We start from the raw sequence: 60,948 nt of genomic DNA on the forward strand, positions 1-60,948 counted from the left end.
AGGTGGACCTGTTAATCTCTATGAAACACATCTATCTGGAGGCCAAGTAAGCAATGCATAAGGAGGCCCCTTAAAACAATACCCCTCTTGGCCCCTTAAAACAATACCAACGTTAACATGTGAAGCTGAAATCTGGTACAATCTCTTATACAGAAATCTGTAGCATTCAGGATTGTATAAGAGCATAAATATTGATACATGTCTACGTTTGCTTCTATTTTAGATGTTCTGCTCAAGTATTAAAACTTTAAAATGGTTCTTTCCTTAGCGTTTCCGAATTATAAATGTGTAAATACTTCTATATTCCTGCCTTTCAGTTGTTTCAGAGCCTGTGAGTTTAATTTTGTCAATAAATTTCCTGTAACATTAAAATGTTATTTATTTATTTATTTAAGCTACATCTTATGCATTCTCACAATTCTATTCGTAAGTGTACTTTATGTGTAATTTAGCATTTAAACCCCACAGACTGCATTATTTGCAAGAACCCCACATTATTAAAGCATGTCTATATTAACCCTGACTTACTTGCAAATTTGATGTTTCTCAGTGCATTTGTTCAGTGCACATATTAGATTTCTTCTTGAAGAGCCAGCAAGGTTCATGTCATTCTCTTAACACACAGCACAGTAATGTGACAAGCATGCCATCTGCTGGCTCTTCAGCTCAAAGCTATGATCTGGTAAGAGCTTGAACATCTTTTAGAGATATAGCTATATACGATATTAAACAATTTGTTTGCTATACTGTATATCACATGATTTCTGTAAACTGCCAGCGAATAAACATTATTCATGCTTGCAGCATATATGATTATCGCTTGCAGTATATATGAGTATTATCAACTGTGATCTTAATTTCAAATGGGCAGCTTGTAATGTTTTAAAACTGTTTCTAGACCTATAATAATGACATAATATACTAAAAGATGATTAAAACGTGTTTTGCAACATTACCATGCAATAGCATTTGCTAGTTTCTTCATTGAAGACTTCTGTTTACCCTTTTTTCTCACTAGGATATTAGCTCTGCCCCACCAAGAACAGAGCTGCTCAGTCCTGCCACCACTCAGATAGCTTTAACAGAGGGGTGGGTCAGTTCAAGGGAAGGGGAAGGATGTCTTAAAATAATCTTGAGATTTTTTTAATTATTAAACTGTGACAAATAGTTCAATATACTGTATGTGTGACAAATAGAGCAATAAATGTCATGGGTTTTCTAGCAATGCAGTTAAGGAAATAATAGTTTGCATATATATGGAGCAATTAGCAGCAGCTTATGGGATCTGGGCATGTTATGAAATCAAACATACTATTATGAGTAATGAGTTTATTTCAGAAAATCTGGGCTGAGGGATGTGCTGTACATTCACATCCTAATAAAATGGTCTGTAGGGCTGAGTTGTGCTGAAATAGCCGCATCCCAAAAAGAGCACAACAAACACTCCACAAGATTCAGCCTGACTCAAGACTCATGCATGTTCTAGTTAGAGCTCCAGGGTTTTGATTTTTTAGAACATTGAGGGGTGTAATTTTATAACTGTTATGCTGTTCTGCAATAACAAAACAATATTTAGCAGTTTAATTTTTCTACTTTTATATTTGCAGTTAGTATAGTATTTCCCTTGAGAAGTACTGTAATATTTTGCAAAACAAAAATTCATGTGAATTTATACCATGGCATAATGGCATAAATCTTTGTAGGTGGCAGTAACAATAATCAGTAAGTGGCAGGTGGATAAAATAACTGCAGTGCTTTTTTTAAACTAGCTATATTGTGGCAAAGAGTGGCACTTTAGTAGACAAAATGTACTTCACATTGTAAATTATAGATTATAATTGGCAGTGCATTTGTTGAAACTCAGATGTTTCAACAAATGCAACTCTCTCAGCCCTTTAACCCATTGAATTTAACTGTTAGCATATACTTATGTTACTTGGGATGAAATACCATTGGTAAAATATAACATTAAATATCTTGTCAGTTTCATCATTTCAAAGTTAGGGGTGTGCAACTTTTGCACTATGTTCTTGATCCTGACTATAGTGATAACTTGATTACTGCATGAAAAAAAATATCAAACAGATGAAATCTGGTTGGTAACACACTTTTATTAAAAAGAAGAAACCTGATAGCTAGTTAGGAATTGCTGTTGATCTGCAGTGTATTTGAAATATTAGTGTTGAATTGGTAACAAAACGTGTTAGCATTGATAAGCTTCTTCAGTCTCCCATGTCTTTGGTGTCACTCCATATAAAATATTACAATACTGGTCACTGTTCATGTGCATTACAATAATTAAGAATAATAACAACATAGTATCAAACAACATGACTTAAATACACAATACAAAGAGGTGCGTTTCTCAACACTGACGTTCTTTCAATGCATGTACCCTGAAGAGCATTAGAATAAGAGTAAGAAAACAAGCTGGTATTATCAACTAGGTCCACTGTAAAAAGAGAGATTTAAAAACAGGACTGCTTTCACTGCCGTCGTGCTTAGTCTGAGTTCAGTAAAATCGCTTATGGCCTCAGAGCTAAACTGCAGTGCCAATATGTTTTTATCCCATCAATTACAAACAGGATGAAATATTCTGTACATACATGAAGAATATGATGATGTAATGGCTTGATACCAATCCCTTTTCATGGGTCTGTTCAATCTCTTTGAGCAATCACATTCAGATATAGTACGAAGGACACATCCCGAGTATCTGATGAAAACGATTATGGACACTGTTAGCCACTGGGAAGCATCTTTCACTTCACTGAAACCCTGTTGACTTTGAGCTGTGAACTGTAACTGTGTCGATGTTGTGAGTACAGACTGTCTCATTAGACTACGATATCTTGCATGTGGTCCTTGTACAGCTCTGTGACGGGCTCAGGGGCGGGTAGATGAGTTTGGATTTCTTCGTTCCATTCCTCTTCGCACCGCTGCTGGCTATGACGGAGTAAGAGCGTCCGTGCATCATGCGGGCGTTGAGGCCGTTGGCCATGGAGAAGGACTTCAGGTGGCTCTTTAAGGCAACAGGAAGTGGGAGTTTGTCCACCAGGTGCACAGGGGTGCAGGAGACGATGGATCGGCAGCACAGATCCTGCAGACTCAACACTGCACACAGAGAGAGACAATTTAATGATACGCTCTCTACATTTATCAGTGTCTATTGAGAATCAGTGTCTTCAAAGAGACACTGCTTGTCTGCCTGCAAGCAAAATAATACTTCTGTATTAGGTTCTCAGTGACAGCTGGAGGTGATATTAGAAGTTAAAATCTAATATCTATCAATAGCAATGAAGCTATTAGGGTTGAGTAATGCATTATATAACAAAGTATCACTGATGGCACAATAAGAATAGTCTGGGGAAAATATCACATACACACGCACACACATGCATGCACGCACACGTACACACACGCACACACACGCACACTTAAAGGTAGATGTACAGCTGCATTATTTATTTTTTCTTGACGTGTGTATTGCTCTACCGGTTTCATGCCTCCAAATACCAGACAAGGTAAACAGAAAAGCTGTAACCCTTTCATTCAAACCAGAAGATATTAAACTTATGGTTCTTTCGTCTCCCGTATTTTTTTTTTTTGTGTGTGTTATTTGTACTTTGACTGGAAAATGTGTGCTTAATTTATCTACTTTTAGTTTCTCTTCCAAAGGCATTTTGGGAAAAATAAGTAAATAACTCACTTCCTTCTTGTTTATTATACCCATGACTGGATTTCACATGTGCTTTCTCAATCACTGCTGATGATGTTAAGTTTGTGTCAGCGACATGGGCTGAAAATATCAGCACCAGTACACATGAAGTCTAGGGGGTGTTTGACTCAGTGTAATCGCCTGATGTCATTGTCACTGGCTGCATGAATCTACAGTCTGGGTTACAAATAAATCAGCCTCAGTTCTACACACCATTCTATATGTTTTTAAATAATAAACTGCCTTAAGACTTTTGTTGAGAGCAAATAATATATGGGTGCCAAAAATGAAACTTTACTACTTTGATAAAAGGTTTCCTAGCTGCCCCTGGGATTGTTGTTTTATTGCAACTATGAGTCAAAAGTGTGGAACATGATTTTATTCTCTTTTACAATAATTTTAAGACAGAACACATTTAAATCAGCCAGGAACCTAAGACAGAAAGCCATAAGCAAAGTGCGCAACTGTTGGTCTTTTAGACTGCTATAAGGAGTCACTTGGGATAAACCTCTTACCTGTTAGTGTGACAACTGTAGTGTTAGAGAAATAAACAAAGGCTGGCTTGGATTATTAGGATAGATTAAAAGCAAAAAGCTTATTTATTGTTCATGACCACAGCCAAAACAAAACCTTAAGGCTCATATCCACAAAAGCAACCCTAAACTAACTTCTGTAATCATTTCATTCTGTTTATGTTGGATCTAACAGCCTTGCGTAAATCCCAGGCCATGGCTTTGGAATTTAACCACTGGGTGTCTCCAAAGTGGCTGCAGAAGTTTTGCATGCTTTTGGTTTACTAAGCATTCTTTGGTTGCATATGTAATTGCTGTGTAAAGTTATGAGGTCATTTACTTATGACTAAATTAGATTTAAATCGAAGCCTGTTTAACTTTATTTAAAATACATTCCAGAAGACTGCACTTTACATATTTTCTGGATGTGGACATACATTTTTTATTAATGTGCTCAACCAAAAAAACAAACAAAAAAACAAACAAACAAAAAAAAACCCTTTTCTTCTGTCTTTTATTTAAATTCCTACCTTCAGACGCAATGCAGTTAAACTCTAAGTCACCGTGATACTTTTGACTGTGAATAATTAAATAGCTTGGTGCTGGTACCTTTGTTAGGTCTCCAGAGTCTCTCCATGCCGTGGCGCATTAGAACTATCCGAGCCAACTCCGTGAAGGATTCAGTGATGTTGAAGTTACACAGAGGGCTGACTTCAAAAAAGGTGACACCCAGCCGCTCAGCAAAGGCTTGGGCATTTTCAGTCGTCACCTGACGTTTGTAGGCCAAGTGCAGACGGTTCCCCACCAGGATCTTAGGGACTCCTGGTGCATGCTGGGTTTTAATAAAAAAAAAAAAAAAAACATATAATATTTTAGCCACATGTAAACAAACAGAGACGTGCAGTCTTTCACAGTTTTCTGCACCTCATGCTGTATGTGATCATTCTCATCCTCATATTCATATTACAGCACAGAAATCTGATATCTGATTTGTTCTGATAGACAAATGAAAGCATAAATATGGGAATGTTTTACCTCGTCAATCTCTTTAATCCATCTGTCAATTCCATCAAAGGACCACCGATTTGTAATGTCATATACAAGGATAACACCCTGTGAAAAACACATACTGCATTACATGAGATATACAGTATAAGACAATATATAAATACAGTATATATTGAATTCTCCATTCTGATTGGACAGAAAATGACTGATTGCTTGATGATGCTGATTAATTTTCTAGAACAGCAGCTCTGACAATACTGACAGCTGCAAGGTTTAGATTAATGCTCTCATTCTAATTGTTTGTATAGTAGTAGCTAATTCACAGCTACTTGTATGATGAACGCTCCACAATAATCTAAGGATAATAATAATAAACTGATCCAAAATATATGGTGTAATTTAACAAAGAAAACATAATCATTGTTATGGTGAAGCGTGAAGAGATGTTTCCGCCATGAGAAAAAGCTTCAGGACAGATGATTTTCTAGTAAAATTTATTGGTAACATGACAAATTGTGTGTTTTAATTTAAAGAGAGATAGAAAAAAAGAGAGACTGGAAAAGGCATTCACTGTTTAAAGCTGCTAAAATGTAAGCAATAACAGGGACTAATTTGTCTCGCAAATGTTCCACAACATTAAATGATGCTACAAAACGTTAAAAGGATAAAGAAAAATGTCAAGCATTGGAAAACTGCTGTGTTACAAGAGCAATAAAACACTTCAGAATACGCTGTTATCACACCACTCTGTTCTTGGTTATTTTCCTTTAATAGCATCTCATCATGTTTCATTCCTTACTAAATACACAGTCCAGAAAAATAAGGTGATAGTAGGAAAGTTGAATGTTATATAGTAAACCCATTTACTTTTTGAATGTTTTAATGAGGGATCCAGTAATATTTCTTTATTAGCTCCCACAGAGCTGACATACCCATGTGCATAAAATAGCAGACAAAGTGTGGCGTCATTTAAAGGGACGATTTCCTCTCATTGTGGACAAGATTATGCCATGTGTGTGTGTATGGGCCTGAGCACGGGAAATGTCACATTAACAGCAGCGACCCACCCCTGTTGAACCACATACCACACAGTTTGAACAGGAACTGCTGATCTCTGGGTGGAGCATTTCAAAACTCTGGATGAATTTCAACAACTCCTCCAACAGGCAATGCACAAATCCTCTCTCTCTGCTTGGTTCTCAAATGTAAGAGATTTTCTGGCAAACACATCTGAGAGCGTACCTGTGCTCCTCTGGAGTACGAGCGGAATATGGTGCAGAAACGTCCCTGTCCAGAGGTGTCCCTGCAAAATAAACACCATCACTATCAGTCCAGTATCCTTGTGATATGGAAAACAAGCACATACACTGGCTGACAGCCGTTCAGATGTTTCTCTGGCTTCCTTCTGTCCTGTGCTTTGTAAAGTAAGTGGGTTCTGGTGCATGGTGAGCAGAAGTTAAACATATATGGCTCTACAAGCATCTCATCACTATGGATAGAGCATGAATTATTTTAATCTTTCGTCGCTGAAGTGCTTCATGCACTGATGTATAATTAATAATTTAAGGGGGACTAAAAATATTCAATGTAAATGTAAATAAGACTTGGCTGAATGTTTGACTACAATTTTTCAAAAGGAATGGTATAATTTCCATACTCTGGCTCAGACTTCTGGCATATGTTCATATTGCAGAAACCATAGAGCATTGCAGAGTATTCTGCTCATGAAGCTACAACAACAGTGACAAAAATAATTGTTTAATTGTTCCAAATACTGTTACAAAATACAATATTTAACATTTTTTTGATTTTTTTTTTATATGTATAAGATACTTTGACTTCTTTTGATTTTCTTTCATAAACTGAGGGCTAACTCATTGTGCTGTAGATATACTCACCAAAGCTGCAGTTTGACTCTACGCCCATCAAGCAGTATGGTGGTGGTTTTGCAGTCAATCCCTGTAGAAGAAAACAACATAACTGAATGGTGAGTATCCTATGCATTTAATTATAAAAATCATGTTTTACATTCAGATTTTCTTAACTAACAATATTCACTGCACAAGTTAACATTATATTACAGCAATATGAAATTCGTAAGTCTGATTAGTCAGACACAGCATGGCTTTGACAGTTCTGACTGTAATACAAATCACAGGTTTATATTAATCTAATTGTTGTATTATGTTCCATTTTGTTTCTATAGTAACCACTAGGGACTTGTATGACTTGAGGGAATGTATGTTAACAGCTGCTATAATGTAAGTAATAACAGGAAATATCTTGTCATGTGGATGTTACTCAACATTAAATGTAACTGTAAATCGATAAAAAGTATATGTTAATGTTTAATTAATAAAAATGTAAATGTTGGCAAATTGCTGTGCTACAAGAAGAATAAAACACTTTGTGATGTGCTGTTAATGAAAAATAATCAATTTCAGGATGGTACCAGCATCACACTGTCACTGATTATTTTCCTATAACAGCATGCCCGGAAGTGTTTTATTCTTTCATTAATTAAGCATTAACTCCAGCATTAACACACCATAAGTAACGCAAGCAAAGTAACAAAGAAACTTTAAGTTCATTTAATTCAAATGTTAACTAAAACGTGTGTTAACTAATTTTTATTTCATGCATATCTAAAAATATGTCCATATAAATTAGCATAAATTAAATAACAGCATGCCGGTAAACACTGATAAGCATAACTTTGGTCTGTGAGCGTAAACAGTGGAACTTTTTTATTGGATATTTACATGTGTACTTATTTTTACTCAAGGATGAAATGAATATTGGTTAAAGCAGGCATTCATTATTTGGCTTCTTTGGTTCAGCGTTTAGGCAAACATCAATTAATACAATGGTTAAGTACTTGGTTAACAATTTCATGGCTTACTCATTTTGAGTTTCAGGGTTTGTTATTGGTAACTAATCCAAAAACACTTAATGTAAACCATTATGACTAAATCTCTTCAGAGATGGTAAAATTACTTATTACTAAAAATCATTATTAATGATTCTCAGGGCTCAACAGAGATACAAGATAAAACAATTCCAAACAGGCATTGTATTTATTTTATAAAAATGGAAAAAAAACAAAACAAAACAAACAAACAAAAAAAAAACAAGGAAATATACAGTAAATACGTCTATTTTAAATGCTTCACATTTCATTCAGTGTTCCGCTGTTCACACTGAGCTGTCTTTGGGCAACCATGACTAACAAAGGAAACACTTCAGATGCCTCTTTCTTAGGACTGCTTAGTGTCATAACTGTGAGGTTGTTGGCTCCAAACACAAACACACACACAGTGATCACTTGGATTATTTCAGAAGAGCTACATTCCTTGATGACAGCCAGACTGAAAGCCAATACTATGGAAGTATACTCTTTTATCTCTGAAGCATATCTAAGTGACAGGGCTGGGTTATGGATCCGTCACTGTCTGAATGGTGCCATCATAAACTCTGCAGGCATTAATGTGAGCCTGAGATGTGGAAACCAGAATGAATCTGAAGATATGCATTGAACAGAACATGTCCTTAAACGGAACATTGCACAATGGCTTTCTTTCAAAAGTCTGTTAAACTTTCTAGCAGAACATGATGTGATACATGATAAATGTCTTCCCTTAACCAGTCAAGTCACATTGTAATGGTTTTTAGAAGAATCAAGTGAAGGCCTTAGTACTTCCTTTTTCAAACATTGGATTTTGTGTGCATGATCTCCTTATAAAATTCACATGTGCTGCTTTTGTTAAATATTTCACACTGGACTGGGAACCCCAGCAGACCAACTGACAGCAAGGTTTGATGGTTTAGTGAGGGACGGTAATACAATAGCAAGAGCCCATTTCTATACTTGAATACAAATTAACAAGCAAACAAACAATTAACAAAATGCCTTCAAAAAACACAGGCTATAAAGAAGCTATGTAATATTAACCCATGTGATTTTTTTTTTTTGTCCAAAAGTCTGCCTGCAAAACACAGTCTTCCTGTTTGTGTAGGCAACCACTGATTCATCAACAGATTTTTTTTTTTTCACACCAACTTGTTCCATCTCCCTGTACAATGTGCACATCTTTTTTCTTCCTTCACACAACACAGCAACAAGGCCTGGCCGTTTTCTGACAGGATGACACAGAAGGAACCAACTGGAGAGAGGCGGTAGGAAGCTGAAATCTGTAGTAGGTGACGTTCTAGAGCTCAGACTCACAGAGCTATCACCGGCACTCACTCGCTGGTACAACAAAACAGACCAAACCACAACACAAATGCCCTTTGTGTTCCCTCCATCTTTGAGGAGACGGACTGTTTTATTATCCAAGTAGCACAAACAAGCCCGGGTTTTATCCATCTGACCTTAGTGTTAAGTTCAGTTAAAAACACTGAAGAGAAATGTTTGGCTTAATCTTCAGCTGTGAGGTTTCTTTCTCAGCTTTGCATGTTGAAAGCTGAGAAGCTTCATTTGTCGGTGACGCACTGAGGAACAGGCTACAGAGAAAGGCATCTTTCTATAAACATTCATTCTGAGAACACAGCCTTCCAAAGAGGGTCACACAAAAGCGCTTAGAAAAACATCTGTATATTCTACGCTTTTATTGCCAGCAAACCTTGGCTGCGTTCACACTCCCACTTGGTTCATCTTGTTTAGTGCCTGAGTGCAGAGGAAAGCAGAGTTATGTAAGTGGTTATGACAGTCATAATAATTGTGCTAGACAGAAAAGAGCCTTCTGCGATCTGGCAGCTCCGCACGGTTATCATCTATCCCATATTAAATCCAATCTGTTAAACTAAATCGCAGGGCTACAGTCCTAGTATACTCACTGTCTGGAGCTTGAATATCTTAGAGAGTCTGGTTTCAGAATAATACTATCTTGGCAGCTGCATGTGGAGGCCTAAGGAGGAAAAATGATGCCAAAGATGAGGCACAGTAGATGAATCAACTGTGAAATTTCAAGGCACGGAGGAAGAAGGTGGCATAACGTTCTATGTATGTATCACTCTCCCACCAGGAATCTAATCTTGGACCTGTTTGGATGATGTTTCAATATCTCCTGTGTCAATAACAAAGTGCAATGGGCTTGTCTGTTTGTAATTACTGGCCAAAGGTTCCATAAAGTAAACCCAACCAGCAATTCTTCTGATGTATCAATCATCAGTTTCCTTGTCTGCATTCAAAATCTACAAATATTATTGTAAACAAAATATTGCGTTGCTGGGATGAGCATGTAATGGATATGAAAGGAATTCTGTGCTCTTTGACATGGAACAAACAGACTGTGATTCACACTAAATGTTGACACAAGTAACGAAGTCAATCTGTCATCAATCTCCCCCTGCTACACATCAGCAGGGTAATCTATCTAATGAGGCTCAGAGTACTCCAATAACACTTGGACTTTGATAAAGTGTATTCTGAAGATGACCCTTGATAAGACTAAGGGAAATAATAAGCATTATAAAGATTGCAATAATTCATGATGCAATAGGTCACGCTGAAATCCCAACAGAAGGCAACAGCACGTCTGAACAATCCTAATATTTACAAAAGAGCTACAGATGGTGGATGGGTCACATTTTAACAGTAGCAAAACATCAGTTCATGTAGAGTCGTGTCAGGAAAAACAGAACTAAAAAAAAAGGTCAGAAGAGGTCTGTGCTACCAAGACGTTTGTAATAAACAATCCTTACACTTATCTATCCCAACTATGCACCTTAGGAGACACTATTTACGAATAGTAAGTGCCACTATTTCCACCTTTTACATCATTTTCCCTGTGGTGTTTCAGTGAAACGCACCGGTCCCAGAGGAGCAGTTCTTTTCCAGAGCAGGCCATGTGTTACCAGAGTTCAACTCCTAATGATAACTCACTCTCTGGTCCATAATCTATAAGTGCATGCATGCTGAGTGACCTGTTAAAGAAGATGTAGAATAAATCCTTCAACTTAGCTGAGATTAAATACAGCATTTCTAGAAACACCGGCCTTTGGAGTATTGCTCTCTGGATCTGTTTGTTTTAAGCTACAGCACCATGTACCTGCTTCATACTGGATGCAACATCAGAACATAATTCTATTCGTGGCATAAGGTGCACATTTTTACGCATTACAACCTGGAAACCTTCTTTTGAGATGTTTTTATTTTGCCTTACACTTTAACAGTACTTGGAAATGGATGTAATAGATGTAATGGATGTAAACAAATAAACAAGGAGCTTCTCAGGAAAAAAACAAAAACAATCTCACAACAGATAGTGAAAAAACACCACATCTTACATGCTCTGTTTGAAGACTCACCCATGTTATATCCATAAGGAGATTCTGTAGCCCCGTCCTGCAGACTGGCCAGGATCTCGCCCTTGCCCACATCACTGTCTCCCACTAGCAGGAATTTCAGCAGGAAGTCGTACGCTTTAGCTGGGCTGCTCCTGTGGCTCATCTTCACCGAGCGCTCACTCCCATGGCTCAGTATGGAGCGGCATCTTTTAGCTCTTCTCTTCCCTTGAATCTTACTCTATCCCGCTTTCCTCCAAGCGCAATCTCCAGAGCTGTCGCTGATCAGCTGATCTGCTCGACACTTGCCTTTATTTCCCCTCACAGCACAGACAGTACAGCTTGTTCTGATCTCAGTGATGCTGTCGAGGAATAAACACTAATATGCGACGGCTACATCAGCCCAAACGACTGTTTGGTTATTTCTCTTAATATTCGTGTGAACTATATTTCTATACAAAAACACGCGCTAATAACAATACATAACATTACACTATGAGCGCCCAAAACTTATTATATTTCTTTATCTGCTTTGTTTTGGCTTCCCAGCCGCACCGCTCCATTGAGGTCGCTCTGCTAGGATTCCACTGTAGCTCCTCTCAACAAGAAGGGAAAAAAATGGGAAGGTCGTCCCTATCTCGATCCTGATTGGCTCCTCCGTGGAGTTGCTAGGGCAACTCTGTCCTTTCAGTAGTTATAGAACGTGTCCATCAAAATCCATATCTGCGCGTTAAGGTTGAGGAGTGGGCGTGGTTAACAGCATCGAGCACTGATAAGCGCTGATTCCCGTGCAGCGGTGACGTCACTGGCTCAGTTCATTTCAAAGCGCGGGAACGCGTCATCAGACTGATCCCGGGTCAGTGCGCGCGCTCCGCTCCGCGCGCAACGTGGTTGGGTTTGTTGTTTTCCGGGGCATGAAGAATGACGTACACTCGTGGAGCACAATACCAGGCGTTCTAGGTATTTATTGTGGTCTAAAACAAGTCCCAAAGTCCCAACCAACCGTCAGGATTCAGATGGGGATGCAGATGAATTTTATTCCCTTGATTAAACAAACAAACAAACAAACAAAAACTTGTAAACCTGGCTTTCCCACTGGATTACGTAATTATCACTCAAAATGTCTGTTATCAACATTCTATCATTGACATTTACACTTAGTTGTCTTGGAAATATGAGGCGTGAATATGTCTTTGTGTCAAACAACAACAAAAACAACAACAAAACAAACAAACCAGATGCACTTGAGGTTACAAATTCCTGTTTTCATGAGTTGAGTCTATGAAACATTAATTATTTTCCTCCTCTACTGTCAACAATAAACAACCAACTGGAATTTGGCTTATAAGCAATAAAATAAAATAGTGTCATTGTATATTACAGTCAATTATTAAACAATTAGGTCACATCTACGCTTTGCTTAGCCTATTTACTAAGCTCAGTTTGTAAATAGAAAAGCTGATAAGCTCAGAGGTCTGTATCTGGGCGTGTTATCGCACCTTCATCTCATGTATTTATTTATGTAACAGTTTTATATTGCGCAATGTAGTTTGTTTCAGTCCAGGCTGGCTGATGTGATGTTATGTAAGGAAGGGATGTCTCTAATGTCTATACTTGCATAATCTTTCAAATCATACAACTCACAGTCTCCATATCCTTAAGCGACAGATACATCATATCATATTGCATTATAACCCAACATAAGCCTGTAACATCTTATACATTATACAGTACATACAGATCTCTGGACTAATTTCTCAGCCAATGGCGGCAAAACAGAAACATGTGACCGTTTCGCCATCTAGTGTTCAGAAATCAGTCATCCAATTTACATGAACTTCAGCACTCAGGTGATTTATTGCACTGTAAAGTCATCATCTGCATTACAGCAATTCAATGGTAAATCAAGTGGAGCATCATAAAATTGTCATGGTGCATTAGCTCCAGCCTGAACACAGATGACATACTGAGAAAAATAAAAATTAGAAAATCCTCATTCCATAAACACCACTCTCTTTATGGTTTATAAGAAATGTAAAGTCTCTCAACAAATACAGCATGTGCTGCTGGTTTAACTGTAGCCAGGAAGTGGTAACGTCTGTCCTTCTTTGGCTTCGAAAAAGGTATACGAGAGTGTAATTGTGTCAACGCGAGCCATCCTGGGATCTTCATCAAACTCTGGGTCAATGTAAAAGAAAACAGGCATGTCCACCTCTTCCTGAGGGTTTAACCGCTGTTCTTCAAAGCAGAAGCACTGTATTAGGACAAAAACACTCTGTTTAGTTTAATGTAAGCAATAAAGAGAGGAAATTTGGAAACAACACAAAACATACAGACAGAGGACAGAAAAACAAACCTAGGCTCTTATGAAATGGCTTGAATATGAAACTTTATAACTAACATAATCTTCAGTGGTGTCCAAGATTCATATTGTAATAAATTCTGAGGAGACTTTTTTTAGTTTAAACATCTTTCATCAACATGTTGTTTCCTACATTACCCACAATGCCATTCAACTACCTAATATAGCCCTTGCTTCATCTCTACCTAAAGAGAACGATGCAGCAAACTTCAACTTTCACAGTAATAAGACCGTCAACACCATCCTGCTTGTCATCTCTTGGATCACTACCTAGTTGAGTTGAGTCTTTGCTGTAACTTAGAGCAACAGCTTTGTATTGCTGCAGTGCATTCTGGTACTTTGAGTCCAACATGCTGCCTCTTCTACTTTGACATCATTAAACGTTTTTCTCTTATTAAAAGCTATTGTAAATGCATCACACCATGTCACTCTGTGACGTCAGAGTGGCATACAACTGAAAACCTATTACAGGAATAACAAAAATACAAAACTGACCAACAAATTAGCACCAGATTTGGTAAGCACATCATCACTATTTCACTATAAATATATTTACTGTGTTTTGGGGTGAATTTTTCTTTTAAAGTAGAAAGACGGAAAAAAAATAATAAACCCAAGTCAAACAACACAGCTGTAGTGACAGATTGGAAGTAGTATTTCAACATGTACAGTATCACCAATATTATGTTACATGCTCTACATTACCTGAATCTTGTTAAAGTACTGCCCAGCTTCAAAAGGCACAACGTTGTATGTAGAGATTCCTATCACAGGTTTGTCTGTGGGATTCTGTGCTGTGTAAAATGCCAGTGCAGTTTCTCCTGGCACGACCTGAAAAATCAAGCACTCAAGTCAATCTAGAAGGAAAGGAAGATCGACATGACCAGTCAAATCTACATTTCTGTAGTGAAGGCAATAAACCTGAAAGACAGGCTGACTTTTATATTCATGTTGCTTGCATGAATAACAATTTAAAACATTAAATAATAAGCAATAGTTCATCATCGTACATAGATCTCTGACTGTTGAGGACGAAAGTTCCACTGGATGCTGGCGTGTGTGTCAGCATTGAAGGTGACTTTAATAATGCGGTCCTTAACCGGCTTCATTGTCTCCACTAAATCTGCATCGTGTCCTGCTGTTGCTGTGCCTCCCAGTCCAGATGCCTGAGGTACAAAACAGATCACTACTAAACCATGCACAATCAGTTTTGTTACACAAGTCAATGTTAGACTATATTGATGTTAGCCTAAAAGGCTGAAAAAAGCATCAGTATTAAAGCCATAAGACATCCAGCACTGACCTGGCAGTACAGTCTGTAGAGTGGCACAGCAGCATATGACATGCCGATCATTCCAACCCCAGCTGCTGCAATATACGTCAAGATGGTCTTGTTTTTTTGCTTCCATTCCTCCTGCTGCTTCTGCTTGTGGGTTTTAGCTCCTCGTGTCTGGTTGACGAAGCGCTGAGGGGTTCTCCTGACAAACAGCTGGCTGCTGGAGGTTGCTAGTCCTCTGACATTCAGGCTTTGAACACATTTCTGGGCATTACAAAATGCTTGGTGTATGTAGTGCTTTGCACAGCACGCACGGAGAGCAGCGTACAGTAACATTCTCTCCAAGATCTAGAGGAACTCCTCTTCAGAACAGTACTTTCACCAGGTTGTAGCACCTGAAGCACAAAACAGCATATTGGAATAATATTATGACCTAATTATGAAAAGAGAAAACTGTATTGTGGAATATTTAGAGCTAGCATGTCTTATTACAGTTCATTAAAAGAAAGCTTGATACATTACTGATCATCAAAATTTCATCACTGTGCTTAAAATGTACTAAGATATCAAGTGGGCACTGACTATACCATATAAATGTCTGTACAGTAATTTTATAATAATGTTATGTACCACTATTTAAATGCATGGCTTGCAAAGTGGGGTCAATCTATGAGTCAATCTATGAGCACTACTGATTATTTGTATAGCTGTTATATTAAGCATTATCTTTGGTAGGACTTTATTTGCCCAAAGTGGCAGCTGAATTATGTTCAGGTAAATTTAATCATAATCATAATCGGGTCTGTGAGGGTTATTTAACTTTGGAGTTCTCAAACTGTTTTAGCCAGGGACTCCTTTAATTGTAAAATAAATTCCACAGACCCCTTAACACAAATTTATTTCATAAACATTACTTAAATGTGTAATACAATATTTTGCCTATTTATTAGATCCACTGAGACAACACATTAGATCCAAGTTGACATTATTTATAGGCCTTTTCTGAGTTACTGAGGTTTGGATTAAATCCATTCATTTCAAGTGACCAGTAACAATAATACACACACACACACAAACATACATTTTATATATGTATATCAGGGACGTTTCCTCCGAGGAGGCAAGGGAGGCAGTGTCTCCTCAAAAAACTGGAGAAAATATTCGATATTGCAAAAATAAAACGACGCAAATATTACTAAAAATGACATTAAAAGTATAAAAGTCACTCGTTTTTATAAAGTAACACTGTCCAACAGCGACACCCGCAAATAAAGTTACAGCGGAGGTTTGCATCCCCTCAGCCCATTGACTATAACAGAGACCCCATAACGTGCCGTGGGTTTAGTCGGGGGTCATTGAGAATGAATGGGGGAAAGTCATGTGAGAGGAGGCAATGCCTCCATCGCGCTATAACTGGATATGATCGGTTATGATTGGATGTGATAGGTTATGATTGGATGTGATCGGTTATGATTGGATATGATCGGTTATGATTGGATGTGATCGGTTATGATTGGATGTGATCGGTTATGATTGGATGTGATAGGCTATGATTGGATGTGATCGGTTATGATTGGATGTGATCGGTTATGATTGGATGTGATCGGTTATGATTGGGTGTGATCGGTTATGATTGGATATGATCGGTTATGATTGGATGTGATCGGTTATGATTGGATGTGATCGGTTATGATTGGGTGTGATAGGTTATGATTGGATGTGATCGGTTATGATTGGATGTGATCGGTTATGATTGGATGTGATAGGCTATGATTGGATATGATCGGTTATGATTGGATGTGATCGGTTATGATTGGGTGTGATAGGTTATGATTGGATATGATCGGTTATAATTGGATTGGACGCCTCTTGTTTTCGTGCGAGCTCTCGGCCTGAATGGACAAAATGATGGCGTTACTGACTAATTATAAAGTAAGTAAACAACTCACCCGCTTAGATATCACTGCTTCGTGTCACGTCAAAAATGAAAACTTGAAATGGCCTGAAAACGTGATGACTGTTAGTTTTTAGTGAGCATTCAGCTTGATGAAATGAAAGATATATCTTCGTGTCTGTGTTTGTGTTTACAGAGCTTTTATGACGATGACCCGAAAATAAGTTGACTATTAAAAAGAACACCTGAACATCAGTTCACAAATAAAAAAATATTAGTAACACTTTACAATAAGGTGTCATTTGTTAACATTAGTTAATGTGTTAACTAACATGAACAAACAATGAACATTTATTACAGTATTTATTAATCTTTGTTAACGTTAGTTAATAAAAATACAGTTGTTCATTGTTAGTTCATGTTAGTTCACAGTGCATTAACTAATGTTAACAACGTTTGATTTTAATAATGCATTAGTAAATGTTGAAAATATTAAATAAGATTAATAAATGCTGTACTAGTATTGTTCATTCTTAGTTCATGTTAACTAATGAAACCTTATTGTAAAGTGTTTCCAAAATATTGTTCAAATTGTTACTGCAATAATTGTTACTTTACTTATTATTTTGGAATAAATGTAAAAATGCATAAAAACACTATAAAATGTATAATTAGTATTAAAAATATTAAATAAAATAAAAAAAATAATAATAAAATACAAAATAGAATTATATTTGTTCTCTCTTTTTATGTAACGTTTATATATATATATATACACACACACACACACACACACACACACACAATATCCTTGTATTAAAAACACTGATGTAAGGACATGTAGCTAACCAGATAGCTAGCTAGTTTAACGCATTCATTTTAATCCACTTTATCCACTTCAGTTAACGCAGATAACCTAGCTAATGTACTGTAGAGGAATTATTTAACAGATATAAAATAATAATGTCAGAAAACAACACGAAATTCTTACCTAAACTAAATGACAGCGCCTCTAACAACTTGCTACCTGTATCAGGCAAATTGGTCCCACTGAGTCATTACTCCCCCGAAAACAAAGTGTTGTAGCACTAGTTCCGAGAGACTTCTGCTTCGTCTTCTTCGCTGGATTTATTAGCAGATGTGAACCACTTGAAGATGTGCATCCACACTGCCACCTCGTGTTCTGAAGTGAAATGATACAGCAAGGTTAGATTAAGGCGCTGGGCTGCCACAGAGACTGCACTTCTTCACTTCTCCTGCGTGCATGTGGCACAGATAATACATTTATGTTTAAATGTCTGCTATATGTTTACCAAGAGTGTTTAGAGTTGAATTTAGTTTTATATAACCAAGCTAACTGGGTGACCTATATTTAACCTTTTCAGTTAGCTTTATCAGATTATTGATAACTATTGGAAATACATTTATAGCTATTTTTTTTACACAGCTATAATAGAAATAAATATGTAAAAAAATATTATTCATTCACCTTCATTAACTGCTTTATCGGAGCCAATCCCAGAAAGACTGAGCGCAAGGATGGGACACCAGTTCATCGCAGGGCACCATGTACACCCACATTCACACCTAGGACAATTACACATAACCAATCCACCTATTGACATGTTTTTGGAAGGTGAGAGGAAGACAGAGCACCTGGGGGAAACCCACACAGACACAGAAAGAATGTGCACAGAAGCTCCACACAGACAGTAACCCAAGCTCTGGTTCGAACTGGGGACCTTGGAGCTGTGAAGCAGCAACACTACTGCACCATCATGCTGCTCATACCAGACATAAACAAACTAAAATAAAGAAATGGAAACATCAATTAAAAACGGACAATTAATATAGAAATATGTATGCATATCTGCACCTATTTAGAAGAAGCCTTGTCACCTATACATTACAGCACAGTGGATTTATTTTATTTATTTTTTTTGCATATCCCAGCTTGTTAGGAAGGTGGGGTCAGAGCACATGATACAGCCATGATAGGTTCAGCCATGATACAGCGCCCCTGGAGCAGAGAGTGTTAAGGGCCTTGCACAAGGGCCCAATAGTGGCAGCTTGGTAGTGTTGGGGCTGAAACCCCCGACCTTCTGATCAGTAACGCAGCGCCTTAACCATTGAACCACCACTGGCCCACTAGTTAGTTAGATTTTTATTTATATTATTAATGAGCTTGTTTTGATCTGTGCTTCAAGTTATATATATATGTAGAAATGCATATTTATAGTTGTATATACATAGTTATCTGTTATTTTAGCCTGAATGTAATTCCATCAACAGTGATATTTTCAGACAGTTTAGTATATTTAATGTATGTATGCCTATATATCTGCCTGATGTGTTTGACCTTTACATACTCTGTTAACACTCCCAGCCTGATGTTTGTTTGCTGCTTTGTTACAGTTGCTGAGAGAGCCACATTGTCAGCAGTGGCAGTGAACAGAGAGGTAAAGCACACCATGTGACTGCTGGGTATCAGGAGAGATTAGTGGATAGGTAGGCGCATGTCTGTAACTGTCTGTCTAGATTGCTATGTCTCGGTCATCTTGGACCGTCCTGATTTGAACTGTCATCCCCCCGACCTGGTGATGAGGTTGCCTCTATAATATTTCATCCTTTGTTTCTGGACCTGCAATGCCACTGCTGCCAGAGTCAGTGGAGGCAGAGCACTTTGACGGACTATCCCTGCTCTACTGGTAGGTTGTGCTTGTTTTTAATGTAGAATTCCTTCAGATCAGGCAAAGCTGTGCATGTCTATGAGTCTAACTTCACTCCTGCCTCATGATATGATTTTAATCTTCTTTGGTTGGGTTGAGTATCTGGCAGTGAGATTGACTGTGAATGACTGTGAGGGTTAGGTTAACAGTGCATGTGCAGGTGAAGAGGATTTGTAGTGTTTATGGAGGTGAAGCAGGATTTAAGCATGCACGCATATTGTTTGACTCCGAAAACCTACAATAATTCAAAGCAGAGTGCAGTCACAATCTGTTTGTACTCATTTCTATATTAGGACAAGATTTTTTGTCATGAAAATCCAGAGTAGTGGAATTTTGCAGGATTTAATTGTCTAGATGCATTCTAGACATGCATGCAGCATGGCTCCTCAGTGTGCATCCTAATGTGGCTCAGTTAAGTGATCAGTTTTAATGCTTCATCTCCTGCAGCACAATCTGTTATAGCAAGCTCAGTCGCCCGTGCTGATTCTATTAAAGAGATTAAACTAGAATATTTGCGTTGCATTTGGAGGAGGGAACAGTTCACCTGAGGAAGAGTTCAAACACACCAGGTCAAACACAGATCATACCATCTTAGCTTTGGTGTTTATTTCCACCCAAACTTGCATGTTTTAAGGCTAATTTTCATGATTTCCTGACTTTCACTTTTTCTCACACCAATTTAGCACAATAAATGCAATAAAGAAAAGTAAAATTCTCTCATTTATTTTCAATATTTATAAAAAAAAACAGTATGAGAAGCACTTAGATCTGAATTTAATGTTAGTTTTTAAAGCAGCACCATCACCGGCCTAGATAACAATACAGCTTTTGAATTGTCTTTAATTCTGGCTGTTATTATGGCGATAAAATTCAACAGAGATCAGATTCTTGGTTAACAGATTGGAGGCACACTTTTTTCAATATGAGTATTTACTTATGAAGTATCCTAGATCAACTTTCCAATAATAATGATTAGATAGTGATTTTGAATTACCAAGCAATCAATCGCTAAACTTCATTTAAAACCCACTACCGTTCCTTTCAAATTTAAAGTTAGCTATTTGACTCATTAGGCAGCTCTTTGTTTCGCACTGTTCTAATGTAATTAGAGGACAACAACATTAATTGTGTTTTTCAGGACAATCATGGGTCCCCATGGCATCAACCGTGCTGTGCAAAGACTGGAATTCTCTGACTGCAGACAAGGACTTGGTGAGGACTAAAAAGCTTCAAAAAAGCTTGATCATGTATTTTACCTTCAGTTTATTAGTTGGTTAATTAGAAAATGAACTAATTTTCCAGTTTTATGAGTCACATTTTTTCTAATGTAATTACATGATGACAATAATTAGAAAGAGGTGTTACAAATGAAAGGTATGTTGCAGTGGCACTATAACTTCCAAACTTTTGCTTTTGTCCATCAGGTGTGAAGATTATTGGAGGTTACAGAGAGCTGAGTGGTGAAGAGTTTGGGATTTTCATTAAGCGAGTGTTACCTGGAGGCATTGCAGCACAGGATGGTTTGTTGGACTTTAACACATGTAGCATATCTATAATTAAATTACCAATAATTCAAATAATTAATTTGTTAATTCTGTTTCTACCAGGACGGCTTAAAGCAGGTGACCTCATTTTAGATGTCAACAACATGAATTTAGCAGGCGTTACAAATGAAAGGTATACATTTTAATACAATGAAGATGATGAATGCAATATTGATGAAGATGAGCATCATGCATAAAGAATCTCTGCTCTTACACACTCTGTAAAAATGCTGCTCAGACTATATGATATCGTGATCTCATTAATGAATAAATTATATATGTTTAATGCCCTAAAGTTTAATGATTTTTTTTGCATATATGGGATAAAGGAAAGCCCTCTGCTGTGTTTTGTCAGGGCAGTGGAGATTCTGCGCATGGCATCAGCCACGAATCACATGTCTCTTCTGATCGCCCGTGATGAGGAGTCCAGGTATATGAAAATTTTTCAGTCATGCTTCTTACAATTTACGTCATTTATTTATTTATTTTTGAAAAGTTGTCTTCATTTTTGGTCCACATTAATGCTGATGTTGGTTTCTCAGGTTTAGAGCCAAAGTTCTGTTAGGTAGCGTTTGAGATAAATTATGATGTGGGCAAATTATAAATATAAAAAACAAAATGGATTGCCTTATGCTGGATCATGAGTTGTGAGTTTTTCAGGTCATCATCTACATTAATCCTGTTAGTTGGTGTGAACACAGCCTCTTGATTTTTTTATAAGTCTAAAAATAGTCTTAATACATTAAGTACATTAAAGACTTACACTTCATTAAGACTGTTGTAGCATTTTCTTTACATTCTGCCCTCTTACAAGCTATTACTTTATTGGGGAAATATTCCTGGGCACAGACCTGAAGTCAGATACTATTCTGGTTTACTGCTATATAACAATCAGAATTTGCTATCAAGGACATCTGTCTGAATCTGCAGATGTTCACTTGAGTTAATTGAGTTGGCATTGTGCTGGGTGCTGAGACTCTCTGTGGCACACACTCAGCTAGAGCAGGATACATGCTGACATATTAGGGCCACCGGTCAATCAGATGCCACCTGGATTGAATGTGCAGAATAAGAACAATCCCTACCATATGAAGATGAACATTCCTGTTCATTAAAACAATCCATTAAAATGTCTATGTTTCAAACTGGATGCTTGCTTGGTCAGAGATGTACTCATTTTACTCATACACAACTATATTGTGTTGTTTAGTTTATATGTTATACATGTCATTCATTCATTCATTCATCTATCTGTTTTAATTTAGAAATCAGTTTTTTTTCATGCTATAATTATTGTTCTGTTTATCAGACTGTTTATTTGAGTGTTATATGATTAATAAAATAATGTGATTAGTTAGAGCTATTCTCAAATAATAATAAAGCAGTTTATTTTAAGCAGTACAACCAGCTAATGATCAAATTGCAAAATGACTACTACAATCCACTGTATAAAGCTTTATTTTAAACTTCTGCAATAGATTTTATATAATACAGTTTGACATAAGATTGGAAAGTGCGTCATTCTTTAGCTTTGAAGGCAATCTGGTGCAAATGACACAAGCTGTAAGAAATATTCATAGCTGATGTGGATCGCTTGCTCCAGAACATGTAACTGCTAAATCCAGACATTTACTCTGTGACTGTTGTAAAAAAAAAAAATGCAGGCAATGTGCAATGTAGCAGTGATGAAAGATCAATGACCATGTGTATGTTCTTAGGAGAGAGTTCACTGAGCTCATGGAGAAATATGGCTCTAACAGCAATACAAGCTCAGGAACAGGCAGGATTTCTCCTACTCTTCTCTCTACAGGTATTTTCATTATGCTTGTGTAGAATATTTTAGAATAATTGACAAAAACTAATGTCAGTTTTTGAAGTTTTGCAGGTATACATGCTTTTAAAGTTCTTAACCTTGAAAGAGTCTTCATTCATTGTAGATATAAAATACACCATCACAGTGATAAGTAGACAGCATGACACACCACACAACTACAGCTTTAAGTGCCTGTCCCTTTACCTCTGCCACTGTGCCCTTCAGCAAGGCACTTAATCCCTCTGGGCCAAACCTGTGTACCTCCTGCAGTGCACTCAACTGCAGCCATATGAGAGAACAAGGGCTGCCAAGTGGAAATACGTCCTGTCAGTTTATAGAGGGGTTGTTTATTTTTTGCAATAAATGCACATAAATGCAATGCACACAAGTTTGTCAATTTGTTAATAAAAATTCATCTCTTTTTTAAGGTAAACTGACTGACAATGCATCATCATCGTCATCATCCAGATCAACAAGCCCTCAGATCTTGAGCCCTAAAGACTGTAGCACAAACCCAATTACTCCACAGGTCTGCTGGTAAGATCTGTATAGTGGAACTTGGCATAAATATTAATCATTATTATTGCCTGTTTTAATTTATTTGCATTTCACTGGGTTACTTGATTCTATGTTCTTAATTTTTTTAACTGTAAGATCTCAAAACTATTCCAGGTGTCAATGAATAGAGTGCTAAATTGATCATAGAGTGTTTTTGAAAAGTGGTGTTCCTGCACTGACAGCTGTTTGTCCTGCACAGGTGGAAAATCCTGCAAAAGCTTAGTACAGGTCAGAAAAATGAATCCGCTTGTAAGTAATTGTATTGGCCACAGTCGTCGTTCTTTTTTGCTCTCTTCTTCCAGCGACTGCATGATTCAGCTGATATGTGTCGCAAAGGGAACAGGGCTAGGCTTGGTCATTAAAGGTGGAGCAAACCGTGCAGAAGGGCCAATGGTGTTCATTCAGGAGATCATGCCTGGAGGAGACTGCCAAAGGGTGAAACACCGCATCGCTTGCCTTAGATATTAGATTATTATAAAAAGGTGAAAATGCAATGTTCACTTTGAGTAAGAAAATTAATTATTGCTTTTTTTCTGCTGTGTGTCATGTTAGGATGGAAGACTAAAAGCAGGAGATCAGCTCATATCAATCAATAAAGAGTCCTTAATTGGAGTAACACATGAGGAGGCCAAAAGCATTTTAACCAGAACAAAGCTGAGGTAAGACATTTTTGCAATGTTCACACTCATATTTGTGTCTGCATACTTTATAAAAAGTGTTTGAAGTTGATTGCATGTGATGTCCACCCAGACCTGACCCGACAGTGGAGATAGCGTTTATCAGGCGGAGGTCTTCCTCTGGCTCCAGCAGTGGTCCACACAGCCCCATTTCCCTGCAGCCCTTATCAACTACAGGCTCCCAGCTCAGACCACTGGCCCTTGGGGGAGTAACTGTAACTATGCCTGGAGGGCTAATGCCCAAAATGAATCCTACCCCTATCTCTGGAAGTGAGACACTGCCTTCTGTCAAACTTACCCAAGTAAGACATGCGGTTGGATATATGTGTTTGAATGAACAAAGAATCCCATTCTCCTTGAGAATCTTAATTAAACTAGCCCAGTTGTGCAAAGGTCTTAGGTACACGTAAAGAAATGCTGTGAAGAAAATATACTTTCAAAAATAATGACATTAAACATTTCTACGTAAAAGGAAATCTACTATAAAGAGCAGCAAACAGCATCAAAGTCAATATCTGGTGTGACAACCCCTTTGCCTTTAAAATGCATCAGTAGTACACTTTGTGAAGTTTAATAAAAAAAAATGGCTGGTATGGTTTTCTAAGCATTTTGGAGAATCTGCTACAGCTCTTCTGAAGACTTTGACTATTGCACTTGCTTGTGTTTTTGCAGGCAATCCCTGACAATCTTCATTCTGTTCTTTTTTTTGTCTGAAAAGTAGTCTATTATGTAACATCCATCTTTACTGACATACAAACAATTTTCAGTAACATTAAATTCTGGAGGGAAAAGTAATGTTTGGAAACCTAAAATGTTTTTACTGAACAAATAATGAATCTAGAAGTCAAAAAATAGTCATCTAAGACAAAATTTGCCTAAAAAAATACAGTGCCCAAGACTTTTGACAGGACTGTACCTAGTGAAGCTAATGATGATAGAGATAATAAACCTTTATGGTATGCTCAGGCCAGGGGTCTTCAATCCTATCTTCAAAAAGCCAGTGTGGCTGGTTTTCATCACAACCAAAAAGGAGGTACACCTAACAGTTATTTGAAGAACAAGTAATTAAACATGTCGTATCAGGTGTGACTCCTGTTTGGTTGTAATAATAAAAGCCTGATTTTTTTGTAATAATAAAAGCCTGTAGCCATACTGGACCTTTGCAGAAGGTTAAGATCCCCTGGTTTAGGCTGGTCATCAGCTTTGGTTGACACTTTCTCTCTCTCTCTCTCTCTCTCTCTCTCTCTTTGCTGTAGGTACGAGCAGTACCGGTGAAACCAGAGCTTCCTTCAGTCACTACCCCTGACAGTGCCTGCACCACAGTGGACAATTCTGGTAGTGCAAACCCTTAGCAATGTACAACCAAACATTTCTATTTAAATAGGAAATGGATTAGCTCTATATATTTATACTTAAATATTCACTAAGTGTGATTTTACTAACTGATGTTTTGGAACAGCAGAGTATTAATTTAAAAGAAATCAGAAAATCTCCTGCATAACCTGGATTACTTGTCCACTAGAACAAGCATTCAGAATATACTGATGAGTGTTTATTATTAAAGATAATCCAGTCAGCGGGTTACTGCATTTTCAATATGAGAAGACTAAAATGGATGTTATTAACAATTTATTTCAGCATAATCCTCCAGGATAAGTCAAAAATAAACTGATGTCATTTCAGGTCAGGTACAAACTATGTTGTTGAGGAGCAGTGTGGCCGAGTTTTTGGTTGACACCTCTTTACCTGAGGGAGTTTCAATATGGGAGGCGTAGGGGGTGGAGAATTCTGGACAGAACATATTTCTAAGCCCTAAAAAGCCCTTGCAGTCAATGCAATCAGTGGAGGATTAATCCGGAAAATTGAAAAACTGTCAGTTTTATGTCAGTTTTACTGAATGTGCAGAACATTCAGTTCATACTGTATACATTACATAACGCACACACATACAGATCCATAACATTAAAACCACCTGCCTAATATTGTGTAGGTCCCACTTGTGCCACCAAAACAGCTCTGACCCATCGAGGCATGGACTTCACAAGAACTCTAAATGTGTGCTGTGGTATCTGGCACCAAGACGTTAGCAGCAGATCCTTTAAGTCCTGTAAGTTGCAAGGTGGGTCTCCATGGATCTGACTTAGTTCAGCACGTCCCAAAGATGCTCGATCAGATTGAGTTCTGGGAAATTTGGAGGCCAAGTCAACACCTTGAACTCTTTATCATGTTCCTCAAACCGTTTCTGAGCAATCTTTGCAGCGTGGCAGGGCGCATTATCCTGCTGAAGGATTACGGAATACCGTTGCCATGAAGGGGAGTACTTGTTCTGTAACTATGTTTAGGTAGGTGGTACATGCCAAAGTAACATCCCAATGAATGCCAGGACCCAAAGTTTCCCCACAGCACATTGCCCATAGCATCACACTGCCTCTGCTGGCTTGCCTTCTTCCCATAGTGCATCTCTTCCCCAGTTAAGCATTGTAAATCACTTGGCCATCCACATGATGTAAAAGAAAACGTGATTCATCAGACCAGGCCACCTTCTTCCATTCCTCCATGGTCCAGTTCTTATGCTCACGTGTCCATTGTAGGCCCTTTCGGTGGTGGACAGGGGTCAGCATGGGCGCTCTGACCGGTCTGTGGCTACGCAGCCCCATACGCAACAAGCTGTGATGCACTGTGTGTTCTGACACCTTTCCATCATAGCCAGCATTAACTTTTTCAGTAATTTGTGCTACAGTAGCTCTTATGTGGGATCAGACCTGATGGTCTAGCCTTTGACAGGTGCCACTGTAACAAGATAATCAATGTTATTCACTTCACCTGTCAGTGGTTTTAATGTTATGGCTAATTGGTGTATATAGAGGCACTTTGGCACTTTGTAGCTAAATTAATACTGTAGCTTTATTCATGTTTTTGTGCAAATACAGAAACAAATATATACCATTATATTACTGATTACTTGATTACAGTAGTTATGTCAGTGTGGGTAGTTAGTCCCTAGTCTTGATTTCTGAGATAACTGGAGAGAGGCTGATATTAGAAGGACATTGACTGCTGTTCTTCAGGAATCTCATATCTCTGTAGTGAGGTAATACTTTGTGTTTGTGGGAGCTCAGGGTAATGAAATAAAATCATTTTAATTTAGTCAAACTATGAGATACTAACTTGTACTTACATTATTGTAGTTTTTAAGGCATAGTTAACATGATATGAGCCTTGGATATCCATAAATATATACTTTTCATCTAGCTTTGTCTTCAGATGCCACTACTGCCTGTAAGTTCAGCACCACGGTCATGGTCACTCAGCCGAAGCCTTCCTCACTCACATCTAGCTGCCGAATCAAACTGGAGAAGCTGGAGCAGGTTTGTTCCTAACCTCGTGTTAACAGCTGGGTCAAATGCGGGTGAACTAACCAGCAGACAATAACACTCCATTTTGCTAACCCATGCTCTCTATTACGCTGAGCCATTACTGCTGTGTATCATGTGGAAACAAATTAATGACTCTGCTGGATGCTATAAAGATGATACATGTCATTAGTACGCTCTTGCTGTGCAATAATGGGAAAATTTGATAGCAGCTGTTCTGCAGCTTTCACCCTGTTCAATCACACCAGGCCACGACATTTTTGTCTGCTTATTTCACTATGTTTCATTTAAAGTAGTTTTAAGTAGCTATATTGTTTTTATATTCTTTAAAACTGTTGTTTCTTTTGACTTGAACACATAGAAAGTACATGTTGAAAAAAGATGAGAATGTGAAAAGAATTAAAAGGAAGGATAGAGAGAGTGAAATGAAATTACATTCTGAATGAGTTTTTGTAAGAGGCCAGTTGTCGTATCTCCAGGCACTGGAGGCTTTGGGCTTAAAGCTGACCGAGTCTCAGCTCCAGACACTGAGAGACAGACTCCAGGTGGACCAAGGAGGAACAGTGGCTTATGGAGGTGAGAAGTCTCAGATTCATTATTAGCCCCATTCTGCAAGTTGATCAAATCATGGGAAATAAAACTATAAAACTTGTGCTCTTTTGTGATCATTTGAAATGCAAAGTGTAATATAGAACATAGACTACAGGTTGTAATTAGTTTTGTTTTGTTGTAATCAGATTTTGAGACTCTGACGAAGGAATTCTTGAAGCTGACAAACAAATCAGGCGTGCGACAGCAAGCATCCAGAGTCATTTCTGATGATACTGACTTTTCATCAAACCCGCAGGTAGAATTTTTATATACCAAAACATATCTAAAAGGTATAAAAGTATTAAAGGTATTATGCTTATAAAAATGTATATGGAGCATAATTGGTACGGCTGACTGGGGTGGGAAATTATGTTATTTCTCTGTGGGTAAGACGTCACTCTCGCTTCCCTGTGGATTGAGTGACACTAATCAGTTGTGGCTGGCTATAAGCGAATGTATAATGAAGAGAGCAGTTAACGTCTTCTCCACATGTGTTCAGATGCAGTGGCAGAGCTGAAAGAAGCATGTATTAAACCTTCACCATCCTTGGTTAGTAGTTGTTGTGCAATGGGGAGAACTAGCTAGCGTGTGGGAATTGGCAATGACTAAAATTAGGAGAAAATGGGGCAGAAAAAAAATTTACATTTACATTTATTTTGGCAGACGCCCTTATCCAAAACAACTTACATTTATAGCATTTATACAGCTGAGCAGATGAGTGTTAAGGGCCTCGCTCAAGGGCCCAGCAATGGCAGCTAATGACATGTAGCACTGAAATATTGGCAACTAAAACATGGTGGACTTGGTGAAAATATGTTCCTCTGTGTGTTCTCTGAGGTATCAACATCTGACTCTGATGACCTGGACGAGATGGAAAGAATGAGAAAAGATCACATTGAAGCCTTAAGAGAAATCAAGAGGCTGCAGGTGAAATTTATAATAGCAGTTTGTGTAAACATGCAATTTTTTTTTTTTTTTTTGCAGTCTTGATTCTTACACTATTTAAAGGAAAAATCTTGGATGCCACTGAGGAGCAAGTAAATTATAAATATATGCAAGTGGTTCAGGGTGGATTTTTTCTTTAAGTCTGTAATTATTTCACAGTGCACTCCTTATTTTGACTTGACTGAAGTTTAACTCCAACAGGATAGGGTGGCTGAGTCTGAGAACCTGTGTCAGGAGATGCAGCAGGAGCTGAATAAAGTCAAGCAGGTGAGTGCCTGTTGCTTCACACTGGATCATTTCAAGATTATATTTGCATTGCACGGTTTTCAAAGTGCCCCTAGGCGGAGCTGTCTTCCAGCTGTTTTGGTGCTCTACAGTAAATCCTGTTCTGTTTAAAAATATCAGCTTCATGTGAAGTGGCTAATGCTGAAGATACAAAGTGTGCATGCACATATTTTTGACGATTTTCTGTGTAAAGATTTGACAATATTTTATGCTTATATCATATCTCATTCACACTGTACTTAGATGTGCCATTCTTAGCATTATGTGTATGATGAAATAAGCTGTCCTGGGTTCAGGAGGCATGTACCACCCACTGTATGTGGGAGTTGGAGTGTGTGGGGCACAGTAAAGATTGGAGCTTGTGTGTAGAAATAGTTCTTGTCAGTGAGTCATGAAAATGGAATCAACTCCAAGTGGCATTATCAGTTCAATCTGTTATATAAATCAAATTCATTAGTCTCTCAACTGTAATTAAATATCACTAACAACAGATGAAGGTTTTGAATGATTGCATCGATGTATTTATAGAATACATAGAGTGTTATTGAGCATAGCTATTTAAGATGTTTGGGAGTTGTTTGTGGGAGTTTATTTCATCACATACGTTTTTAAGCTCTTGTTGGAATGAAAAGAACACATATAAATATAGCTGTGTGGGTATTTTATGTATCACATTATTCATTTTCACAGCCACCTGGCCTAAAAGATACCTGAGATTTCTCTCTTTCTTCTGCTATGCTTGTGTTAATATTTCAGTGCTACATGTGGTTTATCTGATCTCTTTTTTAAATTCAGTTATTAGCATTTAAAGATGTAGAAAAGAGGTTGGAATCACTGTTCTTAATAATATAAAACAAAATTTGTTGCAAATATATATATTTATTGTTTATTGTTTATAAATATATATATATTATTACAGAATAATTGTATATATATATATATATATATATATATATATATATATATATATATATATATATACAATTATTCTGTAATAATATTCACATATGTGCATAGGTAGAAAAAACAAATAATTAAAAGTTAAAAAAAATTAATGTATTCTGAATTAATGTATTCTGTAGGGGCCTTGAGAAAATAATAGTAATAATAATAATAATAATAATAATGGAAAGTCTAGTAGAAAGAGCTTTGATGAGAATTACATAGTTAACTGCAATGTATTATTTACTGCATCACTAAGACATCTAAAACAGCATTTGGTGTCATGTTTTTGTTATTTGTATAGAACATTTTCAGTGAATAAAATAATGAAAGAAATGGACCAATAATTTCAAACTTCTGAATGGTAGGATAGATCTGAGCTGTGTGACCCCCCTATGATCATGTGATTGGGTCAAAGCAACCTTTCTCTGCACTTTCGTCATGCTGAACAAAGTGATGGTTTTGTGATCTCAGCACCACACTGAGCTCCATTACTTACCAAGCTGAGAGCAAAAGCAACCAAGAGGGAGCGCTGAAAACCCAGCCTTGAGGAAGCGAGGATTTATTTTAAAAGCCTATGCTTCTTTCAAACCTGGATCTGCCTCTCTGAATCCGTTCTGCTCTCTTCACCCCCACCCACGCTTTCTGTGCTATATATGCCATTAGAGTAACAGGTAGGCAGACAGGCTGCCCAGCAGAGGAGCAGCAAGCTTTTAAGCTTTCCCTTTGGAGATGAGTGTGCCATCCACGCATTGCACCAAGGGCCACTGAGCACTGAAAGGTGTGCGTGTGTGTGTGTGTGTGTGTGTGTGTGTGTGGGGTGAGCTGTGACCCACGTGAGAATGGGTATGCAGTTCAGGAATGAGGTGTCTCCATTTAATTCCTTTATTGTGATGTGCAGCATGGATGCAGTGCTTCAAATAAGCAGCTCCTGAATTTAATATAAATGGAGATTACAAATATATTTGTTTCACAGTCTTCGCTATAAGTATGGCTTCAACATAGTGTGAATGTTTGCCGTGGCATAATGTACTACTTATAACAGTATTGAACATTAGTATTGATGGTTCTGAATTATAAGTAGCCTGTGAATGTTGATTTGTACTTTTAATCGAATCTTCCTATGCTGCTATCTCTATGTAGTGGTTTTACTATATAATTGCATGGTATTATCATGGAAAAAATGTGTTGTATAAAAATAAACATGTGATAGAAACCCATGACTGCTAAAAGGATGGTGTACTGGAACTTATGGTTTATTTGGACGTGTGAAAATTTGGCAGCTGCTGCATAAGTTCTGCAGAGAACTTATTATTCCTGCCCTTAGTGTGGCTCCTAATAGCATGTATCTTGTGCACTCCTGACCTGGGATTGATAACACAGGGAAAATCTGTGGAATAAGCACTTCCTTGTTCACTTTTGGACATCTATATATATGTGTATATGTGTACAAATAGTCTTATGATGTTTCATCTTATCAAAGCACTGGTCACAGAATCACCTTATTGGCCAACTCATAAGTGACCAGTATATCATTTTAATTGGGTACTATGGAAAAGTCTTCATTACTGATCACATTGAAAAGAAGCCTTATTTATGGACGGATAATTAACTGACTTACAAAGGCTGTAAATGTGATATGAATTCCTAAAGGCATATGCATTCATCTGTACGGGTATCATGTATATCAGATTAGCATAAGTTGGACTAAAAGGAAGTGTCTTTCCAAAATCTTACTTTAGGATGAAAAATGACTCATGGCACTAGTGTTACCTGTTCATTACTCAGCACTATGATGCTTCATTGCTTTGTAATTAAACTGGCCTTGTAGCATGCCCCTAGTCTTTTTTCGGTTGACTAATTGCTGTTTGGAAATGTATTCAGTGCACTGGCATTCATTAATATTTTTCCGGTGTGGTCTCTTCCTTTCCATCCCTGTCCACACCCACTCACTGTAGATAAAATCAACAACATTTGTTCAAGCCAAAGAGTTAGGCTCTGCATACAAAAAGTTTGAATTTTAGCTGATCTAGAGCAGTGCTTGGTCATGCTGGGAGCATGTGGAGAGTCTGAGAGAGGGAGGTTGCGTGCTGAGTGTGCTGTGTTGGGGGGAGAACCCCTTAGCACCGTACTCTGTGCATTCCCACAGCATCATTCTGACTCTTACTGTGCTGCTGCAGGAGGCAAAAGCGGCTGTGGATGAGAGAAGATCTCTGCAGACGCAGGTCCAGCTGGCTGAGGCTGCGCAGAAGCAGGCACGAGGGATGGAAATGGACTACGAAGAGGTCATCCACCTCCTGGAGGAAGAGATAGCAGAGATGAAGTCTCAGAGAGCAGAAAAGTCAGACCAATCCAAGGTATAGTCTAGGAGAAAAAGCTAGTCTCCCAGCCACTAAAGTAAAGGCATTAACCCACTCTTCTAACTCCCACTTCCTGTTCCCTGCTCAGATCCAGCTCAGGTTTTTCCTCTCTCCTGTACTGTGAAAAGTAGGTCACTGTTTGCTTTGTATTATTCAGTAACTGGGCTGAAGTGCAGTGAAGGCTTTTAGCGTGATCTTGCTGTGTGAGGTGGGTTGATGAAGAAAAATCTGGTTAGCAGCCTCACAGGTTACAGAAGAATCTCATTTATGTTATTGTATTTGTGAGATCACAATTTTTCGCCAAATGGAAAGTGGAAGTGGAAAGTGCAAAAACATGAAATACTTTATGCTGCTGAAGAGCTTACCTGCTTTCAGACCTGGGAACCACCACAAGAAGTCAGATGTTTTGCATCAGTTTTGTTAGATTGTAGAATTTGCCTTTGGTCTTTACCATTTGGAAAAGACTTGCAGGCAGGCACAAAATGTCTCTGGGTTTTATTGAAACTTTATGCATGCAGCCTATGTGATTCACATTCTAGTTCCCCAACTCCCATAAACTCTTCCTTCAACCACCCCTTCCTTCAACAGTGTTGTGTATAAAAACCTATAATATTCTACATGCCCCCATTTTTGATCATTTTCATAATTTTATCCCAAATCTATTGAATCATATTCAATATGCTCATTATACCATTACCTCGGATTCACACTGGACATCACACACAAGCAACACGTCTGTGTAATGTGCCAAATTATCGCAATTCATACAGTTGTATGAGGACTAGTTTTGTGAACAGAGCAGCAGCATGTTTCACTGATATGAAAAGATTGGGACTTGAACAGTTCAGGTTTAAAGTATAATTACAACACAGTTCACTTATGAATGTGACATGACGCAAGAAGAAATGAACAAACAGCAAATTTGTGTGTCCAATTATAACAGTGTCGATTATGATTTTCAGTGTAGTTCAAAATATGTAGTATTGCAAGAACTGAATGAAATTCTGTGCAATTTATGCTCATGGGTACAAGTAAAAAGGAAGAAAAAAAAGGAAATGGCGTGAAAAAAAAAAAAAAACCCACGGCAAGACAAATGGGTTTGCGTTTTTTTCCAAGGTTACAGAGTGGATTAAAAAAAGTTGTTTAAGACTGAAAGGTTTTAGGTGAATGTTAACAATTAATACCTTCTAGTAACTTCAATATTTGGCACAGGAGGATCAGGATTTGAAGAAAAGGCTTGCTTTGCTTGAGTGTCAGTTACGGAAAAGCGAAGTTGCAAAGAAAGGCTTTGAAATTTCTACTGGCAAACTTCTGCACTTTGTGGAGGTAATGTATAAATGTATATCTGTGCAATCATACTTGACTTTCCCAAGTGATTTTGTTGCCCACTCTCTGTTCCAGGGTATAGATCTAAGACAATGTACTGAAACATTTCCAATGTTTTTCAAATGAGCCTGGATATATAACAAACCATAAAGCCACAGTTATAACCTTATATTAACTATGATCTTGCCCTAATATCTCAACCTTGCATATTCATTTCATTCCTTTTTTGGTACATTCAGGGACATTGCAGCACTTAATAATACACTTGTATTCATTAAGAGTTCTATATGGGTCCTTAGCTTTCAGAAGGGGTTCTACTTGGAACCCTCTCTGATAAGGAAATCCCCTGTTGTTGTTTTCTACACTGAACCTTTAAGGTTCCCCCAGAGGATATTTAAGGAGCGTTGAAGGGCCACTCAATAGCTGGTTCAGATCTCATGTGATCCATTCTTTTACCATTTATGTCAGGGAAGGTTTAATACAGAGTATGATTAACAGACACATATAAGTGTCATATTAGACCCAGATAAATACTAAATGTATAGGAACTCATATATTAATGATACTATAATACTCAATTATTAACTGGGATCTTTTTTTGCCAGGTCATTCAAGACTTCCTAACAGAGAATCAAGGATCTTATAGGTAAGAGAGAGTTTATTTTCACCTTTATTTTTCCCCAACAGCTAGAGAAGTATGCAACAGGATAAGCCAAAGCTTAAGAGCATTTAGAAATAGAACTCTATATGGTTCAGGTAGAAGAGTAGCAGTAATAGCACTGCTAGCAGAGATATAATTTAATAGTTTGCAGATGGGGTCAGAATTCTCTACATTTCCGACTACCTTTTCTACATTTATAGACATTATATCTCGTTTTACTAAATGTTAATTATAAGATAAAGTCCTATTTTGTGAAAGTTCACAAATAAGCGATGTATTAATACTTAAACCTATGTATTCACAATGATGAATTAATGCATGAACTAATCCATAGAGCATTAGGGAATGATACAATGTGTACATTAATAGCCAACTCAGTAATATATGAATAGCCATTAATAATCATAATAGTTACGTATTAACAGTTTGTTAACTCAATTTCTTAATTAATGTCCTGACTTACATAGCATTAATAAAGATTATTCGCATTGCAAAAAGTCTGTTTGGAAATAATCTAAGTTCTAGGCTATAATGTAAATTTGAGACTCTTTTGAATATTTGTTGTCCAGATTCTAAACTAAACCCTGACACTGGATATATTATCTATAAAACTGAAATATACACATTGTTCAAATTTTCACATGTGGTATGAAAAACTCAAGTTTATAATACAGTGTTTTAATATCACCTTTATACACAACTCTAAGTTACTTAACTCCCTAACAACTTCTTTTTTTACTATACGCCACAGTCCTTACTGTGTGTTTGAATGGATCAACCTTCTGTGACATCATCATCATCACACCCATTTTTATAACACTACATCGATAAAGTGGTTTGATTTGGATAGTGTTGTGTCAAAGCAACTTGTTAGTGACGTAAGCTTCACATTGCAAATTGCGAATTGTCCCAAGTTACTTAAAAAGCATAAAGTTTTGGTTAATCTACACTGTGTACAAAAAGACAGTGTAAATTACCTTTATTACTACTGTGTAAATCATGATCTTAATTAAAAGAATGAGTTCAGAAAATGTTCATTCTTAACGATTACCATTATTAATGGCTATTAATATATGACTCGGTCAGAGCATCAGCAAGGCCTCATTGTGGACTTTTTAAGCCCCAATCAGCACAGATGTCTACAGTCTCCCACTGTACACAGTTAGCTAACCACAGACGTGTAATGATCATCCCTACTGAATCAAATGGCAGATGTGTCCATGTGCGGTAGTGTGTTCAGGAGAAATGTTTCTAAAAACAGAATAGGTCTGCAATTTGTTCTTTCAAAACCAAATAAAATGTTATCGTATTTTCTGATGGAAAAAGAGGTGTAGGATTGGTTGATGTTGGCACTACATCATAATTAGACACAGTCTGTAAATGTGTATGATAATATACAATGTGCTGTAAGTATTACAGACAACAATCAATTCAAGTCAGTTTTATTTGCATAGCACTTTTAATGATAGACATTGTCACAAAGCAGCTTTACAGAAACCCATATATAGATTTAGATCCCTAATGAGCAACCCAGAGGTGACAGTGGCAAGTAAAAACTCCCTGAGACAACATGACGAAGAAACGTTGAGTGGAACCAGACTCAAAAGGGAACCCATCCTCTTCTGGGTGACACCAGCTAGTGTGAAATCTTGAAATAATGAGAATGTGTGTATGGTCATTTGAAAAGCGAGAAAGTGAATTGTTTGCTAGGAAAGATGTGTATTAGGATATGCTTCGGGTGCCAAATAATAAGGTTACAATGGGAATCACTCAATGAAATAAAAGAACATCAATAAATAATTGAAAATAATCATATCAAAACAATATGTAATATATAAGAACTACTCAGAATGTAACATATGCTCGAAATGCATTTAAACTACCAACTTACTGTTGGTAAGAAGTATTTCACACAGCTTTCTTCCAGTGTCCTGAAAGTGTGGCGATTGTGCAATATTTCTATGTTTCATAACACTCTATCTGTGTCAGTGGGCCTGAGTACATGAAGCCCCTTCCCCATTAACATTTTCTGTGTTAGGTGTCACGCTGGATAATGGGTGGGAGCATTCATGCTGCCTGGTCTGTGTGCTTTTGTTCCTTTCAGGTCAAAGGGAGGTCATTTCTGTATAGCTTTTATAACGAAAAACATAATACAAAAAAGACAGTTTTTCAACACCAGAGTTTGAGGTTGAAGAGCTCAGAGAAAAAAGACTGGATTCAGGAATGACTGAAACAGGTCACAGTGAATATATCCACAGTTATAACATATTTACACCAGAATTCCATCATAATTGATAATTCCACACATTCTACATTGGTTTAGTAATTTCCCATTTCCCAAATTAGTGGGTATTTATATTTGTACTTCTTATCCTGGATATCAGCTCTATGCTGGGCAGCCAGAGAGGTTTATATTTATCTGCACTGTTTGTGCAGCTCCAAGGTCCCTGGCTCAATCAGCAACCTGGATGTAATTCTATACAATATTATAGGTTACTGTCTGTTTTGAGCTTCACATGTTCGCCACGTGTCCACGTGGGTTTTCTCCAGATAATCGATTCTCCTCCCACCTCCCAAAACCATGCTGCTAAGTGAATTGGCAATGCTAAATTGCGCACAGGTGTGAATGAGTGTGTCAGTGTGTGTTCATGCCCTGGATGTATTCCTGTTTCATGCCCAGTGTTCCTGGGATAAGCTCCAGCTCCACTGAGACCCTGAATGCTCTGTCTGAACAGAACAGCACAGAATAAGAAAACAAGAAATACTATAATGAAACATAATCTTTGTATTTCCTTGTATTGCTATAAAATCCATATTAATGGTAACAAGGTCATGCTGATATGTATAAAGTACTCTCTATTATTTCATTTATACACCACTTCTTAACAAGAATATATAATCTTCTGGACAGCCACATCCCATTTGTGTTCTCCATTTCTTCAAGCCGTAACTGAAGATAGTCATCATCGGGAACAATACAAAATCATAATATGATAATCCTGAAGGAGGAAATATAATATAAAGATGACTGAGGCCAGTCACATTCATGCCACATATAGTTGCAGTGTGCTAAACATTTTCAATATTCCTAATTTATTAGCATCATTAGATACAGCAACAGTTCTGTTACTGGTCAGTTCTTATGTCTGTCCATCATTTCTTTTCTAATACTATTCAAGATGGAGCTGATCTCTATATCTTACCTCTGTACAAATCAGTCTAATGTTTAATTGACTTCTTTGGAAATAGGTAGACAATTTTTGGTTACAAGTGCTGTATTACTTTATATGTTTTGCAGTTCTGAAAGTGAGCCAAAGCTGGCTACACTGTCTCAAACTCTGGCTACACAAAGTGGGAGGAAAGTGTCTGGAACAGTCTCCACGCTTGCTCTGGAGGCTCGGGAGCTCATTCACACAGTTCAAGCCATCGTAGAGGTCGACTGTAAGTGATTTGGTAGTAATTAACTGTTCAAATGTTTTGGAATAAAGTGTTTTAAAGACAAAGAAAACAGTACAAAACTAGCGGTATATGTACGGTGTGCTAAGGATGTCATAATTATCTGATGATAATGATGTATTCTGATGCTGACAGCTCATTATGTTTGGCCACAGCACTAGATCATCAAAAAACATGATTTCCAAGAGTCACATGACATGTCTCTTGAAATATTTTACAAGAATTTTACAAGAATAAACTACTTAAAATGAATTAAAATCCAATTAAAATTATATATATATATATATATATATATATTTTTTTTTTTTAATTGGATTTTTATATATATATATATATATATATATATATATATATATATATATATATATATATATATATATATATATATATATATATATACATTTTTTTTTTTTTGAAGATATAGCAGACACAAATATATGCCACTTTCATCTAGTCCATTCTTTTAATTTCACCTATAATCATACGATATTGTGGATACTGAATGCGTTGGTCAAATTATCTTTTCCCTGTACCACATTAAAGGAACATATTAGAGTATGGAATAAACTAATCAGGGAAAAATCTCATAATCTGGTTTTGGCGTACAGTGTGAAAAGAATTAGGCCAATCCAATAAGGAAGCACAATCTAAGGTGCATTTCCTGGTACAATACCCCCATCGGGTCTGATTTGCCTCAGCGCTGCAGTCGTTGCCTGGATACAAATCTCTGAAAAGGCAATTGTCAGGTTCTTCAAAAGCACTGGATGTCACGCAGCACTCTGCAGGGAGCAGGCGCCGTACAAAGACACAGACAACAGTGTCAAATTGAAACAGAAGGGGGCTTATTAAAGCAAAGCAGACCTATTTGGTGACAGAAAATTGTGTTTTAGTTCCAAATATCTTGGATCAATCAGTATTTTACTAATTATTAACTTTCGATTAAGTCTTCAGTGTGGAAAACCATTGTTTTTGCTAAGTTCCTTAATAAAGCACAGTATACATTGCAGCATTGTTTAGGTTTGAAGAGAAGTGTTTATCTGTGTATCTGTAGAGAAGTGTTGATCTTTTAAATTGTTGTTGTTATCATGACCTATTTTTGGTTCATATGTAAACTCATTAAAGATGAATTGCTGATGGCCTCCACTGAGATTTAGAGCAGAATCATGAAAAATAAAGTAGCACATAGAATCAGAGAATTTCTTTTTTCTTTCTTTTTTTTTTTTTTTTTGCTAAATTGTATTTCTTTTCTATACAGCTCATACCATTACATAGAGATTGAGATTAATTACATAGGCAAAGTTAGTAGGTGCATTTAACATATAGTATGTAAGTTTATATAGTTTTCAGTTGGAAGATTCTGCTTAAAGTGGGATATTGCCATGAATAATGGTAATTTAATGTCTATGCAGATGTACTTGGCCTGTCTGGATCATGGCTGCCTAGTCCTGATCCAGAAGATCTACCACCTTTGACATGTTTGGTTCCTGCTTAATCTAACACACCTGATACAGTTAATCACAGCCTTCAGGAGCATGTAGAAATTACAGCCAGGTGTGTTGGCATGAAACTTTGCAGGGTGGATGATATCCAGGAATAGAGTTGGGCATGTCTAGATGTTGATAGATGAAACAGCAGAGCCAAACTCATAAACATGTTTGCCTAAACAGAAGTTTCTCTCTTTTTCAATGGTCATAGACTGTTCTCACTCACTCGTGAGTAAGTAGCTGCTTTATTCTGATCAGGTCATGGTGGATCCAGAATACATCACAGGAACACTGGACTTGAGGCAGGAATACACCATGGATAGGACACCAGTTCATCTGAGGACACCACACACACACGCACACACACACACACACACGCTCATACACACTTGGGGGCAATTTATCATAGCCATAGTCCACCTACTGGTTTGTTTTTGGGAGGGGGAGGAAATTAGAAAACCCAGGGAGAAACCCACACAGACACGGGGAGAACATGCACAGAAACTCCACACAGACAGTAACCTGAGCTCAGGATCGAACCCTTATAGGCATTCATGATAAGTTGAATGCATAAAGGGCATGTATCATCTGATTATTTTGAAGAATCAAGAGATTCGTCCTTTTTCCCAAACTGTAAAGATAAGTCATAAATATATTGCAGATTTGGTAGAAGTACATAAATTTCTTACTCAAGTAAAAGTGAAAATACTCATCTAAAAGAAAACTCTGGTATGAGGATGAGGTACAGGTTCTAATACTTTACTCAAGTTCAGAAGTAAAAAATAAACTACTTTAAATATGAAGGTAAAAGTAAAAGAAGAGTCAAAAATGCAAAAGTGCCTGCACTTTACATGACACACCGATTTTTGTTACTGACGAAATTAGTGAACCTTTTACCAAGGAACCATGAAATATGGGCAGACCTTAGCTAAAGCAAAAAGATTTGACAGCATAGGTCAAATCTCACAAAATTAGCATGATGATAACTCTCACTAGCTTGCTTAGTGGCAATAAATATTCTATATGTACACTTTTTATTTAAGTCACATTCCTTTCACATCCAACGTTTTTTTTTCACTTGTACATATGTATACAAACATCCTATCAAATATAAAATGTAGAAATCTACAAATAAATACATCAAGGGATCAAATGGCCCTACATTCTTGTTGTCACATCCATTAGGCTTTAGATTTGTTAGGAATTTTAATCAACTGCTTGAAGCTGTCTAATGCACAAAGTCCACTTGTGACTTCCAAAAATACCTACACTCACCATCCACTTTATTAGGAACACCTGTACGCCTGCCCATTCATGCAGTTATCTAACCGGCCAATCATGTGGCATCAGCACAATGCAAAAAATCATGCAGGTCAAGAACATCAGGTAATGTTTACATCAAAAATCAGAATGAAGAAAAAGTGTGATCTCTGTGACTCTGATTGTGGCATGGATATTGGTACCAGATGGGCTGGTTTGAGTATTTCAGAAACTGCTTATCTCCTGGGATTTTCACACACAACCGTCTGTAGAGTTTACACAGAACGGTATGAAAAACATCGAGCGAGAGACAGTTCTGTGAGTGGAAACACATTGTTGATAAGAGAGGTCAGAGGAAAATGGCCAGATTGGATCGACCTGCCAGGATGGATATAGTAACACAAATAATCTCTCTTTACAACTATGGTGAGCAGAAAAGCATCTCAGCATGCAAAAAAACATCGAACCTTGAAGTGGATGGGCTACAACAGCAGAAGACCACATTGGGTTCCACTCCTGTCAGCCAAGAACAGGAATCTGAGGCTATCATGGACACAGGCTCACCCAAACTGGACAGTTGAAAATTAGGGGAAAAAATGGTCTTTTTCCAGTCTTCAACTGTCCTATCCACCCATCCAACCAATCCACCTCGAGGTTTGTTGTGTTGTGTGTTCTGAGATGCTTTTCGGCTCACCACGGTTGTAAAAAGAGCTTATTTGACTTACTGTAGACTTCCTGTCAGCTCAGACCGGTCTGGTCATTCTTGTCTGATCTCTTTCATCAACAAGGTGTCTCAGACTGCAGACCCTCCGCACACAGGATGGTTTTTGTTTTTCACACCATTCTGTATAAACTTTAGAGACTGCTGTGTGTGAAAGTCCAAGGAAATCAGCAGTTTCTGAAATACTCAAACCAGCCCATCTGGCACCGACGGCCATGCCACGGTTAAAGTGGACAGCAAGTGTAGATTATACAGTAACCTGTTTTATAGTGAGAAAGTAGAGGTTTTTTATAATGTGTTTTTATACGCAGAAGTCATGAGTGAAAGAATAGCTGAAGTGAAAACTGACTTGAAAAGTACACCTACAATAACAAAGTAATTATACTTCATTAATTCCCTCCTCTGGAATGTAGTGTGAGTGTAGTCTAGCATTTAATGTTAGTTCTCTGCTAAGTTAATAACTTTGAGGCTCCATGTTCACACAGTCTTTAGTTTTGAATACACAATGAAGGAGGCAATAGCAAGAAATTTAGCAAAGAAGGGTAGATACATTGATGAGAGAGGATGTTGAGGCAGTAGAAGTGTGGGAGGGGGAGGACAGATAATCAGCCAGGAGCTGAAGGATCAGGTGAAAAGAATGGCGGGGGTGGAAGAGAAAAAAAAGGAAAACGTGTCTCACACGCTGGGCTGCATGTGACCTCTTAGGGAGTGATGCTCACGTTTCAGCTGAGTGCTTTCCACAGGGAGGGGTGTTGTTTTGAGTTGCACATGGAATGCCACCGTGCCCTCACCTGCTGAAACCAAAGAGGGTAACCTTAACTTTGAGAAGGATGATGCATGTGTTTTTACATGTGACAGACTGCAGAATACTCACTGACGCAGTCAATACAGTGGAGTGTGATTCAGGCTCTGTGTGGCACACATAAATGTGTTTCAGCTTTAGAACAAATGGAATCATAAGAATGCCATTATGTTATCTATCTCCTCTTAGGTTTACCCTATGGCTGGGATGAAGCATATACTGCAAATGGAGCCAAATACTACATCAAGTAAGTTGCATACAAGAATGTATATTATATCTTTAACCTGCCTATCATTGCTATTTATTGTTCTCTCACTTTACAGCCTTTCTTTCCATCCATTTTCAATATGCAATGGCTTTTTATGAGTGTAAATTTGATCAAGATTTGACTTTTTCTGACACATGGGTCTTGTTTAAGCTTAATCATAAAGAGAATGTTTCAGTATGAGCGGCTTGTCAGCGTACATCTGTATATGTGATTTGATGTGTCGTTTTGTTTCTACAGCCATGTGACTCAGACAACATCATGGACCCACCCTGTGATGAACTCCTTGGGTCTGTCTGAACCAGACGCAAACAAGCCAACACAGAACTCACCAGAGTCCACAGGCTAGACCCAATCTCACAACAATGGCACTTTTTCTGAAGATCATTTGTTTAACAAACCAAAAAAGACTAAAACTATTGCATTTAAATACAACTTTACATATAAGTTAAATCCAACTCTGATTAATTTTACCAGTATAAAATCCAAACACATTTTACAGTGGGGGTTCCAATGATTTTCTGGGCCATATGAAAATGCAGACTGTAGGTGCACTGATCATTTGTAGTACAGATCCCTTAAAGACACTCCTACACCTACTTCCACCAATGCCTCTACATTTCTGATAGATTTTAAAGACTCAGACTTGTTTTCTATTTCAGTCTGACAGGCATGATACTAGATATTGCGTAAAGTGTATACACCATTAACAAAGATTTAGATTAACATTATTAGCAATTTCTGTTATGTTAAACAAATAAGACAAAGTCAGTGGTGTGGTCATTTCATGACTGTTTCTGATTTTTTTTTTTTAGAAGATACAGTGGAGGTGCATATTGATACAATTTACATTTAGAGAATTTGGCAACCATTAAGTATGTGCTGTCTTTCTGTACCAGAGTTATACTGAAGCTCAGAAGTGATGCCAGATTGATAGAAAGTGCCAGATCTCAGCAGTGTGACTGTTCACAGTATCTGTTCTTATCACTATCTACGATGTCCTACAGGTTGTAGTTATTCCTAATTGGAGCTTTAACATTAAGATTTGTGGAATAAATCTATATATATATATATATATATATATATATATATATATATATATATATATATATATATACCTAATGCCAGTCCCCAAGAGAAGGGACCATGGTTTAAATCATAAACAGACACACATGTTATACATTCCTCTTTTTCTCCTTTTCATCCATTTCAAAAACTTCCCCTGTTATTCCACTCTGGTCTTTGCTGTTTTCCAGTTTTCTTCACCAAGTCTCAGACCTAGCCCATTCAGCATTTCCATTCTTTAGAAAATTCAAACAATGTTAATCTCCGAAGTCAAAATATGTATCATCCTATCTTATAACCATAAATATCTGTAAGAAAGCCAGAAACCTGGTTTAATACACTGTATCTTTGACTGACATACACATAGTACACAGTTAGTTTAGTTAACAATCTATCTACAACGAATCTGCAATGGACAAGTGTTTATTATCATTATATCCAGAGGAATGGAATGGAACACTGTCCACAATTCACAGTGACGTGTTAGTTCCTTTCATATTTCATTCTTGTGCAGTCTGATATTCTCAACACAGCAAAGCAATACTCGTCTGTTGTAATCCAATGTGGAGTTTTAACTGTTAAGAGGCATAGCACACGTGAACATGCATACAGCGGCATGTGTGGATGTACCCTAAGCCTTATGTTGATATTTTCTGAAACGTACGTCTTGAAGGTTTGCTTTGCTAAGTGCTGATTTACTTAAAGCTTTTATTATTTAAAACATACCTAATGACAGATTTACAGTAGAAATATGTGTTTAGAGCTTTGATTAGATATGTTCCCTGTTTTATTTGGGAATGTATTCTGATTTTGTTGTGATGGAAATAAAGTACACCGGACAACAGAATATTATCATTTCCCGTTTACTTTTTGCTCTGAGTGTTACGGGTCTAGCTATTTCTGAGTTGGAGTGTACAGCACAACTCAATACACCAAATGCTCAGGGCCATGTGTATTGATTTTTTTTCCCTCTCATTCTCCATGTTGTTAAATATATCTGCTTCAAGGAATTGAAAATCACAGAGATCACACATACTCCACCATCTCTCTCACTCAAATTTAAGATGGTCTTCAAATTCCTAAAATCAAGCATTGAACATTGCCATGTCTTGTGCTATTAATTTTTTGAGCTATGAAATAAAATTACTTGTGACTTTCAAATATCGTACCTAAAGGCTACAATCTAAATAGATTAGATTAAATGTTCTGGAAAAACCTAAAAGGTTAAAAAACTAAAAAATATGTTACAGAAATTGGAAAGGAAGTCAGCCACTTTATAGTTTTAAGGATAAGACATTTTATATGAATAAAAGATAAAATATATTAAGAGACATTAAAAACTTTCAGCTTCCTGATGCCACTGTATAATAAATATTTCTCTACAGCTGCATCTTGGTTTAGGTATTTCCCAACAACTCAGCTCCACCTCATCCATTTATCTTATCTTTTATCCCTCACTTATGATTAACACCACTTCAGATTGCTTCTCATCGAACCAGTTGCACACTCAACTAAAACAGCAACAACAACCACAACAACTAAACCTGTTGAGCTAGATATTGATGAGCCCAGCTTTCAGTTTGCACATGTTGCACCATGTGGCTGGTCGTGTTTCAAACAAACAGAGTGGCCTCTCATCACGACCTACTTTCCCATTTATTGCTTTAGCAACCAGTTGTCAAGGAAACTTCTAAAGAGGAAACTACGTTACAGGATTCATGCATTTCTGTATAAAAGTCTGCCCACAATTCAGTTTGCCAAAAAAAAACAAGAAAAATCCTACAATTCTCCATCACTGTTGCTTGTTTGTGGCTTGGAGCAGTAAAGCCTCCACTGAGACTGATTTAAAGCGACACTTCTCTTCAGCAGCGCGTGAGTTTCAACGTGACTAGTGAGGGGCAGTCGCACGCGCGCGCGCTCTCTAATTGGACAAAAGTAGGTCAAGCCGCTCAGATCACGTGACCTGCCGCTCCCAGCACGCGCCCGGTGCGTGCCAGCGCCTGAGCGGTGGATGCGTTGTTGTTGTAAACGTGCTTGAAACCGATGAAAGCTTAGCAGCACTCATTCCAGTTGCATGCACTATGCAAGTCTGGAAAACCTGATTAGTGGAAAAATGGTCGCGAGCTCGAAGCGCTGCCTTTAACTCAGCTCTTGTGGTTAGATGAGCTTCAGGTTTCTCCTCTAGTTCACTGCGTTCTAGCCATATACATCTACCACGATAAATCTAATTGCACTGCATTCAAACGCAAGTGCAGTATAGCTCGAGTCACTTGTCACATTTGTTCCTGATTTGTGTGTATAGTTTCCATGCAGCTGGAAAGTCGGTCCAGCCTCTCGAGCTTTGACGTCACGCGCCTCAGTGTTCACACATGGAAGTGATCATTACAGTCCACTCAACAGTTTAAGGTCGCAGAGCCTGGAGCTTACAGAGCAGCAGGCTTTCTGTCTGTCTCTCTATCTATCTATCTATCTATTTATCTATCAGTCGCGTTTATTCTTTCAACACACCCGACTCGTCTCGTCTCGTGCTTCGTGAAGCGGATCGTGCACTTTCTCCGGCTCTTCTCTCGGTTTTGTTTTTGTTTTTGTTTTTGTTATTTTTTTGCCTGCACGGAATACCACTGACATGTCCAGACCTCTGACCATGAGCTCAACTTTTCTACCTCCTCCAACTTACGGAGTGCTCAAATCTCTCCTCGAATATCCAATGAAGCTACCACTGCACCACGAAGAAGGTAAAACATTTAGTCACTTTTGTCATAAATATCATAACCTTGCTACATGCCTGTAGTCTATATATGAACCTGTCAGGGCGAGATGGTGATATTATTTGACATGTGCATTCGAAATTGCATATCTGTATAGCTCATTGCAAGTTTTCTAGTTTATTTTGGATGCCAGTGTTGATTAACTCGTGCCAAAACCAGGCAAAGTGCACTTTGTGTTTACAGTCTAGGAGTATGATCAGCAGCTTGTTAACCTCATGATTATCCCACAAATAAAATACTGCACTCAGAGCACTAAGAGATATAAAAACCAAGCAAAAAACACACAATCCAACCAGTTACTGCTACATGAAATGGTAAAGCAGTCAACCTCAGGTTTACTTTATTAATTTCCACTACAGTTTATGACAAGGAGAAGAAGTTGGAGGAGGAGAAGAATGTGCCGCAGTCCGCCTTCCTGGGCCCGGTACTTTGGGATAAGACCTTGCCTTACGATGGCGACAATTTTCAGTTGGAGTACATGGACCTTGAAGAGTTTCTGTCTGAAAATGGCATCCCGTCCAGTCTACCACAACACGAGCAAAGCCAGTGTCCTCAGCAGCAACAGCAGCAGCAGCAGCAGCAGCAGCAGACCCCCGTCTCTGTCATGGACCTCAGCAACAGAGTCAGCACCTCCATCCACACGAGCATGGTCCCTCAGCCCTGCCTCCAGAGTCCCACACGAACAGGTACACGCATAGTTATTCCAGAACAGAAGCAACACTCCTGCAGCAAATGCATGCAGTTGCTATACGTCATGTCAGAATGAACCTAATTAATGAGTATAAGAACTGGCCTATAATGAGTCAGGCACATTTCATGAGGATTTGCATAAAGCTGCCTTGCATTGTCCACATCTCTGAACAAGAAATGGCTAGCAGCAATATGACTAACATGCAATGATTTCCTCATATCATTTATAACCAAACAATTCACTAGTGTAATCCTGAACCACAGACACAAAAATGACACAGGCTTTCTCTACAGTGTAACATGAAACAAGGAACAGGAAAAAGATGATATGATTAAATATCAGTTTTTAGATTCTAAACAAAGCCACAGAAAGTGTGAAAAGTACCTGTGAAGTTTATAAAGCATGCACATACACAGTATTCATCAAAGTCGTTGGACAGCACTTCGTAAGAAATACATTTCTTTTATTCCCTTTTAAGAATTGTCCGTTGTTAGCGAGTAAAGCATGAGTCTGTACTGAAGGTTAAAGTTTCCAGGGGTAAGACTGGGGGTAAGAACAGAATCCAGAGTATAATATTAACTGTATCTAACCGAAGATTAAAACTATAATGAGCCAGTGTCATTTGTAGTATCCACACTAGACACATGCAGCTACAGTGAGCATCTGGAGTGCACGCTGATGTTTCTTTCAGTGAGCGTGTGTGAAAACGTGACGGGCCAATTGCCTTAACATGTGACAGCTGCAAGTGGACTGCGTAGTCTTCAATTCATGCATTTAAATCACTTTGATTCAGCCTGACCATTCATTTAAATTCATTTAAAATACGATCCATATGACTCCAAATAGCCAACACTGAGCTTGTGATCAGTTTGATGCTAGCTTCTGTTTAACAGATGAGAGCTCATACACAAATGACTCCCTATTCCCATAAGAGCTCTATATGTGGTATGAATCGATGGCTGCTGCGTTGTAGGCAGTGCACCATACATCCAAAATGGAGTCATTTGGGGTTTATATGAGGGCTAGCCTAATACATGATTAACTTTTGAGCTCTGTCACAGCAATACAATCTTCCTTTAGTCTTGTTTAGTCTCTTGCAACATTTTTTTATAAGCCAGTCTAGCTAAGAGCACAGTATTTTACCATATACAGTATCAAATTATATATAAGTTGTTAAATATAATAATATCAAATTAGCTTTTATTATAAGAAGTTGACTAACTTTTTTTTTTACTGCCTAAACAGAGACAGGCTTGGTTTTCGTTACATCGCAAAATTGTACCTTGTTTTGCATCATGTATTTTTTTTAGTGCTTCCTATCATTCATCTAGATAACATTAGTAGCAAACTAGCTTGCTATACAGCTAAAAACAAGATAAAATCTACACAATCATATTCATTAATGCATCTTTCTCTTGGCATGTCCTTCTTATTCTCTGTCAAAACACAGCCATAATATAGTGTTTAGGGTGTACAGGTATGTGAGGAGTGTGCATGACTTGAGTTATACCAGTCAACTTTGAAACTTTTGCTTAAAAAAATTACGAACTGGCTGACTTTTGCTTTTACATGTCCTTTACAACTATAAATGATTCCCCCATTTTTTGGCCAGATTGGATCTTTCTGCCTTGAAGGTTGTTTGTGTTTGTAAGTGACCCATATCTGTCAGTAGTATGACCAGGCCTGAAAAGACCTGCATATACACAGTTTTACATAATTAGTGTAAGATGCATGAGCCACATGTGTCATGAAAAAATAACGAAAAATCACTACAAAATAAAATTTCATTTTCTTGGTTGGTGCACAGGCCCTGGAATTGACATGCAGCTATTGCTTAAGCTGATACTGCTTCTGCTGTTTGCTGAATGTGTGCTCATTGTGTGTGCTTTGTTGCCACTTAGTGGATTAGTGCTGACACTACAGGCTTATCCCAATATATGTGCAGTTTCGTTTGAAAAGTCATTTTAGATACTATCTATAGATCTCTATATCTATCTATATTTTAGATGCATGTTATTTAGGCATAAACATCCTCTAATTTTGTATCAAATATATTATTTTTATGTGCAGTGTTGCCTTCATCACGCAACACTCCTAGCCCAGTTGACCCAGAGTCCATCCAAGTGCTGATGAGCTATGAGCCCGACCCAACAGACCTGGCTCTGTCCAGTGTGCCAGGCCAGGAAGCATTCGACCCTCGCAAGTGCAGGTTCTCTGAGGACGAGCTTAAACCTAAACCAATCATCAAAAAGGCGCGCAAAGTCTTCATTCCCGATGACATTAAGGTAACAGTGCAGCTACAGTGCTTATTTATTCGTGTCTGTATATGTGTGTGTGTGTGTGTGTGTGTGATTCACAGAGTGCGTGCTCTTACCACTATTCTCACTGACACTTCCCATGTCACTTGCATCTTTTGCTAAGATGCTTACGCCCAGTACTTCATTCATTCATCCTTGGGTGGCCGAACCCATGTGATCCTACTTTTCATGGAGCACACTAGTTCTTCTGGGGTTCGGATTAAAGGATTTGCCATTTTAATTTATCCAAATAAAAGTGGATCCATGCAGGGATTTGCAGAGTAATAAATTGCTCCAAGCTGATTTCACAGTCATGACTTCACAAAAAAAACATGTCAGCACACAGATGGATAATTCTTTAATACCCACTGTCTTATTAAAACCTGAACCTTAAAGTGGTATTGGATTGTGCTTGAACACTGTGTGCTTTGGAGACAACCAGTTTCACATTACCTTTATTTTGCTTGCAATTGCTTGCAGCTTGTGTGAGCAAGAAGAGCAAAATGTGCATATGTGACTTCAGACATACAAAGTATGCAGAGATCCTTGATCTAGAAGAAGTCTAATATAAAATGAACAAGCACAGTAACAGTAAGACCAGTGGCAGCTTAAAACCCCTGTGACTTAAAGCAATAATTAATCGCTAATTGTGTTGCAGTGGTAAGAATAGCAGCAGCAAAATATCTTAAGTTTATAATTAAATTGGCAAAGGGCATGCAGCATAAAAATGTGTTCATTTGTGAGTCTGAAATTACATTAATGCAAATATATTCATACGTTTGCTTGTTTGATGATCAAAAATAAATGATTTAAAATAGTTTTGGTCATATTCCTTTCAAAACGTCCTATTGTCAGCAAAGAAATTATAAAATGAGACATGTCCATAAGCATAAAGACATTTTAATTGGAAGGTCAGCATCTCATTCGTTTCACATGAATTTGTGCAGGATGAAAAATACTGGGCACGGCGCAGAAAGAACAACATGGCTGCCAAGAGGTCGCGGGACGCTCGGCGCCTGAAGGAGAACCAGATTGCCATCCGAGCTGGTTTCCTGGAGAAGGAGAACTCAGCTCTCCGACAGGAAGTGGCTGATTTGCGGAAGGAGCTTGGGCGCTGTAAGAATATTCTAGCAAAATATGAGGCTCAGCATGGCCCTCTGTGAGGCCTACAGGCTTGTGTAATGGGAAGGACGATGTAACGGTGTAAAGCCCTTTCAACATTTAAACCTGTTGACCATCACCTCTGTCTGTTCTTGGCACTTTAGAGTTCTGTGTTAGTGTGAGGTCATGTCTGAGTTACATTTTTTAGCCAGGCTGTTTTTTTTTTTTTTTGTTTTAAACAGAGATGTTTTATGCTACTAGGAATGTTTCTTTCTTATTCATGTATTCTGTACATGTTTTAGGAGTGTTGTAGCATCTAATTGTACAAAAAAATCTTTTTTTGTTCGTCATAATAGTTACATTTTACAGTTTTTATTAATAAAGTACAGTTTGCAGGCTTTATATGTTTAGTGAGTCAGCCCTCCAGTGTTCAATCTGGTGAGCAAAATTTACACTTAGGCCTCACATTAGTTTTAAGTGTCTCTACAATGGCCTGCTGTTTTCACAGAGAGAATAAATTATAGAAAAATATATAAAAAGGAGTATTTATGAGTATGCTTTTTTAACATGACAGTTTTTTATTAAACTATTTGACTGTGTAAGCTGTTACATGATTGTTACACACCATTTCTCATATCCCAGTTTATTTCAGATTGGGATTTGTGTTGATATAGAGCCATCGTACCTCTCACATCAGCATGGTTTTTGAATGCTTAAACCATATTTTGATCTTTAATCTTATATATTTCATTTTCTGGCTACATTTAACATTATGTCTTACATACCCACCTTTACCTTTTTCTCACTGTAGGAATTATAATGAGATGAATTATAACACTACACCTGTGGCAATAATTTTATTGGCTTCTATACTGAACATTGAATGGAGTTGGGACATTTTGTTTATTGAAATAAAGGTAAATGACGCTGCCAAGTTTTATTAGCACTAGTCATTTCACAGAGAATGGCAGTGTGTTTGCAACTTGATTAATAATCATTAAAAAAAAGCCTCTGCTTGCCTTTTGGAGCCAATGTGGTCAGAATGTACATGCAAGGTGATTTTCTGTCTCTATTCCAGACCAAAAGAAAGAAAAACATCTATGTAACGTTATATGAAAGTAAAATGTTTTAAATGTTTTACAGAGCTTTTCTTGTTTTTGTACAGTATTTTCCTATGAATCTCTAAAGATGTGTTTTAAAAGGTATTTGATGGAAAAAAAAGAGCTTTTAAAATTTTTCAAGTGCTGTAGCTTGTTGGAATTCTGCATGGGCATTAGTGAAGTATAATCCAATCAATTTATCTAATGCATTAAAGTGATTTCTGCATTTACCATCCATCTGTTATCTCCTTGTCATACTGAATCTATTTTTATGCATCACTGAAAGGTGAACAAGGTCTTTTTTCCTCTTTTCTGCTGTTTGTACTATTGTTAGGATCAACACAGTCTGCAGTGTTTCTTGCTGGTAACATGGTTTGTTTTGAAAGATGGTATTATTATGTGTTTGCTATATTGGTGAAAGCAGTGAATGTTGACTGTGAAAAGATCTTACGACATACAGTATACAGTTTAATTATAGCATGTTTATTTTTAGTAGAGTATTTATTGGCTTTAAAAAATTATTTTATTGTCTGTTTATTGTCTGACTTTTTTTCTTTTTCCTGTTTTCTTGCCCACAATCATGATCAAAATAAATTCTTAACAAAGTGAGTTGTGGTCCCTATTTTTATGTTTAATTAAAGCCTAAATATCAGTCATTTAACTAAGTCTTTTTTTTTTCATCAGTAAATATGCATAAAAAGCTTTTATGTTTATGTTTATAAGCTTTTAAATTACTTTCTGTCATTCACTGATTAAAGGAATATTTCAAACATGGGAATTATTTCAGTCTTATTTCTAATAAATTCTCCGTTATTGAGTTACACAATATATTAGGCATACATTAATATTAATGAATAATATACAATCATTATTACTTTTCTTATTATTGTTATTATTAACACTACTACTAGTACTACTACTAATAATAATAATAATAGTCTTAACTCCCATGAATCTTATTAAAAGGTTCGTTATACATTATGCATTTATACCATTATTAATTTATTAATTGTACGATTATAATAAAAATAAACAATACATAAATGCATATTATTTATTGATTGTAAATATATGGCAAGAGATGAAGTAAAGTGTTTGAGAGATGAAATAAAGTTTTGCTAAAGGATTTAGCAAAACTTTCCCACTCAGTCTGTGTAGCTGTTCTTTTTGAAAGTTTCTGGGTTTGGGTTTTCCTGGAACAAACCACTAGAGAGCATCCTTTCTTCAAAAATGAACTTTTTCTTGTTCAGAGGTCACAGAGGTTTAAAATGTCACATCCTTATGTCAACATGAGCCCAACCCCCACCTCCTGAGTCTTCTCTTCATCATCATGACTGTCGTCATGTCAAGAGGATAAAATGTATCTTTAACGTCCTTGCTCATCAAGCAGCTCAAGTAGGAACAACACTTCTACTTAGCTGACAGACCAAACCATTTATTTGGTAAATTAAAGAAAGAAAGAAAGAAAGAGTTTTGTGATACAGTACAGAGAACTGAGCAGGTTTATACAGTTTAGGCAGGTTAATTTGCACTGGTTAATATGACTGTATTACAAATTCATTTATACAATCAGATGGAATGGTTCTTCAAGGGTTCTTTCGATGGTCAAAGGTCAAACTTTTCAAATTGGGAACCTTTTCTGTAAAGAAGAAGCTCTGATGTATGGCTAGACTCCTGTAAAGCAATGGAAACCTTTAGGTGGAAACGTATTATTATAAATATACTGTATATACTTTTACCTGCAACATCTTTTCATATACATAATGGTATGAATGAGGTAAAGGATTTCTCTGCTCCACTTTTCACAGGTAAATTTGTTTTTTTAGCACGGCTGCTGTATTGCCCACTACCTATCTACACACGCACACACACACACGAGAGTATATTCATTTAAATCTGCAATATCCTCTCTTGAATTCTATCTTCCTCCCACTCTCCCTTCTCTCACTATATCCAGATTAATGGTCCGGGTCTACTGTTATGTCGGTGCTATAACGACATGTGATCGGAGCAGCTGTCATGTATGTTTATTTGTGTAGCCTTCCTCTGGGTGTGGCCTTGACAACCATTTACCCCACACTAACACAGATGACATACTGCAGGGATTTCTGTGGCATTTATCAAATAGACATGAGGTTATATAAAGCCATTTGCAAATGCAGAGGGAGCAGATGGGATCTGCTGTTAATCCCATGCTGATCCAAGCCTGCTTGTGGATCTGCTTGGAAAAAACAGCATCAGAAACCACGCGCCAGCTCACACTCACTAACACTGTTCTTCCACCATCATCTCCTTCAGCTGCGTACCTTATTCTTAAACATGCTACACACTTCCAGTCACTAGTAGACTCAGTTTCCTGCAGGATATTAGCTACTGGTCTTACTAATAGGTTATTACTTTAGCTATGAAATTCATCTTGTCTGTTAATTGAATAAATGGAGGCTGGATAAAATCTTTTGTTCACTGATCACTGACTATTTGTTCACTGATCACTGACTATGAACTGAAAAATTGCAAAGAAAGGAATTCTAAAATCGTTCACTTCAGTTTTTCCAATTTCCTTGCTTCTGACCAAAAATATTTGTGTCATTCCTGCTCATGTTTTGGAACTTCTTTAATAGAACATGAATGAAATATAACGTTTACACGTTACACTATTTGACAGAGTTATATCAGAGCTTCTAATTTTATTATTGTACAGATGTACTTATTGTCTGTTAGCTGAGTAATTCAAAACCAGTACTGAGTTATATTTTCAACAACTTTTATTCATCTATTTATCTTTTTATTTTATTTTGCACATTTATTTTATGTGTAATTATATTAGTCTCTCTCTCTCTCTCTCTCTCTCTCTCTCTCTGCCCCGCTGGTTTCATATGTTATATACAATTCAGTTTTATTAATGCAGTGTCTGAGCAGTTGGCAGAGTAACATTAATGGTTGTGATATGCAAAGCAAGGTGGAGGCATCCAGAAGTGCTCAAGTTGGTGTTCCAATATCACTTCACATCACATATTCAAAATCTCTAAACTAGGAATATTTTTAGGACACTACACACCTGTCATTAGGACTAGGCATCTCAAATATGTGACATCATTTATCCTGATATGGATCAAAAGTTTTACTGGCAATCATAGACAGCGGCACATGGTCCTCAGCCACGTCTTCTCTTTAGGATTTTTCTGATCCAGCCAGGGTTCTCAGATGATCTCAGTCTCTGGGCCCAGAATCTACGCTGACACCATTTCTACAATCTGTAAGCATTCTTATTGCGTGACCTGGATTATAGCTGGTCCTAGAAAAGAGAAAAGACAACCATTTATCATTGTGGTTTGTTATTGAAGATTTGCATGACACAATGCTATAACAACATTTGGAGCTCCAAACATCTAAGTATAGTTTACTCTAATATCCAACTCTGGTTCTTGTGAATGATTCAGTTTATCGACATCTGAAGATTAACAGTGGAAGATGGATTTTCCACTGTTCTCTCCCCATGTCTTTGTTTATGACATGAAATGCTATTTGAGTGATTATCCCAAATTGGTGCTCTGTAAAAAAGAAAGAAAGAAAACATCTAAATTCAACAAGACTGTAAATTATGACATATGTTATTACATATTTACTTTTATAAAGTACAGTTTTTATTACTTGTATATGTTCCCAGACTTTCCAGGATATCAGCGGTCCAGATGTGTACCAGGAAAACATTTCCAACACCATCAATGTGCATGTTGAACCAAACAAGAAAGGTCCATGGACTCTTGTTGCTTGTGCCAAATTCTATTCCTCTGTTTTGCATGAGTGCAAAAGGAATATTTTTTCTAGTGCTTTTAATGTATACTGACAGCATTGTTTAGCTGTTGTTGAGAGTCTAATAAGTGGTACATTCTAAGATGAGTTGTTGAATTCCAATGTGCTTTGTTTGTTTGTGACCCATTTGTTTTCCCAGCATTACCCTCTGACCCCACTGATCTACACGCTGTTTTTGGCTGTTTTTGTCCACAGGATTGCTGGACACTGGACAATGTTTTTTTAATTTTATTTTTATTTATTTATTTAAAAAAAAAATTAATTAAACATATTGCATTTAATTCATAATACATATAATGCATATAAACATTTAATACAATAGTAAGTTATTTAAATAATAGCAAAAATTCTAAAGTTGCCAGCACAACTGTATCAGTTACAAATGTACTAGTGTGAAACAGCAAATAATTAAATGTATGCTGATTATAAGTATATATACAGACAGACAGAGGGCTACAGAAAGATGATAACTAGGAAGTCATCGTACATGGCTAAATAACATGGCTAAAGTTGAACTAATACGCTATATGGCCAAAGGTTTGTGGACAACTGACCATCACACCCATACATGTGCTTTCCCCCAACTGTTGCTACAAAGTTGGAAGCACACAATTTTGTAACATTAAGATTTTCTGTAACATTAAGATTTCCCTTGGAACTAAGGGGCCCAAACAATGTTCCAGCATGACAATGTCCCTGCACACAAAACAAGTTCCATAAAGGCATGGTTTGCCAAGGTTGGTGTGGAAGAACTCGACTGATCTGCACACAGCCCTGACTTCAACCTCACTGAACATGGGTTGCACGCGAAGCCATCTCGCCTGACATCAGGACCCAATCTCACTAAAGCTCTTGTGGCTGAATGGGCACAAATCCCTACAGTCAATTTCCAAAATGTAGTGCAAAGCCTTCTCTGAAGAGTGGATGCTGTTAGAGGAGGAAAGGGGGGATCACCTCCATATTAATTCTCATGCTTTTGGAATGGGATGTTTAAGAAGCACATAGGGTTGTGATGGTCAGGTGTCCAGATACTTTTAGCATTATAGTGTAAAAAATGTAGAATAATATGTCAGAAATGTACTCATGAATGATAATAACGACTTATTACAACAACCGTCATATTTAGGTCAAATGAATGCATTTATGAATCAAACCTTTACGACTGCAACTAGTTTAGGATATGTAGTGTCATGTCATTTTCAAAATCCGGTCAAACAGCAGGAAACAAGACAAAAAAAAAAATAAAAAATGGACCAAAAAAGTGGACATTAGCCTTAGCAGAACATACCTAATCATAGCTGATTAAATATTTCCATGTTGCCAGCTTTGTTGTGTAATAAAACCATAGATTGAAGCATATGATTTGTCCTGGATGTCAGATCAAAATATCGATTGTGATTAATGCTCATTCATTCATTCGTTTGTTTGTTTATTCATCCACTCTGTGTGAGACAGCAGAAAGGGATGTGCACTAGAGAGCCATTTTCTTGAATATCACACTAGACTGACAATTTTAAGGATAACAGCACTACATCACTTACAACATAAAGATTTCAAAGGTGCATATGAGAATAAGTATATTAGGATTTAAAGAGAATGATGATATTTATGACCAAAACTTTATGATCCTTTGTAAAATCACACAAAGCCCTCTAATATTTGAAGTGTAGTTTTCATAAATTGCTTGCAAATAAAAAAGTTATGAAAAAGAAATTGGATCATGAGTGAGAAATATTGTAGTTTCACAGCAATTGTAAAAGCATAAAGAGGATGTACGTGTGTGTGTGTGTGTGTGTGTGTGTGTGTGTTTAATGAGAACAGTGCTGGGAGCTGACGCAACAGTGATGTGATGCAGCTAGAGATAATCCGTCTGCTTCTAATGGCTCTTCCAGCATAATGGCAAGCAAATGCTGTCAAATCACAAATCAAATATCATCCATTTTAGATGCATCTAATGTGTTCTCTAAAACAGCTACAGTCTCAGTAACAAGAATCAGAGGTGTGAAAATGGATTCATGAATGCAATGAATGTATAATTTAAGGACTTATATTAAAGTGACCATGCCTTACCTTTCTAAGCTTGGTTGTAGGGGAATTATAGCCCAGTTTGGAAAGTTAAAAGAAAAAAAAGAAACTAAAAAAAATAGTATTTTCTCCTATCCGAGAGACCTGCTGGCCAGTGTTTTATACCAGTGTGCTCCTCTTCTCACGTGTATCAGGGGTGGGTGGCACATAGCTGTTGACACTGGTGTTGTTTTGCTCGTTATACTGGGCAGATGGTGGAGAGTTCGCCACAAGCTGACCAGGAGACTGCTGCTGTGGGGCCGGAGGCTCTGGATCATACTCCTTAGTGGGGTCTTTGCCTCGGCAGTCGTAGAGGACACAGGAGATGAGGAAGACCAGGAGCAGGATCACGTAGCTGGCAATGAGAATAATCAGGTTTAAAGTGACTGGGTCGATCTCCAGGTATAACTCCATAAAACCCATGGCAATGCTTCATTCCTCACGCCGTGCTCTGAGAGAAATGTAGGCACCATGGACCATTGTCTTGCGTCTCTGCTGAAATATCCCAGAGAGCAACAGCAGGGCCATCCGCGCAGGACAGAGTGTATATGGAGCTTTGCAGTGAAAAGATTTTAATCCTCTGTGCTACTCTTCCATCCTCCAACCTTGAATTCCTGCAAACAGTGATTAAATCCTGACCCTTTTAATGACTTTAGCTGCCATTTTAATTTTATCAACTGCATGCTGCAGGGTTTTGACAAATCATATGCAGATGTAGAGATATAGCACCTTTATAGCACCATTTTCAGTTTAATCAGTTAAAATATTCAGTACACATGCATTACATATATATTAGAGTATGAACATGACTTCATTCGCAAAAACATAATTTAGGAGTTTGCTACAAAATAAAAAATAAAAGTGCACAGCACTATTATTTACTTTTTGTCTGAGTGTGTATTTTATATTTCAGAAAATATTCTTATGAAAGCTGTAAATATGACTAACGACAAGATACTGCTTAATGACAATATATTTAAGGAACAGGAGAAACTGAGAAAACAAAGTGATTTGGGGCATCTACTGGACAGTGTTTTTGACAATACATCTGCACATGAGTGCATATTTCTGTGTCACATATGCCATAGCATATCTACTATAATTGCAAAGTGACAGATTAAAGTTTTATGCCAGTGATCACCAACTTGGTTCTAAGAAAGCAACCTTCCTGCACAGTTTTAATGCTCAATCCACCTACTCCACTTGATTAGCTATGACAGCTATGCTGGATTAGGACTGGGGTGGGATTGTGTATGAAGATAGGAACAGGGCTGATAACCAGTGGTCTAGGCTATAACTGTTTATTTATATTAGAAATTGAATCATGATGCCATATGTGAAAAGTAAGAAAGAGTAAGTTTTAAAAACAAGATTTAGAATTGCCTTTTATGTAATTGATATAAAACATCAGGCCTTTAAGAAATATGTTTGTGTTCCATTTTCTTTTTATGCCGTGCACACATATAGATCTAAGTGTATGTGTTCCCATAAATAAAACTGTCATAAATACAGATTAGACGTGATTAGACATTCTACTAAAATATTACTGTTAAATCAAATGTATTTGCAAAACTTAAAATATTAATTGCATGATAGTCAGATAAAATATAAAGGGATTGATGTTTATATGATACATTATTACATACAGTCTAATTACTCTATAAAACAATGGCAATGCAGTTCGGTTTAAAAGTGTTATAAAATATAGTTTATTCATGATATATACGTCTTGCTATAAAAGTTTGTAATGAGAAATTGCACAGTACATAGGCTGTGTCACAAGACTACTCTTATTAAAACATCTGTGCATTGTACATATGAGTTTTTACAGCTGTTCTGGATGAAATCCTGGGCAAAAAAAACAAAACAAAAAACAAACAAAAACACTGGCCTACTAATTTGCTACCTTTGCCTTGCTCACTCAGAATATATCACAGGCCCATTGCCTGATTTTGATGTGTGCTATGGAACTATACATCTATCTATATCTATCTATCTATCTATCTATCTATCTATATATATATCTGTCATATATACTTGTCATATATATGTCAGTCTCAGGCTCTCCACTAGAGTGCACTGACTTGCTGAGTGTCTGTCCATTTTTTTGCCCTGTCTGAGTTTCCAGCGCAGCGCAGCGAGGCTGAGCAGCAGCAGCAGCAGCAGACTGCTGGAGAGCAGCACCAGCCCCAGGATGGAGATGACAGAACCATGGGAGTTGAAGCTGTAGGCTACGGCTGTAACTGCAATGCCAATCATCAGGAGCACAATGCTGAATGGTAAAGTGCAACGATAGCAGGAGTCCTCTGTTCCTCCAGTGGCCACAGTCAGCTTCAGATGCTGGTCTAAGATGGAGTTTGTCCTCACTGCAGGCTCAGCACTCATGTTTTAGGCTGTATAATCACAGATATTCAGAGCACTGTGATTTTACGTGAAGCACTTAAAGCTTTACTGAGTGGCCTTTTTACTCTTCTCCATCACAGCATCTGGAAGGGCAAAGGAAAGTCTGTACAAAGCAGAAGTTTTGGGCTCTTGCTTCAACTGTTTCATCATTAACAGTTATAACAGAGAATAATATTGTAATAGCAGTAATTAGTTATACAGTTATACAGTTCCATTCATTTTCACAATATGTAGAGTTAAAATGTATTCATATGAAAATGAAGGCTAGATGCAGGGTTACATAATCCACATAAGAGGGTAGTTAACTTAGTATTTACTATTCTACAGTAAAACCTTTTAGTATAGGCAAAAAGTAATCTCAGTGTTTAACTTACCATTTCTTTTGTGGAGTGGTATATCTCTGATGTGTATCTTCAGTCTGAAAAGAGTAATCAGTAGAACAAGAGGGAGTTCCTGTCTCCTCACCCCATGACTGGATACATTAACCCTCACTATGCTGAACTTTAACCGAATTTGTATTCCACTTAAAGATAACAATATTAAATCTTATCATATTATATTATTTTATATTATGTTATACTGCATAGCACATAACCTGTTATTTTTAATAACTAGCATATATGCAGTAAGGAAGGTTAATTAATAACTTTTTTCATTCATTCATTCGTCTACAGTAATTACTTAATCCTGGTGAAAGTCATGGTGGATCTGGAGCCTATCCCAGGAACACTGGGTGTAAGGCGGTAAAAATTCACACCGGATGGGATACCAGATCACAGGTCACTATTGGTTTTATAA

At 37.4% G+C, this 60,948-nt stretch overlaps 5 protein-coding genes and 1 long non-coding RNA gene across 7 annotated transcripts; 2 read left to right on the forward strand and 4 right to left on the reverse strand.

Annotated features, from left to right (window-relative positions):
• Positions 1-2,091: 2,091 nt before the first annotated feature.
• On the reverse strand, positions 2,092-12,396 carry rab40b (RAB40B, member RAS oncogene family). Its single transcript, XM_026915100.3, has 6 exons — positions 11,548-12,396; positions 7,137-7,197; positions 6,481-6,541; positions 5,266-5,343; positions 4,840-5,062; positions 2,092-3,114 (listed from the first exon to the last, which is right to left on the reverse strand). The coding sequence occupies exons 1-6, from the start codon at positions 11,687-11,689 to the stop codon at positions 2,843-2,845; spliced, it is 837 nt and encodes a 278-aa protein (XP_026770901.1). The 5' UTR covers positions 11,690-12,396; the 3' UTR covers positions 2,092-2,842.
• Positions 12,397-12,542: 146 nt separating this feature from the next.
• LOC113527368 (cytochrome c oxidase assembly protein COX11, mitochondrial) lies at positions 12,543-18,198 on the reverse strand. Of its 2 annotated transcripts, XM_026915102.3 has the most exons (6): positions 18,047-18,166; positions 17,111-17,163; positions 15,189-15,556; positions 14,896-15,051; positions 14,591-14,716; positions 12,543-13,777 (listed from the first exon to the last, which is right to left on the reverse strand). In XM_026915102.3, the coding sequence occupies exons 3-6, from the start codon at positions 15,495-15,497 to the stop codon at positions 13,595-13,597; spliced, it is 774 nt and encodes a 257-aa protein (XP_026770903.1). In that variant the 5' UTR covers positions 15,498-15,556; positions 17,111-17,163; positions 18,047-18,166; the 3' UTR covers positions 12,543-13,594. The 2 variants fall into 2 exon arrangements, with proteins under 2 accessions (XP_026770903.1, XP_026770902.1); XM_026915101.3 differs by lacking the exon at positions 17,111-17,163 and having other exon boundaries at positions 18,047-18,198.
• A 1,413-nt stretch (positions 18,199-19,611) lies between these two features.
• stxbp4 (syntaxin binding protein 4) lies at positions 19,612-45,795 on the forward strand. The gene is made up of 22 exons (XM_034309495.2): positions 19,612-19,763; positions 20,923-20,996; positions 21,209-21,304; positions 21,392-21,461; positions 21,684-21,758; positions 23,047-23,138; positions 23,570-23,678; positions 24,002-24,134; positions 24,252-24,358; positions 24,450-24,678; positions 25,633-25,711; positions 27,629-27,744; positions 28,230-28,326; positions 28,488-28,597; positions 29,179-29,268; positions 29,488-29,553; positions 32,694-32,870; positions 34,086-34,199; positions 34,805-34,845; positions 38,159-38,301; positions 42,773-42,830; positions 43,089-45,795. The coding sequence occupies exons 1-22, from the start codon at positions 19,702-19,704 to the stop codon at positions 43,195-43,197; spliced, it is 2,247 nt and encodes a 748-aa protein (XP_034165386.1). The 5' UTR covers positions 19,612-19,701; the 3' UTR covers positions 43,198-45,795.
• Positions 45,796-46,310: 515 nt separating this feature from the next.
• On the forward strand, positions 46,311-52,479 carry hlfb (HLF transcription factor, PAR bZIP family member b). Its single transcript, XM_026915935.3, has 4 exons — positions 46,311-46,648; positions 47,041-47,367; positions 49,443-49,657; positions 50,617-52,479. The coding sequence occupies exons 1-4, from the start codon at positions 46,540-46,542 to the stop codon at positions 50,830-50,832; spliced, it is 867 nt and encodes a 288-aa protein (XP_026771736.3). The 5' UTR covers positions 46,311-46,539; the 3' UTR covers positions 50,833-52,479.
• A 584-nt stretch (positions 52,480-53,063) lies between these two features.
• On the reverse strand, positions 53,064-58,271 carry si:ch73-256g18.2 (small integral membrane protein 36). Its single transcript, XM_053238802.1, has 2 exons — positions 57,754-58,271; positions 53,064-55,165 (listed from the first exon to the last, which is right to left on the reverse strand). Exon 1 carries the CDS (start codon positions 58,168-58,170, stop codon positions 57,868-57,870), a length of 303 nt encoding a protein of 100 aa, XP_053094777.1. The 5' UTR covers positions 58,171-58,271; the 3' UTR covers positions 53,064-55,165; positions 57,754-57,867.
• Positions 58,272-59,432: 1,161 nt separating this feature from the next.
• On the reverse strand, positions 59,433-60,652 carry LOC117598656 (uncharacterized). The gene is made up of 2 exons (XR_004579286.2): positions 60,525-60,652; positions 59,433-60,233 (listed from the first exon to the last, which is right to left on the reverse strand). It is a non-coding gene; the product is annotated as an uncharacterized LOC117598656 (long non-coding RNA).
• Between the last annotated feature and the right edge of the window lie 296 nt (positions 60,653-60,948).

Source organism: Pangasianodon hypophthalmus, chromosome 12 (genome assembly GCF_027358585.1).
Source record: "Pangasianodon hypophthalmus isolate fPanHyp1 chromosome 12, fPanHyp1.pri, whole genome shotgun sequence".
Taxonomy (NCBI): domain Eukaryota; kingdom Metazoa; phylum Chordata; class Actinopteri; order Siluriformes; family Pangasiidae; genus Pangasianodon; species Pangasianodon hypophthalmus.

Bases quoted from the DNA above. Each gene is read 5' to 3' on its own strand.
- rab40b (XM_026915100.3), bottom strand. From the start codon at position 11,689: ATGAGCCACAGGAGCAGCCCAGCTAAAGCGTACGACTTCCTGCTGAAA. The intron at 5,344-6,480 runs GTACGCTCTCAG...TGTTTTTCACAG, and splicing joins CGTACTCCAGAGGAGCACAG to GGTGTTATCCTTGTATATGA. The intron at 5,063-5,265 runs GTAAAACATTCC...ATTAAAACCCAG, and splicing joins GGATTAAAGAGATTGACGAG to CATGCACCAGGAGTCCCTAA.
- LOC113527368 (XM_026915101.3), bottom strand. From the start codon at position 15,497: ATGTTACTGTACGCTGCTCTCCGTGCGTGCTGTGCAAAGCACTACATA. The intron at 15,052-15,188 runs GTCAGTGCTGGA...TTTGTACCTCAG, and splicing joins TCTACAGACTGTACTGCCAG to GCATCTGGACTGGGAGGCAC. The intron at 14,717-14,895 runs GTACGATGATGA...TTGATTTTTCAG, and splicing joins CTCAACAGTCAGAGATCTAT to GTCGTGCCAGGAGAAACTGC.
- stxbp4 (XM_034309495.2), top strand. From the start codon at position 19,702: ATGCCACTGCTGCCAGAGTCAGTGGAGGCAGAGCACTTTGACGGACTA. The intron at 19,764-20,922 runs GTAGGTTGTGCT...TGTGTTTTTCAG, and splicing joins GGACTATCCCTGCTCTACTG to GACAATCATGGGTCCCCATG. The intron at 21,759-23,046 runs GTATATGAAAAT...GTATGTTCTTAG, and splicing joins GCCCGTGATGAGGAGTCCAG to GAGAGAGTTCACTGAGCTCA.
- hlfb (XM_026915935.3), top strand. From the start codon at position 46,540: ATGTCCAGACCTCTGACCATGAGCTCAACTTTTCTACCTCCTCCAACT. The intron at 46,649-47,040 runs GTAAAACATTTA...TTTCCACTACAG, and splicing joins ACCACTGCACCACGAAGAAG to TTTATGACAAGGAGAAGAAG. The intron at 47,368-49,442 runs GTACACGCATAG...TTTTATGTGCAG, and splicing joins CCAGAGTCCCACACGAACAG to TGTTGCCTTCATCACGCAAC.
- si:ch73-256g18.2 (XM_053238802.1), bottom strand. From the start codon at position 58,170: ATGGGTTTTATGGAGTTATACCTGGAGATCGACCCAGTCACTTTAAAC.